Source organism: Bidens hawaiensis, unplaced genomic scaffold (genome assembly GCF_021521415.1).
Source record: "Bidens hawaiensis isolate Kalapana, Puna unplaced genomic scaffold, B.hawaiensis_p1.1 tig00024849_1, whole genome shotgun sequence".
In the NCBI taxonomy this organism is placed as follows: Eukaryota; Viridiplantae; Streptophyta; class Magnoliopsida; order Asterales; family Asteraceae; genus Bidens; species Bidens hawaiensis.
In genome coordinates, this window is record NW_027493944.1 from 201,950 (window position 1) to 274,038 (window position 72,089).

General features: G+C 35.1%; 3 protein-coding genes and 2 pseudogenes across 3 annotated transcripts; 2 read left to right on the plus strand and 3 right to left on the minus strand.

Annotated features, from left to right (window-relative positions):
* Window positions 1-12,202: 12,202 nt before the first annotated feature.
* Window positions 12,203-12,745, minus strand: LOC143570226 (uncharacterized). The gene has a single exon (XM_077055927.1). It carries the CDS (start codon window positions 12,743-12,745, stop codon window positions 12,203-12,205), a length of 543 nt encoding a protein of 180 aa, XP_076912042.1.
* Window positions 12,746-17,072: 4,327 nt separating this feature from the next.
* On the plus strand, window positions 17,073-19,213 carry LOC143570215 (endonuclease 2-like). The gene is made up of 8 exons (XM_077055921.1): window positions 17,073-17,379; window positions 17,454-17,555; window positions 18,274-18,329; window positions 18,399-18,482; window positions 18,560-18,652; window positions 18,737-18,804; window positions 18,891-18,964; window positions 19,058-19,213. Exons 1-8 carry the CDS (start codon window positions 17,088-17,090, stop codon window positions 19,150-19,152), a joined length of 864 nt encoding a protein of 287 aa, XP_076912036.1. The 5' UTR covers window positions 17,073-17,087; the 3' UTR covers window positions 19,153-19,213.
* A 6,967-nt stretch (window positions 19,214-26,180) lies between these two features.
* Window positions 26,181-29,900, plus strand: LOC143570216 (endonuclease 2-like; annotated as a pseudogene).
* Window positions 29,901-49,434: 19,534 nt separating this feature from the next.
* On the minus strand, window positions 49,435-50,440 carry LOC143570227 (adenylate isopentenyltransferase pseudogene; annotated as a pseudogene).
* A 5,627-nt stretch (window positions 50,441-56,067) lies between these two features.
* LOC143570217 (universal stress protein A-like protein) lies at window positions 56,068-59,954 on the minus strand. The gene is made up of 4 exons (XM_077055922.1): window positions 59,572-59,954; window positions 58,050-58,141; window positions 56,927-57,045; window positions 56,068-56,231 (listed from the first exon to the last, which is right to left on the minus strand). The coding sequence occupies exons 1-4, from the start codon at window positions 59,750-59,752 to the stop codon at window positions 56,153-56,155; spliced, it is 471 nt and encodes a 156-aa protein (XP_076912037.1). The 5' UTR covers window positions 59,753-59,954; the 3' UTR covers window positions 56,068-56,152.
* Window positions 59,955-72,089: the final 12,135 nt, after the last annotated feature.

Below are 72,089 nucleotides of genomic sequence, written 5' to 3' on the forward strand. Positions count from 1 at the left end.
CGGTTGTGGCGGAATGTCACCTTGGTAGTTTTGGCATATAGCTTTGCCCTCGTCTTCTAACGTCATGTTGTGTAGGATAAGACACGTGTAGACGACGTCCATTATCCTCTCCCGAATCCAATAACGTATCGGGTTCGCCAGAACATAATATTGTTTTTTTATAGCTCCAAAAGCTCTTTCAATATCTTTTCTAGCAGACTCTTGCTTCTTCGTAAAATACTTCCGTTTGTCGGCGACTGGCTCTGTAAAAGCTTGAACTAACACAGCCCATTCGTTGTAAATACCATCGACCAGATAGTACCCGTACTTGAAGAGTTCTTCATTTGCAACAAAAGATTGAGGTGGTTCAACCCCGTCGATAAGGTCGTTGATCAAATGTGACTGATCGATAACATTAAGGTCGTTATTTGACCCAGCAACACCAAAAAAAGCATGCCAAAACCAAAGATCCTGTGACACCGCCGCCTCAAGTATGAGGGTCGGCCCTTCATGATCACCACGGTGGAACTGACCTCGCCAGGCCGTTGGACACATAGCCCATCCAACATGCGTACAATCGATGCTACCTAGCATCCCAGGAAAACCATGTTTTTCTGCGTGCACCTCATATATGCGTTGGATGTCATACGTTGTAGGTTTACGCAGATATCTCCGAGCGTAAGTCGATATGACTCCTACGTACAATATATATTAAAAAATGTAATAAATATTTAATAAAAAGTAAAATTAATGTTTTTTACCTTGGCAGAAAAAATGAAGGGATTCACGTGCAACCATTTTCGACATCTGTAAATACTCATCCAAAGCGTCCGACGAGATGCCGTACGCTAGTTGACGGATAGCAGCCGTGCATTTTTGAAGAGGGGTAAAACCGGGAAGACCCCTAGCATCCTCCCTTTGTTGGAAAAAGGGATACCGTGCCTCTAAATCACTCGCTATACGCGTGAACAATTGTCTGCTCATTCGATAACGAGTTCGAAAATCCGACTCCGCGTATACCGGTTGAGGGCTAAAATAATGCCTCATCAAAGTATCGTTAGCACCCGATCGATCACGATCACGAGGTGGTGCTCTAACCCTCGGGAGTCGGGGTTGATGGGCTTGATTTTGCAAGAGATTTACCACGGCTGCGGTCAAAACTCCCCCTACATGAAGAAGCAAATCATCCTCTTCGGAGGAGTCGGAATCAGACGAGTACGACGACATTATTTAAAAAAAAAAAATGGGACGATGGGTTATTTGGAGATTGAAGTTGTGTTTGATATGGTAAAAATGGGTTGATTTAGGGGTATTATATAGGATTTTGTAAAGGTTTTTTTAAAAAAGTTTGAAAGAAATGGGTAATATATAGGAAGTGTTGTATAAAGAAATGGGTAAGTTTGGTGTTTTGTGAAGTTGTGTTAAAGTGTTGTATAAAATGGGTAATATATAAGAGTAGAAAATTATTTTTTTTTAAAAAAATTAAGAGCCAACGGCTCATTTAAGATTTCAAACGGCTCTTTTCACCATTCCCCATGCCCCTCACGCTCAACCTGTCCCGCGAACCCCCTGGCGCCTGCCTCTTTTTCCGCGCTCGCGCCCCTCTCGCGCCCCTCTCGTGCCTCGGTGGTGTGGTGCTCGCGCCCCGGGGCGCGAGCGGCTGTCCTCTTGCGCCCTTTCTCACGCTCCACACCCCTCAGCCTAACAACAATCTTATTTAAAATATATTAAAAAAATAAGTTTGGTGTTCTAAAATATATAAATCAATACGTGGGTTAAATTATTTGAATCTGGTCTATTAAAATAGCATTTTAATTTTGTTTTGATTTTAGAGTACCCCTTTTCTTAGACATATAGAATATTCAAATAAAAAAGTCCCAAAAATATTCGTGCCAATCTTGCTATCAAGAAACATCATATAATAAAAGATGAATGTAATTTAGTTAAGAAACAACATTTACACTTAAACGCTACCAACATCTAATTTTTTTTAGTTGTTAAAAAAAATAGAAAATGAGAGGATTCTGTTATCTTGGTGAATATTGATGTAGATTTACGAGTAAACTAAAAAGAACAACTATTTTTAACGATCAATAAACATAAATGGTATGTTTGGCAAAACTAGCTGGTAGCTGTTAGTTGTAAGCTAGAAGCTGGAAGCTGAAGGCTGGAAGCTGAAAGCTAGAAGCTGGTAGTTGTTAGCTGTAACTTTTAAATATTTAGGTGTTTGGCAGAGTAGCAGAAGCTTTTAATAAAACTAGTTGGGTGCCCGCGTGGTGCGGCGAAATGGGCGCACAACCTAACATCAACCGCATAATCAGTGTCGGTACATGATTCACCTGATGACAGTGCATACATAACCTAAATGTAGACGTGTAACTCATGGAAAAAACAGTAAGCTTGTAAATGATGTCGAAAATCAAGAAACAAAGCTGAAATATATAGTAATTTTCAAATAGATAATTTTTTAAACCAACATATTTTGATATGAATCACTTTCTGAACATGCACTGTTTTAATCTGAAATATGTTCTGACATGACCCCTTTCGACTCAAAAGCGTACCGACACGAATCGAACTAATTTAACCATTTTTGTATCGACTCGTTCTGACCCTAATTTGGTCTTACACATGACTCAAGTTCATCTGACTCGACTCCTAATTTGGTCTTACACATGACTCGAGCTCATCTGACTCGACTTTTTACCTATCCTAACCGATAATCACGTAGTATGTTAATTTTTTAAAGTTAAAGAAGTATAGCAATATCATACTCAAATTAAAGAGAATAAAATACTCGTTTTTATGATGTAATTTGTTTAAAAATTTATTAACGTGTGAAAAGTTATGGCTCCTAAAAAAGTCATGGGGGTAGTTAGTTTTGAATAATGTTTGAATGTGTAACTATTATATAAATTAACAAAAATTGATATAAGTTCAAGTACCAAACTTGTAAATTCAAATGTAAAAGCTTGTAGAGCTTTTTCTCAAACGTTAGTAACGTTTCAATTTAAAGCTTTTTCTCATCCTTAAAAGCTTTAAGCTCCTCTTACCAAACAATACTTTTTATTAGATAGGAGTTTTTTTTAAAAGCTTGTAGCTTAAAGCCCCTAAAAAGCTCCTAAAAGCCATTTGCCAAACACACCCAAAATTGCCTAGGTAATCCGTACGGGGTGACCCAATGAGAAAATGTCACCGCCAGTTAGCCCAAACCAGCCATATAAAACTCTTAAGCGCCTCCAAGTTATCTTCGATTATGGGGAAACCCACCTCCCGAAGGCCCACTGGTGAAAAAACCCGGTAGCCCTGAGAATCGAACTTGAGATCAGTCGATCACAAAGATCCCACTCTTCCTTCATTGAGTCACCCATACCTCTCCAAAATATTGTCTGTGAAGATTGAATCTGGGTCTCCATTAAAAAAACCAGATATTCTACCAATACACCACATTAAAAACAAAAGCTAACCGTCTAAAAAATAAAACATAATTAAATTATGTGATTTTTTAACAATTTAAAATAACCCAAAAGTTATGAATAAATTTTTATAACATAAATATTTAATAAAAACTAGATTGCGTGTTCATTTTTTATTTCTTCGAAACTTATACATTTACTGATCTACGATATAGCCGGGAGGACTTGGTGGCAAAGACACCATGTGGGCTTTACCATTGGAACACATTAGCTGTCCATGTACGTCCCTTTGACATGAACCGGGCCCATGGGCCCATCTTATCTCACAAGTCAAAAAAGAGCATATGCTCCAACCATATTCGAAGAAAACACTCTTTAGGCTCGGGCTAAGATACAATTTTGGAAAACTACTATGGTGTCTGATTGAATGTCACAATCCAAGGAACATATTATTTTGAGATATTTTTCATAAATAATATGAGAGGAAACAAGAACAAGAAATCTAAGTTAAAGATGCAAAACCAAAAGAGTTTGAATGAGGGTTATAATAATGTGTCGGGTTTCGGTAATCTCAAAGCTATAACTCATGTTTTATATATATAAAAAAAAGATGTCTTCTACCCGTTGCGTACAAATTACTTAACACTCGTCATGTTCATGGTATACCTGTTTATGACTATATATGGTTAAAATCTATCCGTTGGAACTTAATATTTGTCCCAAATGCTTTAAGTGAATCTCCCAGGTCAAGTTTTTTTTTTTTTGCTTTCCCTGAGTTCGAGGAATCCATTGACCCTTCTGTATAAGGTTATCTAAAAGGGTCGTGATATTGACACACCCCATATCTATTTAGACACCCCCAATATGATCCATATTGCCCAATATGGAGCATATATGGCCCCAAATCAGACACAAAAGTGCTTTATGTCATACATGATATGCCTCATATTGATCAATATGACTATATAAGGGTGTGTAAATAGAAAAATGGGGTGTCTCAATAGACAAAAAACCATCTTTTTCTTGTCATTTGGCTTGTCTCATGTAATTTCTTTTTTGACAAGAACTTACAAGAACAAGCTTTATTATAGTATTTAATTAAAAAGTAGTGTTTACATCAATACAGAAAGCAATCAGACAACAAGCTGCGCCGCTAGCTATTTTTGAATAGCAACACTAAGTCGTTTAAAAATAACATGTCATTAGAACTCTTGGACTACATGTTTAAAATTTGAGCATTTTATGTCTTAATCATGGGATGTGGGAAGAGAATGGACTGGCTACAAACTTGTAACATTGAACCTTATATGCATTATTATCACAAAAGACGGAAACATCAAAGATTCAAAAGTGTAAATGCTAAAATGACATTTTTGGTTGTTTGCAACTAGGATGACAGAAAATTTGGTCCACAGACATATTGTATTATTTGCTAAAAAGAAAAAACCAATTCCTACATTGCAAAATATACAAGCCGACATTGTGAACTAAACTAAACTAGATTTAGAATGCATTTTTTCTAGATGCTAATAACTCAAATATATCACTTTTAGAGTGGAATGGGCACTAGTGTGTGTAAGGTTTATAGGTTGTTTATCACATGACAAATCCATTCCTAATTATATGGGTAGTTTGCTAAATTACAATTTGTGGTAAAGGTTTACCACATGGCAAACCTATTAGAGATTTTTGAAAAATTAAACACCCATTAATATTTCAATGAAATTTTAATTTTAATTACATTTAATTGTTTATTTATTTTTAAATTTAAACAAAAAAAGTTTTAGGGTACTTGTGGGTATGTGTTTCCAGTTATTTTATGGTTTGTGGGTACTTAAAGGTATAAATATAATAGCTGTGTATGATTGGTCGGTGCATGGGTACTACCCATGAGTGTCCCTTCCCCTCTTATAAACCCTGGTTTGTAAATCGTAACGTCACATATTGACATGTGTTATATAAACCACAAGGGGGCTCCAACGCGATAACTTCACGATAGGTCATTCACGTACACATCAGTGCATCAATAAGTTCACGTAGACAAGGCTCTTTAAATCTAATTACGTATAGTAGTTTCCACTCGATCTGTAAATGCCTAAACAACAGTAAAGTTGAATTAATTAAGTTCCCGTATTTTAGTTTATGTATTATCGCCGATAGAAAACTAAACAAAAAATGCAGCAACGAGCCATAAACGGCTAAATCGCTAGGTTAATCATGAGCAAGCAAGAAGTAGCTTGATGAATCCTAAGCCAATAAGCCGTTAAACTATCAACACAAAGGATTAGACAATCTTATTATTATGTTAAAGAAAATAATAAAATATAGGGAATATCTCATAGAATAGTAACAAACTTTCAAAAGTGTTCCAATTAGATCACTCATGCATATTTTTCTCAAATCGGGTCATAAAATCTTCAAATCGGGTCTCACCGATTTTTTTGTTGGTTAAGAAAGAAATGGAGGATAAGATGTGGGGTTCGGAATTTGCAATATAGGTTATATTTTTAAGAAATTAAAAAACGTTAATTATATTAAAATTCAAAAATAAAAAATAAAATCTACGCCGCCACTCATCGTCAGCATAAAAAAAAAGATAAAATGATTTTCTATGTGAAACAAAAAATAAAAGCGTTAAAAAAACATGTTAAAACCTTTAATTTAATCAAATATGAAAGTTGAGTGACCTAATTGGAACACTTTTTAAAGTTGAGTAACTTAATTGGAACACTTTTGAAACTTGGTTACCATTCTATGAAATTGCCCATATAACTTTTAGTGAACCTATGCATAAGTTTAGTAGGATAATAGGAAGCACATAACAATCATTGCACAAGGTTATTCATACCCTAAACTCTATTCTAACTGTCCTTTTATCCTGAGATTGTAATCCTTCATAATTTGTTGGGTCTTACTCTTACAAACTCTTGAATTGAGCATTTGAGCTTGAGCTGGCTAATTGTAATTGGGTCCATTAAGTGTCATGCATTACAACAATAAAAGATTTGATTACCTAATCCAATTTATCTCATTTCTAAATGTTGAAATTTGATAAACTAAAGTACTAAACCTTGTACATATATAAATTATGTTTAGAAGTCAGTCAGTATGTGTTGGTAATAAAGTGTTTATGAAAGTTTCTACCATGTAGAAGTATTTGACAATTGGGTATAGAATGAAATAATAGTCCTCACTCAATTAGACTTTCCTTATCGTTTGGCATTACCTCCATAATTATCGTATGTGCATAACATCATTCAAGTCTACTCAGAAAGAATACATCTAGCATTCTCTTCATGTAATGAACTATCTAGTTCGTTTGATTCATGAATATATGTATTCAAAGAAGAAAATGAGGCTATTCTAGACCAGAAATAACATGTAATGTGCCTAAAGACTTTTCCTTTCGTAGAAATGTGATGGAAAAATCATACTGAGCGCGTCATCACTTGAGAATCACAAGATCTGATACGTTCTCAACATCCACATTTATTTGCACATTAACGTTTTGTATTCGGATTATGTGAATATATTAGGTATGAATTATGAATTAACTAGGTTTTGTGTAATAATTTTCTTTGTCTTTTTATTACTTGCCTTTTTGTGTTTCTCATATTGCTATCCATTATGAAATTGTTCGAGTATGTTTAATAGAGATCGTTATCGATAGAGTTTCTGTGGAAACTCCAACAAAAAATTTATTTGAAGTGCTTGAATATCGACAGTTTTTATCATTGAAAACCATTACTAGACAATTGATTAGTAATAAATCTAGAAAAGGCTAATGGAGATAGCTGCTCATTAATTAACACCGACAGATAACCGGCGATATTAAATCACTATAGCTTTCCAACTGGATCACGATGACACCATAGAATTTAAAGAAACTAATTAAATAGGATTTTGAGAAGATTCTGTAAGGCCCCATTACCGGTGCCTCATATTTGGACGTTGGATTTACTCATAAACGCAGTTCTAAAATCAGAGTTAATTAAAAACTTTCGCGGAATAATAAAATAGTCAACCATTCGTTACAATCATCCATAATTTGTCTTTTTAAAACATAACATAAAACATCACGACAAATCTTCAGATGCCAGCCTCTTCAATATTGCCATGTGTCTTCCTCAAGCCAGCTGTCTCAGTCGATTAGCCTGCGTGCATACTAAAAGTCAGCTACGCTGAGTGAGTTCTAGTTAATCAGGCAACGTACAATACATTCACACATTTACATATGCACCCGAGGGCAGTGGCGGACCCAGGATTTTTTGCCAATGGGGTCCCATATTTTCGGTGTTCAAATTTTTCGGGTCGGTCGTTGTTCAAGTCGGGTCGAGGAGAAGAACATAATAAAAAACAATATCATAATAAAACTTTCTTTTCAATCATCACTACCTGAACGGGTCAAAATGGGTCGGGTTGACACATAAACACTTTGTTTTCCCTTTCTTAAACATTTTTGAGATAGAACCTAGATCCACCCTTTCATAAGCATGTGTTGAAAACCATTAACTTAAACTAGTGAAAAATAAAACTGATATTTTAAAATGTTTGAATGTTTCTAAAGAAAACCATGCATAAAGTTGAAAACAATGATATGTATTTTAGAGGTGTTTGAATGTTTCCAAAGTTATCATTGCAACATTAGCAATCAAATGATTGATTAACACTAAAAATTAACACAAAAAACCAAAAACTGAGCCTTGTAAGACTTGAACCCATGACCTTTCAAAGATAAAACAAGGGACTTTCCACCAGACCACATCAACATTAATAGTATGGGTTCCAAGTATTAAATCTTATGGGGTCCTCAAAAAATTTAATATACCGCTTCTAATAAATTTTTAAAAAACATTGGTGTCCCGGGACCCCGATCCACACTATGTGGGTCCGCCCCTGCCCGAGGGTACTTACCTTCCTATTGTCTTACATACTTACGTACTTTCATTTTTACTTTTTTATTAACATACATACTCTCATTCATACACGTACATTTTTAAGAGCCTTCCGCCCTATAACCTTCGCCGATATATTAGGGTCGGTCCCCTGCATACACCGATATTATTAGGGTCGGTTCCCTGCATTCGCCGACATTATTAGGGTCGGTTCCCTACATTTGCCGACATTATTAGGGTCGGTTCCCTACATTCGCCGACATTATTGGGGTCGGTTCCCTTGTTCTATCTATACCTTTTGTACATTTCTATACATTCATAATTATAGCTTTCATATGTCCATACATCATCTATACATTATATATATGTCAATCATAACTTTATACTATCCCTCGACGGCACATGCAATATCCGAAGATCGTTCATGTATCGTCAAGCATTCATTCATACATAAATCACATAAGGCGTACACTTATCACTTAAGGTAAGTGTACTAACTAATCACATCGAGTATGCACACAGCCCCGAAAACATAGCAAGAAAATGGGGCTAGAAACTCACCTGAAGTCGGTTACGTTCACCGTTAATAGTTATTCCTTTCTTCAGTTGGGCACGGCTAACTGTATAATAATTACATGCATCAATTAACTATCACTACTCATAATGTGTTTCTAGGTTGATTATTGCCCTCAACGAACGGGGGTCCGGGGGCGGCAGCCCCTAGCGGGGTCCAAGGGGCAGAGCCCCTAGCTGGGGTTAATTGCCTTAACACATTTTCCACTAGCATTTTGAATTATTTTCTAAGCTGGGCCTGTTATTTATCTTAAGATATTGGGCTTGTTTGTTTCAAACAGAACATGGGCTTAAGTTGCGGACTGAGCTAAGTCAGACCCAACGGCCCATTACAGCATCTGGGTTCAGGCCCAAACTGGGTGGCCGAGAACCCAAGACAGAGAACCTTTAAGTTGACCGAGAACTCGCATATTTGGCCGAGATCCATACTTAAACGAGAACCCGTGTTTTCGTCCGAGAACTTGACCGAGAACACGTGTTCACCGAGAACACTGACCGAGAACTCTTGGTGACTGAATGTTTGACCGAGAACCACATGGTTTGACCAAGGATTCTCAAAATTGGCCGAGAACATCCAGTTCAGCTCATTGTTCTATTTCTAGGTTTCTGCCTTGCCCAGTTTGCTCATTATAAGGTTCAAATCATGAACTCTTGATCCTTTATCATCATCATTCATACCCGTTTACCCCCATTCCTATCACGGCTTCAAGATCAATCCCATTTTAGGCATAAAGCTTAGACCTTTATTGGTTTAAAACGTTCTAGGCTAGATCTAGGGTTCATCTTTGAGCCGTATACCATCATAAGGCCACTAGGTTCATTTTAATCATCAAGTTTGTATTTTTATGAGACATCTAGGTCCAATCTACTCTAGGGTCAAGTTTCATGGCAAATGGTTCATAAAAATGTAACCTTTAATTATAGGAAACATACCTTTTGATGTTTCTAGGTTACGGTTTAGCTCGATGTTCAATGATGATCTTGGTCTTGGCCTTGGATCTTCCTTTTCCTCTCACGGCCGCAAATGGAAAGTTTGTATGTGTGTTTTATGAAGGTGTAGGGGATATTATGGATAAGATGGATGGAGATGGAAAGATTTATGGTTTAAGGGGGTATTTATACTCCCTTAAGCCCAAGGACCTAAGACCCATCTTTCCTTTTTAGTCCATGATTAATCCATCTGATTAGCCTACTTCTCTTTCCATCTTTTATTATTTTATTTATTAATCCAAGTAAACTTTTCCATTAAGAATAATAGATAAAATATTATTATTTGAGATTCAGGATGTTACAGATTCATCGCTGATTTGCGGTAATAAACCGATGGATATTTCCTACGAAAATATACCATGGTGACAATTTTCTTGCAGTGACATCATTGTACTCGAGAAAGGGTAATAGCATAATCATAACACATCACAACAACATGGTATAGATAAAAAATTAAATGCAATGTTGTAATATTTGTGCTTGATGTGTAGCCATAACTTTCCACCCTTAGGTATTATGCGTCATGTGGCGCCCAGTTTGAGTTATAGATTTTTGCAAAAAGATGGTGTAGTCATAACTTTACCCATAACACCCCACACACACACAAAACACCACCCTTCAAAGTTATGTACATAACTTTAAACCCATAATATTGAAAAAGGGGGAGGGGGGTAAGGGAGAGTTATGGGCCATAACTTTACCCATAACTCTCCCGCTACACATGGTCTTATAATCATGTATTTAAGTATTTTTGATGATGATGCATATATTATAATTTATCTTAAAGTATTTCGGCCACTCTTTTAGACAATGCGTAGAGGGCGACAAAAATGGAGAGTTTTGGGCGACTTTGGGCTATAACACTGACCCCCGGGAGATATGTGGGTCGATAAGGGGGGGGGGGGGGCATAAATTTATCGCTGGTTGGATTAATTTTTTTTATTTTTTTTATTAAATAGACCAATGACAATTGTTGGGGGGGGGGGGAGGGATTTTTAATGTGGAACACCACTACACCCCTAAAATGAAAATAACACATCTGTTGACGTGACTGTCGTGACGTCACGTGTCGAAAATCCCCCCCCCCCCACCCACCCACCCATTTGATAGCCCTTTACTACAAATAGGCTTATATTGAAAACTTCAAATATTAAAACGATCTACAAAGTGATATAAAGGGTTCCTAGAGCTTCCTAACCCATTCCCTACTATATTCATATAATTACACTAAAAATCACTACCTTTACGTTATCTTTTTATCTCTCTTCTCTTGACAATCACTTTCAGAAAATAATGAAAAAAATTATACGGTGTGAACAATATATATATATACATATATATAACTTTCTCACATAACATTTTTTTCTCTACTCTACTCACAACTACTTATAACCGTACAATATAATTTACAAAACCAACTCACATAAACATAGAGAACATTCTCAAAATGCTCTTGTCAATTCAAAATTGGTTGGGCACCCATGCGATAACCTACATAAACCCTTGTCAAACTATAAATTGTAAAAAAAAAATATATAGATGGAAAATTAATAATATGTTGAATCCATTCATCTAAGAAGTGCTTAACAATCTTCATGCTTGGAAACACAACCTGTTTCTCCCAAATGTCTACCGCCTTTGCTCCATCGATATCCACTGCTATTACCGCTCTAAACGCTTCTGTTGCATCGATTCTCGTAGATCCCACCCTAAGTTCATAAGTCGTAGGATCTTAGTCATTTGTTTTTTGAAACAAGTGAGTAAATCAACAAACTTGACCTCAGACAACAACAGGTACTCCATGACGGGATTTGATCTCGGAGATGATTTCAGATGCAACTTTTTGGAAATCCGAAGAAGTAAACACCCACATTGTTGGGTCAATACCCACAAGAAGGTGATGTGGAACACCAAATTGATCTTGCATTGTGATTTTCTTGGTGGTAGTATCAAGTCCATTGTATACTTGCATCTTACCACAATTGAGAATCCCAGTTCTTGAAAAATTGACTAGCAAGTTCGGAGAGACATGATTTTCCAGTACCGATTGACCACATGATTACTACAATTTTTTGCTTATTGAGACAGTTGGTGATGGTTTATGGTTTATGATTTATTGTTGCCACACATATTTTTATAGCACTTAAAAATACAAAAGGTTGTGTCTGAAATCTTTAATACTAAATATTAGTTGATTATGTTCCTTATTTGTTATTTTTTTTGAACGGCAAAGTAGATATAATAGAAGGCAAAGAGCCTCCAGCTAGGAGCTGGAGGGAATAAACAATCTACAAACCAAAAAAAAAGAAAAGAGAAAAAAACAAGCAAACACCTAAACAAACAAACAACTCACGCTAAGATACAGTCTAAAGGAGACACAATCCAATCTTGCCAAATAATCTTCTTATGAGGAGATCTATGCTTAATCCAACCATAAAGATTGGTCTTGATTTCCTCTAGAACGAACTCTGTGTTGAAAGCTCTACCGCTGAAAGTTTTCGCGTTCCGTTGTTTCCAAATGCTCCATATAGAAGAGTAGATAATAGCCTTGAGAATCCTTTTCCTCAAATGAGAAGACGAGTGTGAGGCTTCCTCAAGTAGCTGATCTATCGACCCAAACGCAGTTAAGTCCCAACCGCACCATAAAGAAACAGCTCTCCAAACCTGCTTAGCCCGAACACAGTCAAGAAAGACATGATCCGAAGATTCATCTGACAATGTGCAAATAGTACAACTCCGTGATATTGAAACCAAACCCCTAGCCAACAGATTAACCGCCACCGGGATTCTATTTAGAAGTAGTCTCCATACAAAACAGTTTACTTTAATAGGAATCCAACCTTCCCAGATGCAAGGAGTAGTATAAACCTCTTCATAAATCTTCGAAGCCATAACCCGTCTCAAGTCCTAAACCGAGAAGATGCCCCAAGCACCACCACGCCAACTCCAACTGTCATTTTTACCAGAATGGAACGAATATAATATCACCATTTCTTGTAGATACCCAATATCCAAATGAGTCTCAGCCGAAAGTGAGCCCCTAGACCAAGCCCATATCGTTTTAATCTCCCCTAGGTCATTAACCATTACTCTATTACACACTAGACAATCTTTGAACAACTCCAAACTATTTAAATTCGGAAACAAATCTTTAAGAGCAAATTGACCCAACCAAATGTCTAGCCAGAATCTAGTTTTATTTCCCAACCCAACTTTCCTAACAAACAAACCCAACAAGTCAATGCCCAGAGAAGAGAAGCAAGTACCAATTTTAGAAATCTTTTGCCAAGCCCCAACAATAGAAGATCTTGCCATCTTACCATCCACATGCAAGCGAGTCGAATGAACAGCTTCTATACATCTCACCCATAAAGAACCCTTTTCTACACGCTACCTCCACCACCATTTAGCAAGTAACGCTAAGTTCATCCGTTTGAGACAACCAACACCCAAGCCGCCAAATTTCTTAGGCTTAACTACCGTGTTCCACGCCACCCAATTTATTTATTTTTTCATTAACGAGCCACCCCACAAAAAATTTCTCCTAATCTTTTCAATTTCATCCACCACTTTTAACGAAGCATGAAACATAGATAAATAGTAAAGAGGCAAACTACCTAAAACTGCCTTAACTAATGTCAATCTACCTCCAAAAGATAAGGAGCTTGCCTTCCAACCATTTAGTCTACTTTTAACCCGATCAATGACCGGATCCCAATGTTTAGATAACCCCATATTAGCACCCACTGGCAGACCAAGAAAGTTTACCGGGAGAGAACCAGCCTCACAGTGAATTAAAGATGCCATAGAATTTATCTCCGATTCAGAGACCCGGACTCCAAACATCTTACTTTTGTTAAAGTTCACTTTAAGACAAGAAGCTAGATAAAAATACCTTAGTAACCTAGCTAGATTCACCATGTCTCTAGCAGCCCACTCACCTATAAACATTACATCGTCCGCATACTTAACATGCGAGATTATCGGCCCGTTGTTTGCTAACTGAATTCCTCTAATTAAATTGTTATGAATTGCCGATTTCATGACCACGTTGAGACCCTCCATGGCGATGATGAAGAGAAAAGGAGCAAGGGGATCCCCTTGTTTAACTCCGCGTTTGAAGACAAATTCCAAAGTGGGTGAACCATTAATAAGAACCGAAGCTCTTCCCGAAGAAAGGCTAGACTGAATCCAGAACCTCCATTTAGGACCAAAACCCATATTCTCCATTACCAAATCTAGATAAGACCAATTAACCGAATCGGAGGCTTTATCAAAGTCCACCTTAAACAACATGCATTTTTTCTTGCAACTATTAGTCCAAGAAATGACTTCGTTCACTAACAAATGACCATCAAGAATGTTTCTTCCTGCAATGTACGACGTTTGCTCATCACCAACAAGAAGTGGAATGACTTTCTTCAATCTGATCGCGAGAAGTTTCGAAATAACTTTTGACATACAACCAATCAAATTAATAGGACGATAGTCACTAAACGCAACAGGGTCCTTTTTTGGAATAGGCGATATAAAAGCTGAGTTGCAACCTTTCTCCAAATATCCAACATTCTCAAAATCCTTAACGAAATCAAAGAACTCACAACTCAACGTATCCCAAAAAGTTTTAATAATGTCACAAATACATGAACTTTTATAAAGATTCCTAAAAATCAAATTTAATTATTTATTTTGATTAGTTAGGTTATTTACTTATGATTTCATTTATTTGTTATATTTAATATAGAAAAATAATTAAATTTTGTGAAATATTACCATATATAATTGTAACTTAAAAACATAATAGTATATACAAATAATTAATTGTCATGATTTGATAGGATAAAGTTAGAATACAACATGAAACAAAAATAAAAAGTTTTCTTTGTGACAAAAAAAAAACCATAAAAATTCAAAAAAATTATAACTCAAAATATAAATAAAAAAAAATAACTAAAATGTTTTCTTCGTCTTTCTTGCCCCCCCCCCCCACACCCACAATTACACAATGTAAAAAAAAGACACAATAGATCGAAAAATATAATACAATGCCGAGTAAAATATAACACAATTTTGATGTAGAGTAATATAACACAATATCATGAAAACAAGACACAATGTTAAGGAAAAAAGACACAATTAATTAAAAAAATAAACAAAAAACACAATGATAAATAAAAGACACAATTATTTCTTTTTCTTCAACATTTTTTTTATATTTTATTTTTTAAGATCGAGAAAGATTTGGGAAACTTTTTGTTTTTTTCCTTACTTTTTTCATTTTTTATTTAATTTTAAGTTATGATTTTTTTATAAATTTTTTAAAGGTTTTTTTTTTCATAAAGCCTTTTCATCTTTCTTATTTTTATTCCAATTAACTTATGAATTGATACTCAAAGGTGATATCTTTAAAAAAAAAGTTGATATCTATCGACATAAGTGGTTACAATATATAATTACAATACAAAGCTTAAATCAACAAAAGATTGTTATACATTTAATAATACAATAACTTGTAAATAAATTCCAAAGATATGATTCGGAAGTCAGGCGTGAAACAATATGTAATATTAAATCAAATATATATTTAATTAATGAATCTTATTCTTTAATGTATAACCGTGAGTGGATTAAAATGGAAATGCTACTATTTATTTGTATATTTAAAAAGTTCTTGTTCAGTCCTATTAATTTTTTAATATTTTATTGAAAGTGCTTGTTAGTAAATTAGAGGGAAAAGGAAATGATATACATGTACAAACAAAACATTATTTAATTAAAAATAAAAGAGAAAAGGTAATGATTTTTAGTGTAATAACGATTATGTTGTCGGATATCTTGAAATAACTAGTTATCGTGCCACCTTATCATCCATTAGATAACTAGCCATCTAATCTAAGCGTTATGGAATAATTGCATACTAGCCATTAAAATAATAATTAAATTAATTTTTTTAACTGCAATAATTAAACTGTTTAAAAGAAAAGATAACAAAAAAAAAACAACAAATAAAAAGAAAAAAATAAAATATTTTGTGATTAGTTGTTACTGGGATGGATTCACTATCAACTTTGGATGGCGCCGTATTGCCAATGGCGCTAGTCATTGATGGCGCCTACTTTGTTTAAGGTGGCGCGATGTTCACGGAGACATCATGTTGATGATATATGAATGGCGCTTTCTCAACAAACAACTTTATATATTTGGAGATATTGGAAGAAATACGACTACTCTAAAGTAACATGTATGTTTTGCAAAAATTAAAGAATGGTTCCTTTGAACTATCCAAATGGCCAAACACAATTAACTTTAAAGGTGTTCAAAACTAGATATCCAGAGTTTTGGATATTTGAATTTCGGATATCTGAACATTTTGGATAGTGGGTATCATTATTCGAATCCGAAATTTCTGATATCCGAATTATGGAAAAAAAATCACTTAAAAAATAATTTAAATAATTATTTCTAAAAATATTTCGAATATCGAAAAATATCTGAAATATCCGAAAAATTCAAAATACCCGAAATATTCGAAAAATTATACGAAATATTCGATAGTTTCACGAAAAATTTAAATAATAATATATATTATTTATAATTATTTTTTCTTCCACTAGGATATTCGAAATATCCAAAAATTTTCAAAACCATTAACTGATTCCGGATCTGAAAATTATGATATCCAAGATTCGAATATCTGAAATTTTGGATAAATCGCACTAAGATTTTTGGATATTTCGGATACGGATTAGGATTCCGATTTAACGTTGAATAATAATAATAATAGTGATTTGAAATAAGTGTACTGATTTGTTAATCCTTACTTGTTATGATATAAAAAAAAGTTTTTTTTTAAACATATATATATAAAATAAGCTGATAAGTAGAAACAAATAAAAATAAATATCGTTTGTAAATAAATTTACGGTAAATAACTAATTCTTAAACAGATTGCAACCTCAAGTATACATATTATTCAAAGAATCAATTTAAGGGAGCATTTCAAGCATATACCATATGAGAAAACCAAAACAAACTTCAATTACAACGTCAGCAACTGATACAAAAACAATATTATTGTTCACATGTAAACAAATGTGAACATATGTACAAAAAATAACAAATTAAAGCATATATCTCCAAAATAGTTTGTTCAATGCAATCATACATTCATACCTTTCACACTTTCCACATAATATATAATCACCCAAACAGTACCTTCATTTTCATATTACAAATGGAGTACTCCTTGAGATCTCTTGCATTAGTTTTATTATTATTTGTGTATGTTGCACCGGTCTCGGTTCGGGCCTGGGGTGTTGATGGACATTACATGACTTGCAAGATAGCTCAAGGTAGGTTGAGCCAGACCGCTTTGGATGCGGTGAACAGCTTATTACCGGATTATGCAAGCGGTGATTTGGCGAGTTTGTGTTCGTGGGCTGATCATGTTAAGTTTCGATATCATTGGTCGTCACCGCTTCATTATATTGATACTCCTGATAATCTATGTACTTATCAATATAGAAGTAAGATGTTTTTGTTTTGTTTTAATTTTAATATAAGAGCATAATTATTTGTGTGTTGATGAAATGATATGTAGGAGATTGTAAGGATGAAGATGGAGTATTGGGAAATTGTGTGTCTGGTGCAATTACAAACTACACTACACAGTTGCTTGACTATGGGACACAAACATCTCAGTGTAAGTTGTTCGTTTATTTAAATTTAACCGAGCATATAATCGAACATGAACAATTAGACGGTTCTCTTGTTCGTGTTCTGTGCTTGTAAAAAGTAAACTAAAGAACCTAAATTAAAACAAACGAATAGGCATAACGTTAACTCGCGTAAATGAACGAATATTCATGAACATAAAGGAGCGTAGGAGGCATGCGCTCATGTTAATTTGTATAACGAAATGAACAAAGAAAATGTTCATGTTCGTTCATTTATTACATAAACGAACTTTCCGCTGAACAGTTCACTAATATTTTGACTTAAAAAGTCAAATTTAGTACTTTTAAAGTCAAAATTGATGTGGGCCATGGGTCGTGCAATCATTTAATAAATGAGGGTGCTCGCTTAATAAATGAGCCTAGGCCAGTGCTTTGCATTTCAAACTTGACCAGACACGCGAGTTTAAACAAGCTTGTTATTTATGTATATATAATTTTTATTTTGTATAATAAATATTAAAATATAGTTATATATAAAAGTATGAAAAATATAATTAATTAATACATATGTTGTGAGTTGTTATATATATGTAAATTCATAACTATAAATATATATAAATAAGTATAAATGTACATATATTATAATCGATTCAAGCCCAAAACCATCTCAAGCTTAAAAATTATTAATGAGCGGCTTGACCCATTTACATCCGTAACTTATTTATCGTTGACTTTGACTTTCAGATAATCTCACAGAAGCATTGCTCTTCCTTTGTCATTTCATGGGAGACATTCACCAGGTATCTCTCCATAAATATTTCAAGTTAATATTTTATTGTCCAAACAAATGGACCATTTTACCCTTACAGCCGTTACACGTGGGATTCACTTCAGACAGAGGCGGAAACACAATCGATGTCCACTGGTTCACTCGAAAAGCAGTACTTCATCATGTAAGTACTAAAAATCCCATAAAGTCATCGACATTGATTTTGCTTGACCGTTGACCAAATAACTTTGTCAAATACAGGTTTGGGATGACAGCATAATTGAGACCGCTGAAGAAAGGTTTTACGATTCTAATATTGATAATCTTGTCGATGCGATTGAGACTAACATAACGGTATAAATATTTAGATGACTTGTATTATTTTTTTAAAAATAATTTATTTTGATTTTAGTTATCTTTAAATTATTTTTGTTGCAGAGTGTATGGGCAGATCAAGTTCAAGCCTGGGAGAAATGTAGTGGAAGTCAGAAAGCTTGTCCAAATATGTAAACAAAAACATTTATTAAAATTATAACTTATTAACTTATAACCAAAAACAAATGTAAACTATAATATTTTATACTTTGGACAGATATGCAACTGAAGGAATAAAAGATGCATGCAATTGGGCATACAAAGATGTTACAAATGGTTCAGTTCTTGAAGGTAATTCATGTTTGACTAATTGGTCAACGATCGACTAATCTTAAAATCGGATGATTATATTATTAATGTTTTAAAAATCGTGTTATTTTGCAGATGAATATTTTCTATCTCGTTTACCTATTGTGAACATGAGATCAGCTCAAGGCGGTGTTAGATTGGCAGCAGACTTAAACCGAATATTTGGATAAAATCGTAGTTTTTCATGTATTGTTAACGTTTGACATGTGAAGATCAGAAGCATTATGATCATATTATTTACATTATGTTTTTTTCTACATATTATTTATTCGAAGCACAAAACACGACAATAAATCAAGTTTCTGGGCAGTTTTGTTTACCACAAGAACCGGGCATTTGACGTTTTGAACATAGTGGTTGCTAACACTACCCCAAAAAAAGAGCAGTTTCAACCTTCAAGTAACCAATACATGATGAACATATGAAATAACTTATATAAAAGTGTGACCATCCCAATTATATTAATAATACTTAACAAGGGATGATTTCATCTATATTCCTTCCAAGTTAATAAATATCAGATATATCCCTGCTAACTTCTAAATACCATATATGTTGCTCTCCTAAACTTTTATTTAAGACATGAATACCCTTTTCAATGTTGCCCTTATGAAGGATTTAAAACTGTAACGAATACACCAAAGGAATGTGAAATTAAGAACTCAATCAAGAACGAACACAATCGAAATGTTTATTGATTAACAGAGTTAACAAGAAGTGAATGTAACAACGGAAATGGACTAACTAAGAATGACACCCTAACTATTGTTATATCCCCAAATCTGTTTAACAGCTCGTAACAAAACTTGCATGAAACTTGACACACCCCAAGAAGTTTAGACACTTCACACCTATTACCCATAACTTTGTCAACTATCAGAATTGACAAGTTTGGCCCATGCACATCAATACTGTAGGTCCTATGGATGGATCAAACAACATAACAAACTAGTCTACTTGGATCAATCTCAACACTAGCTAGCGGAAATCACTAGTGAGGAACCGAGATCTCGGATCTTGCTTGGTTGTTTAGTTACCCGAAATGGATAAGAGAGAAAGCCGGAGAGAGAGAGAGAGAGAGAGAGAGAGAGAGAGAGAGAAAGATTTGGTAGATGGATAAGATGATATTTGCAAAAGGTTGTGTTTGCATGAGTGTACTTCAGCTTATATAGGTGGAAGTATCTCATGCATCTATTATAACTTGGGCTCAAATAGGCTTTGTTTACATGGCCTATGGCCCAAACATACAAAGAACATAAACCGGCTAGCTATCTAATATTAACGTTTACAGCACGACTAAATACAAAAGACTAATATACAAAATGGGACCCTACAATCTCTCTCTAGTCTTTATTATTTAATCCGTTAGCTCTCGTATTCAGTCGGTCTCGTACTCGAAGCCGTCCACACATTTGTATAGTTGATTATGAGCAAGATATCGCACGAACTTGTTGAATTTCTCAACTATAGCTTCATTCCTATCGTGACGAACGCCATCAAAGGTTCCCACTGGCTAGTTGTAGAGCTTTAACAGGTCTTCTTTGCTGAGCGCCGCAAGCTCGTGTTTGTCAAAGAAGCGCAAGAAGTGCATATCTTCGCAATGTATAATGGCTTCACCTGTATCGTTGTCAAACTCCCAACAAATGAACAGCTCGAACAAGTTAGGGAGAAATGGTTCTTCATGGTAGGTCAGTCTCCCTTCCTTGTGAGTCTTGTACCACCACATCCATTTCTTCTTTCTTGTGGCTGGATCAATCTATGTAGGGTGACGAAAGGCTTAACCCTTGTTGAGCTTGAAATTTGGGTAGTCCTTCTTCCAACCCTTGCTCAAGAATTGGTTAAACCAACCCTTCCTCTCCTTCTCAGTCACATAATGGCCCACGATTTTATGAAGTAATTCATGTCGAGCTGGGAGAGAGTATGCATGTCAATGATATGCATATAGGTGAGATCTTCGTTAGCTCGACCAATGGCCCATGTCTCACTGCTCGGGTGCCATTTGCAGTAGACGATCACAGAGTCATCCAGGTAGGGATAAGGTCGTTCTCTTACTCTTGCTCTGTTGCTGATGAAGTAGGACTTCTTCCATTTATTCTTTGGAGATTGTGAGGTTTTAGCAGTGTCAGCAGCAGCAGTAGTGGCTTGAGATTGAGCAGGTGGTGTCACTACAGACTCATCATGAACCGGAGTGTCCGGATTCAGAGAGTAATTGATCCCATCGTGATCATCCACGACTTCATGAATTGGTGAGCTTGTATATGCAAAATAATAAACATTAAAAACAGAGGCTATTTCAGCCTCAACTGCAACGTCAGCATCACGGGTTCTTTGAGCTTCACTTGGCGGGTCTTGTTGACTCAACTTATGTCCACCAGTGGCTTCATCATCGCCACTGTCATCATTATCATCATCACCGCTTCCACCACGTGGTTCATCGAAGCTATCAAATGGATCTTCATCCTCATTATCATCATCACCATCCGAGTCATCATCGGACTCGTTATCGTCTTCATCATCACCGTCATCACCTCCACCTCCTTGAACCATCGGCTGTTGCACAGCAGGAGCACTTACGTGTGCAACTGAAGTAGTTGCAACAAGTGCGGAAGTCATTGCATTGACTTGTCCAGTTGAAGTGGCAGTAGTAGCAATTATTTCAGTACTCACAATGGTTCCAAAAACCATCACATGCTCTTCAACTCTAGCACACCAGCATCACTTCCACCGGCTTCTTTTGTGGGGAAACTTGGGAAGATTCCATGAATTCTGCCTTGAGTCTTAGGAAGAGTAGATCTTCTTCTGTTGTTAGGCTAAGTTCTTTGCTCATTGCTTTGTAGGAATCCCCTATAGGTGTTCATCAAACGTGTCCTCAAATTTTCAACATCTTGATTAGTCATCCGCATTACCTCCAAAACAACAAAATAATGGTTGACGAGAAACTCATTTACAAGGTTTTAACCTTCGTTGAAACCTTGTTGGTCTTCCATCTCTTTTTACAATAACTCGATCCTCGTTCTCAACCTAATGTTCTCACCCATCAATCTGTCCACGTCCTTAGAGGAACTAGACCAACCTTCCAACAAGCTGACCCTTGAACTAAGGCGTTCAAATTCGATCCTTGCCTGGTCAAGAGTCGAATCTAATTCCCTCCTCATATTGTTTGCAAAGTTGGAGGAGGAAGGAAGATCCGTTTCTAGATGAGAAACCCTTGACTGGAGTCTTTCTATCTTATCTTTCTGCTCAGCATTCCTCAACGAGTTATGATTGATCAACTTCTGTTGACTGGTGACTCATTTTTGCACGTCATCAATCCATGCTGTTTGACTTTCAATCCAAGATCTATCAAGCTCTCGGTTCTCCTCCAATTCAACCACCCTAGATGCGAGGGTATCCCACTATCTTGTTACTAGCTCATTAATGGCTTGTTGATCTTTGACGAACTTGATCAACAGAAGTTTTCGTTTCGCCATGTTTTCGTTTGCTTCCTCAAGTTCTCTAATCCTATCAAGGATAGGATCTCGAAACACAGGTTACTTCTTCGATTTGACGCTAGATAGGGGTACGACTGCTATGATAGGGCTTTTAATGGTGGAGGGATGTGTGGTTGAGATGGTTGATTGTGGAGGAGTTTGGATGGGTATGGTTATGGTTTGGGAAGGAAATGATGTAGTAATGGTTAAGGGTATGCTTATAGGTTAGGTGGTGGTTGGTAATGTTTGAGAGGTGGTTTGGGAATGGATGGATGATGTGAAGGTATATGTCCAAAAGGATGAACCCCTAATTGGTGATGTGAATTGATAGGTAGGTGAGGTTACTGGTGAAGTGATCCTAGGTGGTGATAGGGTTTGTTGGATGGATTGAGTCTTGGTTTAGGTGGTGGCTATGGGAAGGTTTTCTAGGATTGAAGGTAAAGGTTCATCTAGCCTAGATGGTGAGGTTTCAGGTGGTGTGATAGGTTCATCTCTAAGGGTTCTAGGTGAAATGAGCATTGATTTATATTTGGATTTTGATTTGGGTTGAGATTTTGATTGGGTTTTGAATTGGGCTTTGGTTATCTTAATTTGTTTGGCTTTAAGCTTTTCTAATGGTTTTGGCCAGTGTGGTGGGTGATGCCATGTGAGGGTCGACTATTGTGGTGGTTGGAGGTCTGAGGTTGTTTGAGGTGTTTCAGCAACAAGGCTTGATGAGTGTATGGCTTCATGTGCAAATGCCATCCCGGCAAAGGTCAGAGGATTGATCAGCTCCTCAAATTGGTCATATTCCAGATTGGTTCCTTCAGTTGACCTGGTGATCATGGCCTTTGAGCTTGACTCGAAGTTCCCTTTTGATGTGTTTCCTTGGCTGATTCTTGGAACTCTTGATTTTGAGGAGTAGCTCTGAACGAGCCTTTTATCACTTCTCCTCATACCTTCATTGTCAGACATCTCAGTGATCTTGATGTCATTTGCAGCCTTGAGTGGATTTGTGCATTCCCTTGCAAAGTGACCAGTCTCGTTGCAGTTGTAACATCAGAGCTTGTCTTTATCAAATCCAATTCCATTCCCAAATAAATTTCTGAAGCTGTTCTTGCCATATTTCTTCATGAAGTTGGAGGCCCTGTGAACAGCCATGTCATCTGTACTTGATGTCCATCTTTTTGAGATCCTTCTTGTTGATCTCGGGAATGTCTCCATGTTGAAACGAATGAGGAAGCAGCTTTCCTTGTAACAACTCCTCATAGCTTGCCATAAAGGCATGAAAGAGTGCAATATGAGAATCATCAACTTGATGGGCTTGAGGATTATAGTAGGATGGGCTGCTTGTGGGTTTCTTGATTCCATGAGCCCTCAAAGCATGCTCAACGGCTTTATCAACAGCATCTTGGAATGAGCTTGAACTTGATGTGCTTGTGGAGTTGCAGTGGTCTTGAAATCAGAGTTTTGAGCTTGTTGACTAGTAAACATGTTGACCCCATTAACAACATGAATTATGGGGTGTGCATGGCTCAGAAAAGCTATGCTGACTCCAGACCCGGTAGAGAACTTATGTGATTACCCATTCTGAATTTTTCATCCATCTCAAATGACTTAATGATGGAGGCCAAATCAGCAAGAAGCGTTATTTGAAGGTTCGTTGTTCTCTTAATGGTGACCATGCTACTATTCCAGGTATAAGGCAGGGAGGTTACAACTTGTCATTAATTTCAATCCGGTCATAATCAATTCCTGCAATCTTGATCTTGGTAATCAATGTTTCAAATCTATGAATGAGGTTTGTGACCGATTCTCTTTGCACATGATTAAACATATTGAACTCACCCTTTAACATGCCCTTTCTGCTGTTTCTCACCTCAGTGTTTCCCTCAAACTTACTAACCAAAGCATCCGAAAGTCCTTTAGCAGTGGTGTGATCCCTCAAGGTTTGAGCAATTTCATGTGAGAGGCAAACACTAAGAACACCATAAGCCTTATGATCTTCGCTTAACAGATCTTCCTATCATCATCATCATCATCATAAGAGATCAAGGGCTTGGGAACTTGGCCATCAGCAGTAGTAGTCATGGGAACATGTGGACCAATTTCAATAGGTCTAAGAAGATTATGGTCTGTGATTCTGATGTAGTTCTTAAAACGCCATTTGAATTCCTCAAAGTCATTGTCCCACTTGAGTAGCTTAGGATGCTTAGTTGCTGTTCCAGCCTCATTTTCAAAGATCATATAACTCCTAACTGCTTCATTTTCAGTTGCCATGGCTTAAACATTCTTTAGGGTAAAAATAGTCCAAACAGATTATGTGAAAAAGTTACAAGTCCAAAGTAATCGAATGGCAAGTCGATCAGATGGGAAAGTAATCAAATGACTAAAGTAATCGAATGGCTGACTTAATCTAATCGAAAGGCTGATGTAATCGAATGACATAGTAATCTAATCGAATAAATCAATCTAATCGAATAGAATTCTAATCTAATCGAATGAACTAATCTAATCGAATGGTGATTCACTTAGAATGGTTTGAGATTCGATTATAATAGATTTTCTGATTCGATTAGAATTCTTTTGAGATTCAATTAGACTTCTTTGTAGACTTGACTAGATCACCTGAGAAACTCGATTAGATTACTTAGAGAACCTTGAAAATCGATTAGATTACTTTAAGGAAATTACATATTGTAGTTTATAGATCACTTTCACCTTTTTCCTTTTAAGGAAACTCACACCAATCACTTTAACACTTTTCGGATCTAAGAAACATCCATTTTGAACCCTTTTTCACACCCAAATCTTGTAAAATAACAACTTTTACACCACAAAAACACACAAACAACCACTTTTATCAAACTCGAAGCTATGAACACTTGTATTTTTAAGTTTGTAGACACTTTTTCTTCAACTTATGAACCCGTAACCCACTTAAACACTTGAAAACCCATCTTTATCACACAAACACGACCAAAATCCAAGGTAGTGACCCAAGATCCACAACTAGTAGAGCCTGAAAGCTCTGATACCAATTGTAGGCCGTATGGACGGATCAAACAACACAACAAACTAGTCTAATTGGATCAATTTCAACACTAGCTAGCAGAAATCACTAGTGAGGAACCGAGATCTTGGATATTTCTTGGTTGTTTATTTACCCGAAATGGATAAGAGAGAAAGTTGGAGAGGGGGAGAGTTGGTAGATGGATAAGATGGTATTTGCAAAAGGTTGTGTTTGCATGAGTATACTTCACCTAGGTGGAAGTATCTCATGCATCTATTATAACTTGGGCCTAAATGGGCTTTGTTTACATGGTCTATGACTTAAACATACAAAAAAAAACTGATAAGCAAAAATAAATAAATAAAAATATCGCTTGTAAATAAATTTACCGTAAATAACTAATTCTAAAACATATTGCAACCTCAAGTATACATATTATTCAAAGAATCAATTTAATGGAGTTCAAGCATATGATTCAACATTTTGCCATTTTCTGCATGTTTCCAGCAAAAAAAAAAAACCACAACAAACTTCCATTGCACGTCAGCAACTCACACAAAAACAATAATCTTGCTACATGTAAACAAATGTGAACATATGTACCAAAAATAACAAATTAAAGTATATATCTCCAAAATAGTTTGTTAGATGTAATCATACATTCATGCCTTTCACACTTTCCACATAATATATAATCATCCAAATAGTATCTCCATATTCATATTACAAAATACAAATGGAGTTCTTTAGATCACTAGCATTAGTTTTATTATTATTTGTGTATGTTGCACCGGTCTCGGTTCGGGCCTGGGGTGTTGGTGGTCATTACATGACTTGCAAGATAGCTCAAGGGAGGTTGAGCAAGACTGCGTTGGATGCGGTGAAACACTTGTTACCGGATTATGTAAGTGGCGATTTGGCGCGTTTGTGTTCGTGGGCTGATCATGTTAAGTTTCCATATCATTGGTCGTCACCGCTTCATTATATTGATACTCCTGATAATCTATGTTTATCAATATAGAAGTAAGATGTTTTGTTTTTTTGATTTTTTTAAGGAGTATTATATGTATTGATGAAATGATATGTAGGAGATTGTAAGGATGAAGAAGGAGTATTGGGAAATTGTGTGTCTGGTGCAATTACAAACTACACTACACAGTTGCTTGACTATGGGAAACAAACATCTAAGTGTAAGTTGTTCTGTGTTTTGTATAAAATTAAATAAAGAACCTAAATTAAAACAAACAAACAGGCATAAACACGCGTAAATGAATGGACATTCATGAACATAAAGGGGCGTAGGAGGCATGCACTCATGTTATTTCGTTTAACGAAATGAACAAAAAAAAAAGTTCATGTTCGTTCATTTATTACATAAACGAACTTTCTGTCGAACAGTTCACTAAATGTTCTTCTATATATCCTTGTAGATCAAGAATATTTTGACTTAAAATATTAGACACACGAGTTTAAACAAGCTTGTTATATATGTGAATATAATTTCTATTCTGTATAACAAATATAAAAATACATAATAAATATAGTTATACATAAAAGAGGTGTGGAAGTGTCTAGGAGAGGAATGAGTCATTTGGTTAACTACTTTGTTCAATATTATCCTCAAATCTGGTAAGATGCCAGACCAGTGGAGGAGCAGCGTTGTAGTTCCTATCTATAAGAACAAAGGCGGCGTCCAATCTTGTGGTAACTACCGAGGAATCAAACTACTAAGCCATACTATGAAGCTATGGGAAAAAGTGATTGAGGTTAGACTTAGATGAGAAACTCAGGTTACGGTGAACCAATTTGGCTTCATGCCGGGGCGTTCCACCACAGAGGCAATACACCTTTTAAGAAGATTGATGGAAAAGTATAGGAAGAAGAAGCGTGACCTGCATATGGTGTTTATTGACCTAGAAAAGGCCTACGACAGCGTGCCATGACAAGTGCTCTGGGAGTGCTTGGAGGGTAGTGGAGTCCCGAGGAAATATATAGAGATAATTATGGATATGTATACCAGTAGTGCAACAAGTGTCCGTGCACCCGTGGGGGATACTGATTTCTTCCTCGTAGAGGTAGGCCTTCACCAGGGTCATCGTTGAGTCCGTTTCTTTTTGCAGTAGTCTTGGATGAGTTGTCAAAGTCGATTCAGGGGACGCTCCCGTGGTGTGTGATGTTCGCAGACGATATTGTGTTACTTGCTGAGAGAAAGCAAGACCTAAACAGGAGGCTAGAGGAGTGGCAAACAACCTTAGAGACAAAAGGTTTACGGATTAGTCGCTCTAAGACGGAGTACCTCCACTGTGATTTTGGTGGAGTAAATGACAATGAGGACGCCCAGATCACCATTGAAGGGCAAGTGGTTCCGCAGGTAACGAAGTTTAAGTATCTAGGATCATTTGTTCAGAGGGATGGGAATTAGACAGTGATGTGACCCATCGAGTTCAGGTAGGATGGTGTAGATGGAAAACAGCCACAAGTATATTATGCGACAAGAGTTTCCCAACTAAACTAAAGGGAAAATTTTATAGGGTAGCAGTTAGACCTGCAATGCTATATGGAACAATTTGCTGGGCCATTAAGAAGACACAAGTGCGGAAGATGGAGGTAGCAGAGATGAGAATGTTACGCTGGATGTGTGGGCACACAAGGTTAGACAGAATAAGAAACGTTGTGTTTCGAGAGAGATTAGGGGTAGCTAACATATCAGACAAGATAAGAGAGTGGAGATTGAGATGGTTTGGACATGTGAAGAGAAGACAGACGATGAATCCGGTTAGATCCATAGAAAACATTACTATAGATGAGAGGAGGGGTAGAGGACGACCTACATTGACGTGGGATGAGAGGATTAGGCATGATTTGATAGACCTAAATCTCTCAGAGAACATGGTTGGGGATAGGAATTCTTGGAGAAGTAGAATTAAAGTTAAGGATTTTTAGGGAGAAATGAATACTTAGGGGCTTCTATTTACCTTATTTTGGTCACACACTATTATAGTATTTTCTTTTCATATATATATATATATATATATATATAGTATTATCATTTTTACTACTTGCTATTATCAATTATACTATAGTTGAACTTTGATTTGTTTTTATTGCCGCATACATATGTAGTCAAGAGCTAAGGGTCTCTCTGAAAGCCACCTCTCTATCACATTGGATAGGGGTACGGTGTGCCTACATCCCACATTTCCCAGACCCTACTTATAGTTTTGCTATTGGTGGGACTCCCACTGGATATGATTGATTGATTGATAAAAGTATGAAAAAATAATTAAGTAGTACATATTTTGTTAGCTATTATATATTGATATATGTAAATCCATAACTATAATATTTAAAAATAAAAATAAATGTATATATATACAAGAATTAGATTTTTAATAATTAGTAATCGATCCAAGCCCGAGCCTATCTCAAGCTTAAAAATTTATTAACGAGCCCGACTTTATCTTAGTTTAGTTTGGGTTTGGCTTGACTTGTTTACGCCCGTGACTTATTTAACTTTGACTTTCAGATAATCTCACAGAAGCATTGCTTTTTCTTTCTCATTTCATGGGAGACATTCACCAGGTATCTCTCTATAAATATTTCAAGTTAATAGTTGATTTTCTAAACAAATGAACCATTTTACCCTTACAGCCGTTACATGTGGGATTCACTTCAGACAGAGGCGGAAACACAATCGATGTCAACTGGTACACTCGATATACAGTACTTCATCATGTAAGTACTAAAAATACCATAAAGTCATCGACATTGATTTTGTTTGACCAAATAACTTTGTCAAATACAGGTTTGGGATGACAGCATAATTGTGGCCGCGGAAGAAAGGTTTTATGATTCTGATGTTGATAATTTTATCAACGCGATTGAGACTAACATAACGGTATAAATATTTAGATGACTTGTATTATTTTTTTAAAAATTAAATTATTTGGATTTTTATTTATCTTTTAATTATTTTTGTTGCAGGATGTATGGGCAGATCAAGTTCATGCATGGGAGAAATGCAGTGGAAGTCAGAAAGCTTGTCCAAATATGTAAACAAAAACATTTATTAAAATTATAACTTATTAACTTATAACCAAAAACAAATGTAAGTTTTAATATTTTATACTTGGAACAGATATGCAACTGAGGGAATAAAAGATGCATGCAATTGGGCATACAAAGATGTTACAAATGGTACAGTTCTTGAAGGTAATTCATGTTTCGACTAATCTTAAAATCGATCGGATGATTATATGATTAATGATTTAAAAAAATGTGTTACTTTTCAGATCATTATTTTCTATCTCGTTTACCTATTGTGAACATGAGATTAGCTCAAGGCGGTGTTAGATTGGCAGCAGACTTAAACCGAGTATTTGGATAAAATCATAGTTTTTCATGTATCGTTAACGTTTAAAATATGAAGATCAGAAGAATTATGATCATATTATTTACTTACTTTTACATTATGTTTTTTTTTCTACACATTATTTATTCGAAGCACAACACACGACAATAAAATCAATTTTTCGGGCGGTTTTGTTTACCACAAGAACCAGGCACTTGAGGTTTTGAACATAGTGATTGCTAACACTACACCAAGAAAAGCCCTGTTACAACTAACCAATACATGAAATAACTTATGTGTGAGAGTGTGACTATCCCAATTATAATAATCACTGGCTTTAAAACCTGTGTGATACACGAATGATTAAAAAAATACAATTAAGCTATAAAAATTAAATGATTAAATTAAAAAAAAACATATATTTTATCAAATTAAATAATTTTATAAGTTCAAAATATATTTTCTAATGGAATATTCATACGAATACCTAATGTATTCTCACACAATTTCTTCATAATCACGGAAAAGTTGCACGTAATGATTTTATAATTGTAATTATATTTTTTAAAGTAATAGATTCTAACAAAAGATAATTAGATGTTTCATTATAATTAACATAAAAAAAGAACATCGTATATAAAATTAGAATGAATAAAACACGTTTTTGTATTGTAGTTTAAAAGAGATGGATGAAAACTCCATAGATCCATTGAGGTTGAACGAACATATGATAATAAAGTTGATATTCATTCATAATTTCTTCTTGTCTTTATCGTCTTAGACCTATAAACACCGTTAATTGAATTTTACCTCATTCATCCCCTACACTCAAACGTGTATATAAATTGACTTAATAGCAAAAAGAATATCAAATTTCATTAAAGATATAAATATTTAGATTATACTGACATAAATACCTGCATATTTTTAATTCCTGTTGTTTAAATAATTAGTTATTTGATTAAAAAATGAATTGATATGTTTTGATTACACTGACATAAATAAGTTTTCATTAAAAACTAGAATAATATTTTGAACTAGAAATTTAAGCTAGGAATTAATCTCCAAGTAACATGTGTCATGTTCAATTCTGTTGCTGTTATACTATTTGTGGAGTTAACTGATTGTGTTAATTGTTTTCGACCTAACTGATTATGTTGGTGTTGTTCATTAGCAATATCTCGATTTCGTATCCAATTTCCATCCCTAGCCAGTGCAAAATTTGTCTCCAGCTGTTTGTTCCTCATTCTTTCAAATTTGCAAGGTTAATAAGATGAATTGACGATTTTGTACTTAAAAAGTGTTAAGAAATATGTGCAGCCGCTTTAAAACTCGCTGCCAAGGTACCAAATTTCATAAGGTTTTGCTAAAGAACACACTGGTTTTGCTAAAATTTGATTACTTATCAGACCGAATATGTGTGAAGATAAAAGTTAATATGTATATCAATGTTAATTATAGGAATTTATGTTTGAATGTTTGCTTTGGTTATAGTTTGATGAACACAAAGGGTATTTCAGCATCAGCCAAGCTGTATTACTCTTGGAAGTTTAGGGCAATCACTTAGGTTTCAGTTAATGTCTTGTAACATACATTCTTTCATATTTACTTTTAAATATAATGATGCATATATATCAAATATTGCAGATCAAACTAATTTTCCCAGATAGAAAAACAAAAGTGGACATTTTTCTAGCTGGCCCTTTTGCATTGTCACTTTTAGTGTTTGGTGTTGAGCTCATGCTTTCATTAAAATCGGACGCTACATGCTTTTTCGGGGCTCTTTACTTCCCGGTTTCATCAGTAGAGCAACTTTAGGTTATGCATACGCCTTCGAACTTCACAATTTGGATGACTTTTATATTTAACAGAAAAGTTCTATTTGTTCACCATTTTGAGTTAATGAGATTATAATGTTGGTTTTAATTGTTATTTGATGGTAGTTTTGTCTTTGTAGAGCCATACATGGAGCCACCATTCATTTGTCTTTTTTTTTTAACAATATCACACTACCCTCTTCTTTTGTGGTTAATTATTATAGAATAATTAAGAACATGTGCCAGTACATTGAACTTGTTACTAATATCTTTATATGTTTGATTTATGGTAGTACATAGCACTATAGCCTCAGGATTCAACGTTTACTTGACTCTTTTTTTTGTTATTCTGCTTGCATCATATTGCGGGTAGCTTAGAAACTTGCATTGGGCACTTGCCATTTAAGTGGATTAAAAGCATAAAACCAGTTGTCAGTGGATGTTGAATTCGAACTTTGGGACCACTACTGTAAGGGCCTGAATGAGCCGAGCCAGAGCTCGCCTAAGTTTGAGCTCGACTTTCTTAAATAAGAGACTTGTTTAAAGCTCCATTTCTAAAGCTTGAGCTCAGCTCATATAGTCATATGTAATTTTCAAGCTCGATCTCGATTATGATTGACGACATTTTAGAAGGTTTTCCTGTTTTAGTTAAATTGATCTTTGCAGTTTGACCTTATAAAAAAGTCAAACTTACCAGATCATTTTTAACGGGTCAAACAGTGATTATTGTTATACTTATACCCACTGGGTATATTGTGTACTTTTCCTTGATATACAGCCTTAATTGTTAAATGATTAATGTATAGTTTAATGCCGTTTAAAATCTTATAGGTCAAAGCTATAAACGGAAATCCAATTGCGGGAGATTATTCCTTCGCAAAGCATAACAAGGTATATGCCCAACAGTCACTACTAATATGGTCCCAAGAATTTCCCTTTCCAATACACTAAATCACATGAATATACACAGGGTGAAATATTTATTATATAGTTAAATACTTAAATGATGAATATTGATGCAGTTTTGTATGATTATTATTTCTTCATATTTCCATGTAGAATTTTAAAGATATGGATGCTTCAACTACTTTTGGGTTTGCTTCCACATTTGGCTCAATACAAAAGCATTTAGTTGCTGCAAGTATGGCACAAGAAACTCAAGGATGTTAATAAAAATATGTAACAGTTAGTTAGCTTTCAAGGTAAAAAGTAAACAGTGTAATGAAGATGAAAAAGTAAATGGTAGTCTACCGTGCAAATTAAAAGATCTGTGTTGTTTTAGGGGTAGTAGTCCTATGTTGACGCACTTTTATGGGTTATATGTTTAACATGTGCAGTTTGACTTTTAAAAGTCAATTTATACAATTTTAGGTTTTATGGTTTTCGCAATCTACATGCCAATTTTTCATTTGAAGTTATGAATATTTACCACAAGTATTACTTTCCAGTTAACTCTCACTGAAAATTGTGAATTGACACATTACTTTATTAGTAATTAGTAAATTAGTTTAATCCCAAATACCATACCAAGTTTGAGACAATTATAGCGTATCCAAAGGATCCAAATAGCTCTAGATAATGGTAGATAAATCGCAGCTCCACAACTATTTTATATCCATATGCATAAACTAACAGAAGACATGTAAAATCGACCATACCAATCATGAACTCAACAGTTACCACTGAATTCCCATTACATCTCCGCCATAAGGCGCACGCTTTCCTACTAGTTTTATTTTATTTGAATAGGTAGATAGATACATACTTAGTATGGTTAATTTCATTTATATCCCTGCTAAGTTAATTAATATTAGATATATCCCTGCAAACTTCTAAACATCATATATGCCTCTCTCCTAAACTTTCATTAGTGGCAGGAATACCTTTTTCAATATTGCCCTTATAAAGGATTTTAAAACCCTAAAAAAACGATGTACATTCTGATGGCCATAAGAACTGTCCTTATCACTCTTCCGAAATGTGACAATTTTATCTAGGTTTACTGGATTTTAATAATCCCAACTAAAGGCTAATAGCCGATAATAAACTCAACAAAGTTTATCACCACTGCTGGTTTCAAATTTTATAAAAACAGTCCCCCCCCTAATTAAAAAAACTTAACGCTTTTAACTTTTATCTCAGACAGATTTTGACTTTTTTTTTCTGTTTAAATCTCCTTTGTGAATCATTTATTACTCGATAGTTAATTTATTAATTTATTTAAGTAATAATATTTAACTAAAATTGTAAATTTACACAACACACATAAGTATATTTTTATATTTAACTAAAACGTGTATCATTTGTGTTGTAAAACACACCAAAGAATTGGTACAATCAATATACAGAATCAAAGGATTAGTATTGCAGATCAAGTAACAAACGATTACAATGGAGAATACGAAATATTACAGTGAACAAGAATGAGAATTGAAAACCGAATGAAACCCTAACTTCTCACAACCATATAAAGCCCCAAATTGTTAGTTAATCGGCTGTTATCAAAACTATTTAAAAAGTTTCTATTCAGCCCCATGAAGAATGATCCATCTATTAAAAGAGCCTCAAACTATCTAACTTTCAGGAAATGACAGAAAAGTCTCTGAACTACATTGTAAAGATTATTGACTTTAACCTCCAACAATCTTCAACTTTAAAGTTCAATCATCAAACTTTAACCAATTCCCAACCCATGAACACAATATTTAAACTTGGTACCCGGTTGAGAACTAGAAAATCTGCAAGGTTTTCACTTGTATCTACACTTGATACTTCAAGCTCTTTAGAACGTACCACTTCTCTTGTAAGGCCCCGTTACCGGTGCCTCACTTTTCACGTTGTATTTACTCATAAACACAGTTCATAATATCAGAGTTAATATAAACATTCGCGGAATATTAAAACATTCAAACTGTTACATTACATGACCATTCGTCCTTGTCTTAACGAGCATTCAAATTATTTAAACAAAAAACATTGTCTTTTAAATATCATGACATAACACTTCATTGAGATGCCAGTGTCTTCAAATCCATGCCATGTGCTTCCCCTCAAGCAAGTTGCCTCATTCTACTCACCTACGTGCATACTAAAAGTCAGCTACGCTGAGTGAGTTCGAGTTAAACAGACGACATTCAATACATTCACATACTGACATATGCACCCGAAGGTACATACCTTCATATTTACTTACATGCTTACATACATTCGTACTTTCATCCTTTCTTTCATACTTACATAATACTCTCATTCGTACATATACGTTTTTAAGAGCATTTCACCCTATTAACTTCGCCGATATTATTAGGGTCGGTTCCCTACATTCGCCGATACTATTAGGGTCGGTTCCCTACATTCGCCGATACTATTAGGGTCGGTTCCCTACATTCGCCGATACTATTAGGGTCGGTTCCCTACATTCGCCGATACTATTAGGGTTGGTTCCATACATTCGCCGATACTATTAGGGTCGGTTCCCTACATTCATACTACTATAACATACTTGTCCTTTACATACTTTCCTTGACAATACGTGCAATCTCTGAAGAGCGTTCACGTGCCATCAACATATCATACATACATTATTCATACATCATATATATTCATACATACATCATTCATACATCATACATATCAATCATACCTTTAACTACCACTTGACGGCACATGCAATATCCGAAGATCGTTCCCGCACCGTCAAGCAATTATCATACATAAATCATACAAGGCATACACTTACCACCTAAGGTAAGTGTATTGACTATCACATCGAGTATGCACACATCCCCGAAAACATAACAAGAAAGTGGGGCTAGAAACCCACCTGAACTCGATTACGTTCACCGTTAATTGTTATTCCTTTCCTTAGTTATGCTCGACTAACTGTATAACAATTTCACGTATCAATTAACTATCACTACTCACATCGAATTTCTAGTTTAGTCATAACCCTCAACGAACGGGGGTCCGGGGGCAGCGCCCCTGGCAGCGGGGTCTAGGGGCGGCAGCCCCTAGCAGGGTCCAAGGGGCAGAGCCCTGGCTGGGGTCGAGCTTAAATCATTCTTTTTCTAAGTTCAAGGGCTTCTTTGTAATTAAATCATTCTTTTTCTAAGTTCAAGGACCATTCTGTCCTTTTGTTAAACTTCTAGTTCGTTACATTACTCTTAACGAATTGGCTTATCTTAGCGAACTGGTCCTTGTAACGAATTGAACCCTTTAACGAACTGGTTATTAAACGAATTGGACCTTATAACGAACTGGTCCTTTGACGAATCAGTTCATGTAGCGAATCAGTCCATGTAACGAATTGGACCTTCCAATTCGTTATCTCCTTTAACGAACTGGCTATAACGAATCAAGGGTAATTCGTTACCCTTTTCCCTTAACGAATCAGATACGAACCAGAGCTAGTTCGTTATGCTCCCTTAAACGAATCAGTTAATGAATCACCTTTAATTCGTTAAATTCCCGTTAGCGAACTAGGGTTAGGTCAGGGAATGTCAGAAACATTCTCTGACATTCCCTTCCTCGTATTACCTTTTCCGGCGCCGTCACCGAAAAACCGCGAATTCGCCAGAAAAATGGGTTTTAACTCGTTTTTCACCGTTTTTCGTCATGTTCGATCCAGATCTGAGCTAGGGTGATCCCTAAGCTCATCTTAGGTTCGGTTTATACCCGATTCCACCCGGATATCGTGACGTTAACAGTTTAACTGTGTTGGCTCGTCGTTTCATGACTATGTCTAATGGGTTTAAGCTCATACACGATCATACTATCATTACCTTGGATCGGGATCAGTTTTCCTTGGTGATTTCGGCTTGAGAGAGAGAGAGACTAGAGAGAGATCTTAAGTGTGTGTTTTAGGAGGTGTATGAAATATGTGTGAAATGAAATTAAATGGGTATTAATGACTTATATAATTATAGATCATGGGCTTAACCCCATGGTCTTTTCCTTTTTCCTTCATAACCCAAGTCCATAACCCAAGTCCATTTAACCCAACACTAGCCCGACTCATAATAACTCATACTTTCATTTATTAACCGAAACCAGAAAACAGGATGTTACATCTCTGATGAAATGTAACCTTACATTTATGTGTTTTGTACACTCATGATGAATGTACAACTCTCCATAATGAGAAATCGTTTTTGCCATCAAATTTCTCCAGTTCGAATTGTGTAAATACCATCTTGATCTTCAATTTCGCCTTTCTCCAATCGAACATACGAATTCTTCGAATCGAGCGTCACCAGGCTCTAATACCAATTGTTATAAAAACACATCGAAAAATTGGTATAATCAATATATGGAATCAAAGGATTATCATTGAAAATCAAGTAACAAACGATTACAATAGAGAATATGAAAGATTACAGTGAACAAGAAAGAGAATTGAAAACTGAATGAAACCTAACTTCTCACGACCATATAAAGCCCCAAATTGTTAGTTAATCAGCTGTTAACAAAACAATTTAAAAAGTTACTCTTTATCCCCTGAAGAATGATTCATCTATTAAAAGTGCCTCGAACTATCTAACTTTTAGGAAATGACAGAATAGTCCATGAACTATATAGTAAAGATTATTGACTTTAACCTCCAACAATTTGTGATCCAGTAGGGCGATCATTTCCCTACCCGACTCGGTTATAAAAATTTCTCTAGACTTGTTCGGCTAAAAATGATACACAAACACCTCTAGACTAAAAACCAAGCCTGTGAATTTCGTGTTAATTTTTATATGATTAAAACTCGTATTAAAATAAGTATAATAATCATTTTTTAACTTTTACCATGTAAATTTTAGAAAATAAATTAATCTAACAATACTATTAAAGCAAAACCTATTGTCCACATGTCATTCAACTAGCCTCTCCACATCAATTGTCCACATGTCATTCAACTAGCATCTCCACATCAATGTCACATCATTGCCAAGTCATCTATTTCCTTTCCTATTATTGCCAAATCATCTCACACAATATATTTAAACCTTACGATTTTCCACCATAATCATTTTAATCTCTCTCTCTCTCTCAGCTTACTAACTCCACCATCCACCATCTTCTATATTCTGGTAATGTAGATCGGGATTAATCGTTTTCCAGTAAGGTTATATATTATACTCTAATGGCCAGCAATGCTATATGATTTTCCGGCAAGGTTGTATCTTTTTCCGGTAAGGTTTTCCGATATGGTTGTATATTTTTTTTAATTGTTATAAGATTTTGTAATGATCTCTTTAGGTTGTATATCAAAATCCAAGATTGAATTGATATTTTAAAGTTATTATGGTTTTCCAATAAGGTTTTCCGATAAAGTTTCCGGTAAGATTTTTGTTTGTATTTATATTAATTATTATATGATTTTCTTATAATCTCTTTAGGTTCTATATCAAAATCGAAGATACAATGGAGATTTTCCCTATTTCGTTTTTCCGGTAACGCGATTCAGATATTCTGGTTATCAATTAGAACATCAATTTTACATTTGTTTACATAATTCAAATCTTCCATAATTGGTAATTTGTTTATTATGTGATATTAATATTAATATTTAATTTTCTCATTTCAGGTTATGTTCCCAACTTGATATAGCTAATTTCGTGGGTTGAAGATTTGTTTATAAGATATCTTATTTTTTGTTTAATATTGATGTATATTTTTGTTATTATTCATGTATTTATGTATTTTTCTGTAACATCCTGAAATTTCTAAAATAATATTAATTATATTATTTATTGTTGGTGAGGAAGATTACTCGGGTTAATAAAATAAAATGGGAGTTATTATGAGTCGGGTTTGGGTTGGGTTAAGTAATATGTGTAATGGACTTGGGTTAGAAAGGAAGGAAGATGGACCATGAGCTCAAGCCCATGACCCACATATATAAACCTTAAATCACCCATATCCTTCCATTTACATATATTCCATACACTACCCAAAACACACACTTAAGCTCTCTCTATAGTTTCTCTCTTTTCTCTATCCGAACTAAGATAGAAAACCGATCCCGATCCAAGGTAATGATAGTAAGATGTTGTATGAACTCAAACCCGTTAGATTTAGTCACGAAATGACGAGGCGACACCTTTAAACTGTAACATCCTAAAATTTTTAATGTTGAATAAAGAAAGTTACGTTTAGTGATTTCGCGTTATTAATTAATTAATATCGAGTAAGGAGCGGAGCATGGACTTAGATTAATTGAGATGGGTTAAATGAGAATGGGCCTTAGGTCCATGGGCTTTAAGGGATATAAATATCCCCTAAACCCTAAACCATCATTCATTTCCATCTTATTCTCTAACACACTCCAAAACACACACACACCACACACCGCCATACGGCCGGCGGCCGAGGGAGAGGAACGAACGAGATCCGAGAGAGAGTGAACGATTAGTTGTGATTAAACAAGTTAAACGAGATCCAAACGAGCACAAAAAGGTATGTTCTTGACCTTTAAAGTTTAAAGATCCAAGCTTTATAGTGTATACGGGGTATATATACGACCAAAAATGGTTAGGGAACGTAGTGGGTGATGTCGAACCATAACAAGGGTGTTAAAATCGCCAAAATGCTTGATGAAAACCAAACCCGTGGCTGAACTGGGTAACTTCTCCTTCAAAACGATAACTTCGCCTTCAAAGCTTAACTTCGCCTACGGCCAAGTTCGCCTAATTGATAACTTCGCCTACGGCCAAGTTCGCCTAACTGATAACTTCGCCTAAAGCTAAGTTCGCCTAAGGATTAACTTCGCCTAAAGCCAAGTTCGCCTGATGGCAACTTCGCTGTAAAGCTAAGTTCGCCTAGCTGGTAACTTCGCCTAAAGCTAAGTTCGCCTAAGGTTAACTTCGCCTAAAGTCAAGTTTGATTAGAAAATAAATTAAAAATCTAATGAAAAATGTGTTAAGACAGTTAATGGAAATAAATTTTTTCCAAGCTGACCTGGCAGCTCGACCCCCGCCAGGGGCTCTGCCCCTTGGACCCTGCTAGGGCGTGAACGATCTTCGGATATTGCACGTACTGTCAGGTTGTAGTGTTACGTATAAGATAAGTATAATGTATTTGCTTATATGTATGAATGCGATAAAGTTAACAAACGAAGGAAAGGCATGGTTGTATGGTAACGAAAAGGGACCAGACCCTAATAATATATGTGATGTTAGGGACAAGACCCTTATAATATCTGTGATGTTAGGGACCAGACCCTTATAATATCTGTGATGTTAGGGACCAGATCCTTATAATATCTGTGAGGTTATAGGGCGAAAGGCTCTTTAAAACGTATGATTATGTATGTAAAGAAAGTATGAAGGTAAGAATGAAAGAATATGCACTTATGTGTGTATGAAAGAAAGTTAAGAGGTTAAGTATGAAATGTAAGAAGGTATTGTATGATTATGTGATTAACTAGAACTCACTCAGCGTAGCTGACTTTTAGTATGCACGCAGGTGAGTAGGATGAGGCAGCTCGCTTGAGGAGACACGTGGCACTGAATAAGAGGCTGGCATCCGAAGACTCAAGACGTTTAAGTCTAATGTTTGTTTATCTTGAAAGACAAAATGATGTTTTAAGACAAGATGTGTTTTGTTATGAAATGTTTTATGAAAGCTTTTATATTCCGCAAATGTTTTAATTAACTCTGATATTTAGAACTACGTTTATGAGTAAATCCAACACGAAAGTAGGGCTACCGGTAACGGGGCCTTACATAAACCGTTAAAGTCACGAGATCCGGGTGGAATCGGGCATAAACCGAACCTAAGATGAGCTTAGGGGTCACTCTAGCTCAGATCTGGATCGAACGGGACGAAAAACGGTGGTGAAACAGCTGAGATCTCGTTTTTTCGGCGAGATCCCAGTTTTCCGACGAAGGCGGCGCCGGAAAGTGTGTACGAGGAAAGGGAATGTCAGAGAATGTTTTTTGACATTCTCTGACCTAACCCTAATTCGTTAACGGGGAGTTAACGAATTAGAGGTAATTCGTTAACGAGGAGTTAACGAGCTAGGGGCGATTCGTCAAGAGATTCGTTAATGAAGCTTAACGAACTAGCTATAGTACGTGTCCAGGTTCGTTATGGAAAGGATAATGAATTAACCCCAGTTCGTTATAAAGGTCCAATTCGTTAAAACGACCAATTCATTATAATCGTTAACGAACCAAACTAACGAATCAACTAGCGAATCAGATGACGAATTAAATAACGAATCAGGCTACGTTCAGATAACGAATTAGGCTTAATTCGTTATGAAGACTGAGTTAGAGAATAAATAATAATTTAAAATCCTAATGGAAAATGTGTTAAGACAGGGGCTCTGCCCCTTGGACCCTGCTAGGGCTGCCGCCCCTAGAACCCCGCTGCCAGGGGCGCTGCCCCCGGACCCCCGTCCGTTGAGGGTTATAATTAGACTAGAAACGAAATATGGGTAGTGATAGTTAATTGATATGTGTAATTGTTATACAGTTAGTCGTGCACACCCCAATACAAGAATAACCATAAACAGTGAACGTAACCGAGTTCAGGTGAGTTTCTAGCCCCCACTTCCTTGTTATGTTTTTGTGCTGTGTGCATACTCGATGTGAAGTGTGAATACACTTGCCTTAAATGGTAAGTGTATGCTATAATGATTGATATGTTATATTTATAGATGTTATGTATGGACGTCTGTCGATGCGTGAACGATCTTCCGATATTGCACGTGTAGACAGGAAAAGTAATGTTAGTCGGTGTGCGAACAATCTACGTATATTGCGCGTACCGCCAACGAGGATGATCTCCAAGTGGTTATTAGTGTGTGTAAATGTTATGATGTAACTTGGTTAATATGTGAATGATGTAATGATATAAAGTGTGTTGTAGACAAGTAGAAGTAGAGTGTGTTAGAAGTGGCAAGGGTCTAGTAAGGGTGTTAGTGGCATGACGATAGTACGTGGTAGGGTAAGCCTATACGTTACTTCGTTATCAAAGTGGCCTAACGTGAGTGCGTGGTAGGGTAAGCCTATACGTGCCCTCGTTATTGAAGTGGCATAACGTGAGTGCATGGGAGGGAAAGCCTTTATGTGCCTCCGTAAACAAGTGGCTAAGTGGTTAGGGGGCAGTTAAGTGGTTAAGTGGTAAGGTGAACATGTTAGACAGTGGACTATGTGTCTTCGGATACGTATATGAATGCATGCAGTGGTTGTATGGTAAGTTGCTTGATTAACTAGAACTCACTCAGTGTAGCTAACTTTTAGTATGCACGCAGGTGATCAGACTGAAGAGTTAGCATGAGGATGGCACATGGCATGGATTGAACGACTGGCATCTAAAGATGGAAGATATGATGTTTTAAATATGATGTTTTATGTTATGGTTTATAGAAAGGATTTATGTATTGTACTGAATGACTAAAGATTAACGTTTCCGCGAAAGTTTTAACTAACTCTGATCTATAAGAACTGTGTTTATGAGTAAATCCGACGCTAAAGAAGGGCTACCGGGTACGGGGCCTTACATTTTCGCAATTCATGTAATTTATTTGATTTTTATATAATCAATCATATATTGTTGTTGGTCAAAGTTCATTTAATATATTTTAATCAGATGCGATGTATTAAAGAAAAAATTATTTGTATCTTATATTTATCTATTGATTAATGATAATCTCTATAATTCATAATAATTATTATAAGTTTAGTAGTTTTATTATTAATTTATTATCTTTTCTAATTAGTTGTTACATTTTATTTTGACATAAATAATAACATTTACACCTTACCATTTTTGTATTTCAATATCTTTGACTTAAACATTATTCTGTTATTATATTGTAAGATACATTATATTTTCTATATATAACCAATTACGTTATACATGGAAAACCCAATAAATAAGTTATAAAGTTTCCATGGTTTTAATTACAAGATTTGCAATATAATAATTTATTGCAAATAAGCATTTACATTATATTTTCTATATTCAATGTATTTCCATGATTTTAATTACATAAATACAATAATTAAGTTTCCATGATTTTCACTTATTTTCATATCTCCATGATTTTCATTGTTAGTCAAGTTCTATTTAAAAGTTTCTTTAAAAGTTTCTTGTATTAAGTGAAGTTCCTTTGGTGTTTTACAATTTTATATTATCTATATATTATTTTTTATTAATATTAAATGTATTTATTAATATAATCGTTTATTAAATATTAGTTTTTATTTGGTTAGTTTTTGGTATGATAACCATTATTAATTTAAAAATATAATAACCGACATTTAAGTTCACGTAAATCATTGCAAATTAATTACCTTTAATTCAATTTATGACAGTTGATTTTTGTTTAGTGATATTTAAAGTAATTAATTAATTTACAATTTGATTTTCAATTACTTAATTGTGGAAGTCAAATTAAATTACTTAATTTTAGAAGTCAAATTATTAAATTTTAACGCTTTCCAAAAGAGCCGAGTAATTATGGAAGTCAAATTAAATTATTTAAACTCAAATTTATTTTAATTACACTAATAATATTGTTACAAAGATTTGTGTATTTAAAGAATTATTTCAAATATTGTGATAATTAACTATCATTTGACCAAAATGATAACTATAATTAATGATATTATATTTTGTTAACTTCAAAACAATTTATACTCTTTATATATGTAAATCGTTTGAATATAAGTTTTTGCAATATATTTTGACCACTAAATAATTTATTAGTTATGACTTCTTTGACCATAACACTTTCTTTGTTTTACAAATATAGTTATTTGATAAATATATGTGAACATTAGCTCCATGTGATAGCTAAAAAATTTTAAAATAGAAAAGAATTTAATACCAAGTTTATAACCAATAATGTCTATATAAATATAGGAATGAATGAATATATACCAATTACGTTATTCCGCTAGATAAATTTATAAATGTTACTTTTATGTTTTACTTGCATATTATATATGTAGATTATGAAAAATGACAAGGTTTTGTTGTCTAACTCATAGTATTGGTAGATATGTATGTTTATTTAAACTTTTGTAATTGTTTATAACATATGAATCCATTTTGTTTATAACATATTAATTATATTAGGCTAAGGGTAATAAGGCTTGGTTGAGCCCCAGGTGAGCCAAGCAAAACCCGACATGTGGCGATGACATGACACTGGATCAAGCCCCTCAACTAAGCCCCGAAGGGTGTAGTGGTCAGGTGATCCGGGGCTTGATCCAGTTATTTATTTATTTATTTTAAATATTAATTTTAATATAAATATTAATATTCTTCTTCACCTTCATCACATGGCTTCTTCACCTTCACCTATCACCGAACCACCACCACCACCACGATCGGGGCTTCTTCCTCAGATCGTTCACACCACCACATGGCTTCTTCACCTTCACCGATCGCCGGACCACCAGACCACCACCACCACCACAGATCACACCACCGGACCACCGGACCTACTCTCTCTCTCTCTCTCAAAAACCCAACATACACACACTCCCCTCTCTCAAAACATACGCACACTCCTCTCTCTCCCTCTTTTACGCGCCGCGGCCCCAGTCACGCCGCCCAACCGCGCCCCGGCTCACCTGAGTGGTGTAGCGGTGTTCGCGAGCCACATCACCGGCCACCTGGACCGCGCCCCGTCCTTTGCGAGCCACTACCCACAGTCTTAGAGTTGTACTTTTAATTTCAAATGATGCAGTTATCATTTAACTAATATTTGAATGATTTTTAATTACGCATACATATCTAGATTAATGTATACAATTAAAAAAGAATTATATAATGAAATTGATTTTAAATAAAGTAATGATGTTAATAATTACTGTATTTTTGATTATTTTTGAATATGTTACTTTTATTTAATAGCAATATTTGTCATTTGTTGTATGTTTGGATTGCTGAATGGCAATGATTTGAACATTCGCAGACCAATTTCATTGAAGTTGTTGTCATATCTTGATGAAGAGTTTTTGAAGCAACATCTTTCTATAATATTTGCAAGATTTGCACAATAATCTTGGTAACTTGTTGGTTATATTTTTTTAAAGTTTCTTATTGATCTCTTATACCCTATTGTATTAGGATTAATAATTAGTTTATTACTTTTGCCAGTCGAAAAGTATCATCTTGCTCGAAACATATTTGTGTTGGTTGAATATGTTATCTATATTTATATGATTTGTTGATATGTTATTCCACCCTTGTGTAACAAGGGCTATACCCTAGTTATCTACAATAAGTTACAACTGATTAATAAACTATGAATTTTCCTCGCATGGGTCATTAACGATAAAACTAATTTAATATATAAATAAATAAAATAAGGTTTGTTTATTAAACAATTTGAAATTAAACTAATATAAATTAGCTTAATTAATAAAACTCCTATTTCATATGTTAGAAAATAAATTATGCACCAAACGACATAGCAGCGGTGGCCGGCAATGGTGGCACGACGATGGTGACGCGAAGGGAGAAGGAGAACCGGTTTTAGGGTCTCTGCAACTTTGCTTTTGCTCTGTCTAGTTCTGTTGACAAAACCTAAATCCTAATATGTATATAACTATATAAGTCCTTTAATTGGTTTATTCCAAGGACCAAACATTTTAGATAATTTAAATAAACTATTTATTTAAACTATATAAATAACAATTATTCATTCTTTTTTATTATGTTTAATGAATTATTAATTAAATAATCAAAATCCGTTGATTGTAAACAACGATTAAATAACTCTTATTTAATATTCCTTGTTTAAAGAATCTTTTAATAAATGAAACGATCAAATAACTTATTATTCGATATTCATCGCTTATTCAAAGCTTGCTACCAATTATTATCTCAAATAACTTCGTATTCTAATAATCATCACAACTTTGTATGTTTCGTGTTGGATTGTTTAACTATTAAGCAATCTTCAATTTGTTGTTGCTCTTGGTGTAATTCTTATTCTTATCACGGTGATAGTGTGTTAAATGTCGTTACTTGGGCACATGATTCCAGCAGACTCGTTTTCCTTTTATCTCCAACGATACACCATTGATTAATAGGGACTTAAAACAATTGTTTTAATCCAAAGTCACTTTGGTGAACACATTCACCGTCGACAAGATGAATGTTACTCGCATACAATTACTATTACTCATCCATAACTTATTAATGAGCGTTGTTGCCTTTTCTGGTTGATTAATTGATGATTACCATGTGAAGAAGCACTCATAGTCGACTATATATATGGAGATAGGATTCCATTTGAAGAAGCATATTTCTATACAATGATCCACCATCAAATTTATTGTGGTTCATTATTTCATCTTTAATCTTTTGATGAGGGTCTAACACAATATTGTAATTAGGTTCTTGTTTTATCTTTTGTAATCCTGTAATCTTTCAATTCAGTAAATTGTCTTTCTAACTTTAACGACTCATTTCCAAATAGTTCAAACTCTCGATATTGAGATTTTAATAACCTAAACTTCCATTATCATTTATTAACATCTATACTTAATGATTTTTCTTTATTTTTTAAGATACACACCGTATTATGTTATTTAAGTTTGTGATTACTATAAGCTTGAGAGAAAAAAAGTTATGCCCTAATAAATTAGAAACTTATATAAGGGATGGTTTGTGATTTATGGACCTTGTGACAAGCATACTGGTAACTTGTAAGAAGAATGACGCTATCTGGGTTGTGATCCACAGACTTACAAAGTCGATCAACTCATTTCTCGCACATTTTGAAGGGGTATTCATACAATAGCTATCCGAGATTTTTTTCATGATATAGTTTCGACTTCTTGGCACACCATTTTCTATGGTATTTGAGAGAGTTTCACGCTTCACATCACATTTTTGGAAGGTTTCCCAAAAGTGTCGAGGAAATATTTAGTCCAAGGTTATGTTGTTGAAAAGCATTACCGAACAACTGATTGGCCGGAAAGGCTAATGGTGATAGTTGTTGGTCTATTCACACTGACAAGTATTATAATCGCCATAGCTTTCCTACCAGATCATGAAGACACTATCAAATTTGCAGAATTTATTTAAATTGGATTTTGATGAGATTCTTCGTCAATTTATGGTAATAAATCAACGAATGTTTACTACGAAAATATGCCGGGGTGATAGTTTTCTTTAGTAATATCATTGTATAAGGACAAGAGGAATAACGTAATTATAAACATATTACAACATGGCATATATAAAAAATTGAATGCACCGTTTTTATGGTTTTGGCACACTTTTGTAATTAATAGTGCATGGAAACTTGTATAAAAGATGAACATAGTATACTAATTCGAAAGAACTTATAATGAGTTGGTTAAACACATTAGTTTTATGAAGTTAAACTCACAAGAAATAATATTATGGATTTTTTTTGGAAAGGCGACATTTTATAAAAAAAAACAGCAGAGAGGTAGGACTTTAAAATTCAATATTACATATTCAATAAAGGATTCGTAATTGACTTGATCGTAGAAAATAATGTATTTCTGATTTCTATTACTAAACCAATGAAAATAAAAGTGCAAAATATTCTCAAATAGCGTTTATTTGTTGAGGCATTTTGTCTCAAAACACCAAAACATTTTTGAATCTCTATACAACTCAACAAGTGACATAAATAACCAACCTGATAAGGTCTTTCTTATGTTTTTCAACTTTCAACAATTCCTACAACTTCATTATTTCAATCAATGTCGTAGACAAACCTAATGGTAGACCAAGCCATGGCGCAACAAGATGTCAAATCCGAGTAGCAACTGAGCATATACCGAAAACATTGTCTCTAGTCTCCTCGACCTCATTAAACAACGAACATAAAGTATTCAGAATATCTAAACCTTTACCCATGAAATATACTCTACTAGGCAGTCTATTAATCTACACCCTCCAAGAACACATGCTATCTTTTCTATGGAGAAGTTTAAACCATATTGTCCGCTTCCGTGACCCCCGTCGAGAGAATATAATCATCAATTACCTTCCCAGCATCTTTAACCGTGAATTCCGTCATATCCTCAAACTTCCAAGAACAACCATCAACCCTTTGACTAACCAAACAATCTTTATTAAACTTCTAACACATAAAGACAAGGATATTAATTATTGCCAATGGAGTCTCTATTACTCAACAATCTATCCAAAATTTCGTATCTTTACCGTCTCCAATAAAACTTTGAATTGCCGAAAAGGAACCACATCTAGCTCATCTGATTTAATAAACGACTTACACATATTCGACCAAATGCTCATTGCCGACCCACCATTGTCTCGATAATTCGGGTTCCAGTCAACCCTTTACATCGCTTTTAACATCTTAACCCAAAAACTTTGTTTATTTAAAACTAATAGAATACATATTGTAATATAGTTAGAATATATCTTTGTAAATCATAGTGTGATTATGTTTCCTTGTATTTAGCCCTATATAATGGATAATATGTTAATGAGAAGCGCAACGATTTATCCCATGCATCTTTCCAAAGTTACTTTTTAATGATTTCCGAGCCAGCCTAAGCATTCGACAGCCGCCCAACGCTTCTAATGTGGGAGAGTAATAGAATACATATTGTAATATAGTTATAATATATCTTTGTAAATCATAGTGTGATTATGTTTCCTTTGTATTTAGCCCTATATAAGGGATAATATGTTAATGAGAAGGGCAACGAATTATCCCATCTTTCAAAAACAAACCTTCACAGCCACTTTTTAAACACTACCAAAGAGCCAATCTCAATACCCCCATTTGCTTTTGTAGGCGATGGCTTGTTTTCAAGACACCCAATGAATCTTTCTTTTTTCATTTTTAATACCCTAAAAGAAATGAGAGCATATCTTTCTAATATCTTCAACACTCCCGGAGGCACCACAAATATTGAAAAATAATATATCCCCAAAAATCCAAGGACCGAACATGTTCCGGAATAATACGCGATCACCGTACTAAATGATTTGCGACTACATTATGAATTTTAATTTTAATGTAGAGTTAAAGTATTATTTTTACGGTGATCGCGTATTATTCCGGAAAGATATATGCTAATAATTTATTGATGATGTTAACAATCTAAACGAATGCCATGCTAAGAAAGATATATGCTAATCTATAATCTATATAAACGAAAACATAAAAATCCTACGTGTCGTGATGTGGTCGCTCCCCCTTTTTTTGGAGTCATCAGATTTGCTTGATTTTTAAATGGAGGTTTCTCATGCATTTGACCCGAATTCATGGGTATGGGTCTTATCAAACCCAGATATTCCTTAAACGAATTATAACATCTCATTAAATTAAAAATTATTTTCACCAAATTATTGATGTGAAAATCCTATAAAATAGGATATACTAAAAATTATTATATATATATTTTAAAATATTATTTATAATTAAGAAACAATTTTATAGTAAAAAAATAGCGGATCTTGGGTCTTACCAAACTCAGAAAACTTTTAAACCGGCCTATAACATCTTAGTTTTTTGTAAAACCTGTTTATCATCAAACTCTAAGTATGTTATAATCTTAGTTTTTTTGTAAAACCTGTTTAACATCAAACTCTATAAAATTCATTACAGTAAATAAAATTAAACATAAAAAAGTATATAAATATTAAAAACGTGTAATGTAAAACAGCCCTCGTAATACGGGGGATAAAAACTAGTAATTTATATATGTTAAAATATGTTGGGACACACTCTTATATTCAAGACTTAAATTAGTTTAAACATTAAAACCGAAAGTGAAAAAAGGATTTTTATTAATTGAAAATTGGTCGAGCATTCATGCTAAGACCTACATAAATCCTTTTTGAACTAAAGGAGAAAAAACAGAAAAGGAAAACTAATAATTTGTAGGAAAAGCTCTTGTTGGAGACTATTCATCCAAGAAGTGCGTAACAATTTTCATGCTTGGCAACACCACCTGTTTCTCCCAAATATCTGCCACTTTTGCTCCATCAGCATCCTTGGGATCCTTAGCCGAATTAATTACCGCTCTAAACGCTTCTGTTGCATCGATTCTCTTCACATCCCACCCTAAGTTCATAAGTCGTAGGATCTTATTCACTTGTTTTCGCAAGTTGATATGTGTTCTTCTTAATACTTTTCACCGCCTCATTGTATGCTTCCTTCTGCCCCTCGGAAGCAATGTCACTTATTCGCTCAAAACTTGGAAATTTCTTGAAATAGGTCTCAAACTCGGGTACTCCAATCGACTGACCTAAACCAGACCGTTTCACTCTTGTATGTTCCCCAGAGAGAAAGAACTCTTGTAACTCCTCAAACATACCCGACTCCAGCATCTCATCTACCCGTTTTGATAAGTACTTGTTTAGAACAGGTAACTCTACGTCGATCCATATGAAACAGCAAGCGTAACGAAGCTCCAACGCACTTGGATCCATTCCATGCACGTTGAAGACATCCAATTTTGGGTCGTATTGATTTGCAACAAGTGAGTAAATCAACGAACTTGACCCTTCGACAACAACAGGTAATCCATGACGGGATTTGATTTCAGATGCAACTTTTCGAAAATCTGAAGCAGTGAACACCCACATTGTTGGGTCAATACCCCCGAGAAGGTGATGGGGAACACCGAGTTGCTCTTGCATTGTGACTTTGTTGGTGGTAGTATCAAGTCTATCGTAGACTTGCATCTTATCACAATTGATAATCTCAGAGTTTTTGAAAAATCGACTCGCTAGGTCGATTGAAAGACGTGATTTTCCAGTGCCCGTTGAACCCATGATTACTACAATTTTTTGCTTGTTGATAGGGTTGGTAATGGTTTCTTCACTTGTGGCCAACATTGAGCGTTCCATCTTCTCTATGTGACTATGATATGCACGAAGAGCAGAGAACGTTGGCCGAGTGTTGGTTTATGGTTTATTGTTAACGAAGTTATATTTATAGCATTTACTATACTAACTTTTTGTATATGAAATATTTGATATTAATGTGTGTTGATTATGTTCATTAAATGCTATTTAATTAATGTCACAAATACAAATATTAAATGTAATTACTTATCTTTAGTTAGGTTAATTACTTTAAATTTTTTGTATTTGTTAAATTTAATGTTAGAGAATTTATTATTTCTTCTTAAATAATATCATGTGTTTTTCTTAATAAATATCATATATAATCAATTGTCTTAGATAAATATGTTCTTATCCATGTCCAAGTGGTAGTGGTATAATATTTGCCATTTCATATATGAGTTTATGGCTTTAAATTCTTGCAAGATTAGGGAGACTTTAGATGAAAAATATTTATGTAAAAAGAAACATAATTATGTTCCTTATTTTATATTTATATAATATGAATAAGTAAATTAACTTTTATAAAGTTTTCTTATCAAGTCAAATATATTTACTATCTATGTTTAACTTTGTTCTTTTAATGATTTTGTTTATTTGTTATTTAATGTCATAACAGAAAAATAATTATTTTTGTAATAATATCACATAGTTTTATGACTATAAAAATAATGTCATATATCATTGATTGTCGATCTTAGATAATTATGTTCCTATAAGAGGTATAGTGTTTGCCCCTTCGTGAATACATTGATGGGTTCAAATCTTTGCATATGAAAGGTTACGAAGAGTTTAAGTGAAAACAATTTCTATTATGCACGATAATAATAATAATAATAATAATAATAATAATAAAATGTGTTCATATTAATTCAATATCAATAAATAAATTAACTTTTATAAGCAATTCATATATATTAACTATTCATGTCGACTTATTTATGATTTTGTTTATTTGTTATTTAATGTGATTTAAATTACCTTTTCTTTTTAAGAATTAGAACTCGATCAACAACATTTTTTGAATTAAATATCATACTATTTTAGACTATTAGGTCTTGTGTTTGAATTTCTTTTCTATAAACACAATTATTTTATGAATCATTGTTAGTGTTTGAGATAAGGTTAAAATACAAAAAAAAAAAAAAACAATGAGAAAGATGAAAAGAAATTTAATCCATGATAGAGAATAATTTAAAAGTAAAAAATTTATGGGAAAGACAAAAATGTAATAACTCACTTTTGTTAACTTTCTTTCTTCACATACAAGACACATATCAATTCTCTTATTATTTTAAAATGTCTATAACTTTTTATAAAACAATTTTAAAAAAAAAAATTAAACAAATTTCACAACAATAACAAACATTTTTTTTTTATTTTTAATATGAGCATCACATTGTTATATAAAAAATAGTGGGTTTTTACATATTATGTTTTTGGTTATTCTTTGTATTTTTTTAATTGTGTTTTTTATGCATTGTGCTATAGATCTTGGTTATTATGTTTTTCAGTTGGTATTCATATTTATAACAATTAAAACAAAGATTATGTCATTATGACTTTTTGTTTGTCATTTATCTTTCTACTTATCATTTTGTTTTAGTAATTGTGTAATACGTTCATTTTCTTTTGTTCGGGATTGCCATGTGGCATTCACCTAATTTGAGAAAAAAGAGTATTACGTTCATGTCATCGTGTAATATGTAGTTTCCATTGTGTTTTACGTTTCAGGTCATTGTGTTATATGTATTAACAATTGTGTTTTACGTGTCAGGTCATTGTGTTATATGCATTTACCATTGTATTTTTATGTTATTGTGTAATATGTATTCATCATTGTGTTGCATGTATTGGAAAATTTGTTGTATTTTATTATTATATTTACATATTATTACACAACGATGTTATTAATATTTAAAAAAACACAATGATGATTTAAAAGACATATTAATAAAAAAAATAAACGATGATGAAAAAAAGATACAATAACAAACAAAAAGACACAATGACGTAATTTTTGGTTTTATATAACAAATTTATCCTCATATTAAAATAAAAACGCTTGTTATTATAGTGATTTTTTTAAAAATAATATATATCATAGAAGTTTAAAATAATGAAGGAATTAATGTGACTTACATGTGGAGAGAGATACTATGCATTATTACTTTTATAGCCTTTTCTTTTTGGTCCCCAATTGACACATGACAATTAATTATGACTTCTCACACTTCTCATTTTTTTTTATTTTAATAGAATAACTTAACCATAGTTTTCGTGATGCATTCTTTTTTTCGTTATCAAACATGATCTATTCGATACCAAATACACCATAATAATAGAATATATGCGTTCCACTATAAGTTCGGTAATTATAAACATACAATACGTAGATTGACATCAAATTTAAGAGCATTCACACGAGTAACACTACACTAAATGGGGGGGGGGGGGGGGTAATGAAAGTGGGTATGTTTGGAAATTACTTTTATGTGTAGGTTTGTAAATGAACCGATCGTTCCGTGACTATTATCTGCTTAATTTATATGTAGAATTAACATATGAATACGAATGTTAAAACAAAAGGCAACAAAAACTTCGTAATTGGACCGAACCATTGATGTTGATCATTGAATATTAATGGTGATAAATTAAAAGTATATAATACAATTCTGAACTCGTGTCGTAGAGTTTTGTCATCTGTTACTGAATTCCGTTTAATCGAAGTTTTCTCTCCATTAACGACTCTAGATAATATGAACTTCCAAATATTTTGATATGTCGACTTTGAGATTCTAATAAGCTAAACTTTAGTCATAGTTTATTAGCATCTAAACTTATGATTTTTTAAAATTTTATTTTTTAAGATACACATTACGTATTAGTTTAATTCTTATTTTAAATGTTAACATGTTAGGTTCACTCTTTGTTATTTCTGAAGGCCATTAGATATTCTTAATTAATAATTTGAGGAATAAATTAGAAAATTATTCAGGGGATGATCTCTGATGCACGGGGACGGCAGGGAGGTTAGGGTACCGGTCCCGGGGACGGAAACGCGTTTGAAATGTTTCCTGAACGAAGCCGTTAAATGGGGACGGTCAACAAACGATTCCGGTATGTATCCGATGAATTCTGGCGCCACATACAGTATTCGGCAAAGAATTCCGGATGAAGAAGAAGAAGAAGAAGAAGAAGAAAGTTTAGGTTTAAACAATAAACCACTTCATCTTTCAATTGTTTGCATCTAGTCCCTAAACTTTGTTAACATTTACATAAATAGTATTAAATTAGGTTATGCATTTTAACTTTTAACCGTCACTATCTAGACTAGCTTACATTTGGTCCTCAACTTGTAATTTTATACATAAAATGTTTAAATGACATATATATAAATAAAAATTATATATTTATTTATTTGTTATTAATAATTAATTACCTATGTAATATATATATATATATATATATATATATATTATGTATTTATTGTAGTACCCGTTTCTTGATTTTTTGAGTTTTGCCGTTTCCTGTTCCCGTACTTGTGCCCGTTTCCCGTATGAGTTCCCGTGCAACATAGAGTCAGGCCTACCGGAAACTTGTTATACAAAAACAACACTATCTGGGTTATAATCCACATAATTACAAAGTCAGTTCACTTCTTGTACATTTAGAAGGAGTATTCGACTATTTGAGATCCATTTGTATGATATTGTGCGACTTCTTGGCACACCATCTTATATAGTATGTGAGAAAATCGCATTCAGGTCACACTTTTGGAAGGGTTCCAAGAAGGATTGCGGAACTATGTGAAGATTTAGCACCGTCATCCATCCACAAACTTACGGGAAGTCTGAAACACTATCTACACATTTGGGGATATGCTTAAGGTGTGGACGTTTGAATGGACGAGAAAGTGAGATGAATACTTGTAATAGTCGAGTTTTCAAACAATAATAGCAGACATGGCTCCATAATTTGAACTATTAGATGGTTGAAAATGTAAGGCACCCAACATGTTGAAGTTAAGTTGGAGAGAAAGTGATGGAAGGCCCAAATAAGTATATTTTTTTATGAACGAGAATAAGGGGGTGTTTGGGTGAGCTTCTAAAACTTGCTTATTTGCTATTTGTTTGTTGAAAAGCAAAATATGTTTAGTAAAGCAACTCCAAAAGCTTCAAAATTGAGCTTTTCAAAAGTTGTTTTGACTAAAGGAAGCTCTGGGTAGACAAAGGAGCTAAGCTGACTGACATGACGAGCCTTGGAATTTAATGTTGGTAAAGTGTTTCTGAAAGTTTCACCATCTAGAAGTGTTTTGACTATCAGGTTTAGAAGGAAATCTTTGTCATCAATCACTTCACCGGGCGTTTAAGATTCCCAAAAGAGTTGAAGAAGTTTCCTTATCGTTTGGCTTTACCTCCACAATTATAGCATGTGCATAACGTCTTTCAAGTTTTTTCGAAGAAAACACAACTACCATTCTATTCACGTGATAAACTATCATATTCGTTTGATACATGAGGATATGTCATTCAAGAAGAATATGAGGATATTCTAAATTGACAACATATATGTAATGCACCTAAAGACTTTTCCTTTCATTGAAATATGATGAAAATATCCAACTGAGCGTGTTGCCACTTGAGAATCAATATATTTGATTCGTTCATTAATGTTAACCGCGCTGCCATTTGAGAATCAATATATTTGATACGTTCATTAATGTTAACGTATCTCAGATTATGTGAATACATTAGGTCTGAAAGATGTATACTAGGTTTTGTGCAACTATTTTCTTTCTCTATTTATTACTTGCATTTTGTACGTGTTTCTCAAATTGCTATCCAATATCAAATTATTTATGTTTATATGGTACCTGAATTTTTGCTAGCTACTTGGTGCTTAGCAATTTCGAGGACCAATTGTTTTAGGAGGTTAGTATTGTAAACCAAAATTTTGCAAACCTAAAAAAAATCGTCGTCGTCGTCATCATCATCGTACTCAGTAAATCTCACAAATAGCAAAGCTATGGTAAGTCTGAGGAAGGTAAGATGTAGATAGCCTTACCTTTACCCTGTAGGAATAGAGAGGCTGCTTCTGGTAAGACGCCCGGCTCGATAGTAGTTTTGCATCATGCCTTGGACATAAGACACATAACACTCAACCATCGGGACTTCAGCCAATTGGTGCATGTACCCTTGTCTTTCGACTATCAACACCACCACATGATGCCTAATCAACCTTCCGCCACTTTTATCGTTATTTTCACGAGATTAGTAAAATGACGTCAAAATTAGTGCAATTTCACTTTAGCCTACCCGAGGGTTCATACATATATACATTATATGCGCACACCGTAAGCAAGGCATCAAACCTAAAAATAATAAATGGTGTAATTATTATTAACTAGTGGGATGAGTGGATGACCCACCGCAACGTGGCAGGGTTTCGATGCTTTTTATGATTGTAACGATTCAGGAAATTGTATTATGTTGCATATGAATATTTTCTATCTCATTTACCTATTTTGCATAGAGAGTAGCCCAAGACTCAGTTAGACTTGCAGCAAAGTTAAATCGCATAAAATTATAGTTTGCATATGATGATATGAAGATCAGAAGTATTATGTCTTATTATTTACTTACACTTCCACATAGTGTTTTTTCTACTAATAATTTATTCGAAGCACAAAACATGACCATAAAAATCAAATATTCAGGCAGTTTTCTTTACCACGAGAACCGGGCACTTGACGTTTTGAACACAATGATTGCTGACACTACCAAGAAAAGCCCTGTTTCAAGTAACCATAAAATGATGAATACATGAAAAGAACTTACCTAAGAGTGTGCAGTTCCAACAATAATTAGGGATGTAAGCGTAATGAACGTTCGGTGGGACATTCATATATGTTCATTCATTTAATAAATCAATGAACATGAACATAGAATTTGATTCGATTAACTAAATGAACGAACACGAACAGAGACCATGTTCGTTCAATTATATCGTGAATGTCCGATAATGTGTTCGTTTACGTTCATTTACGCCCGTTTATGTTTGTTTGTTCATTAAAGGTTTAGAATATTTTTTAATGACTTTTCCAATCTTATATAGATTTGAGCATAATTAGTAACTATAAAACAAAATATATATGAATATTATGTGATTAGTTTATATGTAAAGTTAACATATAACTATGAATGTTAATAAAATCGCCCACGCAAACATAATTGGTAATTGGACGGAACCATTGAAACTAACCATTCTCGATTAGCCAAATCAAATAAAACAATATTTTTTTCGTGCATCGTTCACTAACAAGTTGCTTTTTTTAATAAATGAACATGGGCAAGAAGCCATTTAGTTAGGTGATCGTGAACCGTTCCCTCGTCCGATAAAAGCTTAATGAACGAACATGAACTGGGCCTTGTTCAGTTCGGTTTGTTTCGTTTACAACCCTAATAATAATAACAATTCGCTATGTACCTCTTAAGAGCTCCACGGCTATGGCTACCCAACACAAGAAGCCGGACCTTTGACTTTTCAACTGCTTCACATATGAGGTCTTTAGGATCCCCAACTTCAGTTATTGTCTCTGCAGTTACCTGTGTAATGAACATATTTTTTTAAATAAATCAACAAACTAAGATATATCACTATATTAATTTAATCAACTCTGTTTCAAAAAATAAATAAAAAAAGAGTAAAGTTTCATTTTAGTCCTTATGGTTTGACAAATAATGCGAATTTAGTCCAAAAAGTTTATTTTTTGCATATGGACCCTCCACGTTTCCCAGTTCTTGCCAATTACATCCAAATCACTAACCCCGTTAAATTTTATCGTTAAGTCAAGGGTATACATGTATTTTCACCATTTCTTTATTATAATACGCATTTTAGTGAACTGCGGTTTTTGTCCCTCTGGTTTGTCAAAATCTGCAGTTTTAGTCCAATAATTTCAAATTTGCAATTTTCTTCCTTATGGTTTCATTTCACTTGCAATTAAACCCGAATTTATTAACCTTGTTAAGTCTTGCCGTTAACCCATTTGCGTGCCCCTCATGTGACGATCAATTTTGTCTTTTTTCTCTCCAAATAAACCTCAGCCCTAATTCGCAACCCCCTCACGTGAGGGGCTGGGGTGTATTTGGGGAAACTGGAAAAAAAGAAGGAACAAAATTGCCCCTCACGTGAAGGGCACACTGATGAGTTTAACGTCCAGACTTAACGAGATTATGGAATTCGAATTTAATCGCAAGTGAAATAAAACCATAGGGAAGAAAATTGCAAATTTAAAACTATTGGACTAAAACTGCAGTTTTCGACAAACCAGAGGGACGAAAACCGCAGTTCACTGAAATAAGTATTATAATAAAGAAATAGTGAAAAGACATGTCTACCCTTGACTTAACGATCAAATTTAACGCGGTTAGAGATTTGGATGTAATTGGCAAGAACTGGGAAACGTGAAGGTTCCATATGCAAAAAATAAACTTTTTGGACTAAATTCGCATTATTTGTCAAACCAGAAGGACTAAAATGGCACTTTACTCAATAAAAAATAATAATAATAATCAAACTGTGAATTGTATAAAGTTATATGGTGTACCCCATATTTTTTGCAGAGTTCCTTGGCCTGTTCCAACAGATTCAGAGCAACTTTCTTTTGGTTTTCTTGGATGTTTCTGATGAGTTCTGGAGCTGCAAAATTTATCGGGAATACGAATGTGTCACGAACAACTAAACAAACAAAATATTTTGTTTGTGAATGGTTCAGGGACACAAATGAAACAAATACAATGTTTTATTTTATTTGGCTGAAAATGGTCAATGGGAACGTTCGGTCCGGCTACCAAGTTTGAGTTGGTGTTATTTTAACATTCATATTCATATCATTGCATATAAATTAATTATGTAACGCTCATATTTTTGTTTGATAGTTAATAATTTTGCTTCAATCTATATAATAAGATTAGAAAAGTAATTAAAAAGTATTAGGAATCTTTATACAAACAAACATAAACGAACACATTTGTCGAACGTTCACGAATATAATTGAAGGGAACATGGGCTTGACTCGTGTTCGTTCATTTAATTAACCAAACAGAATTCCTTGTACATATTTGTTTATCTATTAAATGAAAGAACGTAAACGAACTTTCCGTCAACTTCCCACCGAACAGTAGACGTTCAATTTGTTTACAGCCCAACATACTTCATAAGTTATAGTTGCTAATCTATATATGCTTACAGAGATTGATCATACATTCAATTCCCTTTTTGTACAATATATTGTAACAAATAGCCACTAATTAACAATAAAGGAGGTATAATTCCCTACACAGTCGAAAAAAAAATACAGACGTTGGGTTGGTTGACACTACCCGGCATTTTAAACTGGTCAAATCTGAACACGACTGGTTAAAAAGTAGGTTGCCCATTGTCCATTTAAGAGTTTTTAAACAAGTTAATATTTTAATCTAAGAAATGAAAGTGCTAAAATTTTGAAGTAAATTATTCTGATTTTGTATTTCCATAAAGCTTTTTACTTTCAAAAATGAAATTAATTTTTCTTTTGAATAATGTTATCTTATCTTTTATCTTCAGTAAAATGAGTTTGAATCAAATACAAATGAAATTAACGTGTTAAATGTGAGAATCAAGTAGAGTAATTATATATGTAAGTAGAATAATTATTATGTAATTACTCTACTTGTATTTATAATTACTTCACTTGATTATCACGTTTAGCACGTTAATTTCATTTATACACTAACTTTCCCCATAACAATTTTATTTTATTAGTTTTAACTGTCAATTTATCGGAGTCTCATTCTCTTATTCTATTCTCGCTAAATATATAAATCCAAATTTGTTGATAGAAAAGAAATAAATACACCAAAATAATTAAAATAACACAGTTTACAAAAAGGTAATATTATAACAGTAATCATGGTAACTAGTGGAAATTAATTATTTAAATTAATTGTTACTATGTGTCTATGTCCCTATGTGTGTCACTCATATTTGTAAATGAACATAAAACGAGATAACCATAACACAATCTACAGATTTAAATGGGTCGACACGAACACACAAATAAGTACATGGGTCAGGTTAAATATACGTACGAGTGGCACCATAAGCAGATGCATGAAGATAACTGTAATCCGATATCGGTTGCACGGTGAAAACAAGGAGTTGATTGTTAGCAATGGATGCATGAAGGTTTTGAAGTGCCCACTCGAGAGCATATCGGCTGTATTCGCTTTCGTCAATCGCCACCATTATCTTCTTCTTCTGATTCTCCATTTTTGCATATAGCGGTTTCTGGTGGCACGTTACAGGCAATTATGGCGGTGGTTGCACAAGAAGCTTCGGTATGATTCTTGTAGTTTTAAGCGGTGGTTGAACTAATTCGGGGCACCATGTCTTTACAAGTGTACATAAGTATTTATTGTCTTTCATACTAAATTGTTATTTTTTTCTATGGTTTCAACAGCAAAAGTTGAAGCTTCTACATATTAAGCAATGTTTTCAGACCCGGTTCGAACGTCGACTCATATTGTCTTATCGGGTCAAAGGTCGGACCGACCCGGGAGGGCGAACCAGTGTTTGACCCGAATGACGTCATAAATATTTTAAATATTTAAATATATATTTACATACATACATACATACATGTATATATATAGATATATATATATATATATATATATATATATATATATATATATATATGGAAGGGTTATCCTAAAAATAAGTAGTTTACTAGGAATAAATCATAGCCATTGGATCATGTTATCAATGGTTTAGATTTAAAATTACCAATAACCGATATAGTTTCCTAAAATTACTCTTTCATCATTATAACCGACATAGTTTCCTTGAATTGTTCTTTCACCATAATTTGTAATATCAAATGTCAAAATTTTGTTGGTTCTTACCATTCCTATAAAACTCTTTATTCTTATTTGAACCATTTTCTCTATATATATATATATTTCATATACATATAAAAAATAATAATAACTAAATATAATAATAATAATAACAAACTTTAATGTTTATCTATATTTTATACATTGTTTTTTAAATATATATGATATATGTTTGATTTATGAAAACATCAATGAAGCTTGGTTGGTTGGCTCATAGGTAATTATTAAAGTTTCTATCTCCGAAATGTCCCAAGTTTGAATCCCGGCATGCACATTTCATTTTGAATTTAATAACAAAAATGGTTTTACCGGTTCACCTGCCGGGTCAACCAGTTCGGGCCGACCGTCCACCCGCAAAACCGGCAGGGTTTTTCAAAACGGCCCAAATACACTGACCCGACCCGGTATAGGGACCGGGTCCCGGTCGGACCGGCCGAGCCGGGTTTCAAAACACTGATATTAAGGGAACCTAACCCGTTTCTTTCCCTTGAAAATCCCTAACTCGTTTGCATCAAGGGAAATAAGAGTTATGTGAAATATGGTTTTTGAGTTATGTTTCCTCTATTATATATTGATAGTTATTCAATATGCGTTTTGTGTGTGTTTACAATTTGGTGAATCATATCAATCGTTATGAATTGCTATAAGAGTGATTAACGCCTTGGTGTTTTATCAATTAAAGTCTTGACTGATAAGGAGTAGATTGAAGACATTGATTAAAGTCGTAACTAAAAAGGAGGAATCGATTTTTGGAGAAGTCGTGATCGAGAAGGAGATCGACAATCAGAATTCGTTCCAGTAGATCCGAGGGAAAAAAACCCAACATCTATCAGAGTTGTGATTGACATAGAAGAAGTCAAAGATCGAAGTTGCGATCGTTCCGGCTGTGATCCGAAATTGATAAGATTCACCAAATCGTAATCGCCCACAAAACGAATATTGAATAACTATCAATATACTACTGAGGAATTATAACTCAAAAACTACTATTACACATAACTATTTTTCTCTTGATAAAACCCTATTCGGTTGCATCTTATATACTTTTTAATGTCTAACCATGTCTCGGTTTATATAGACTAATCATAGCATGCTAGTCAAGACATTATCTATTATAATTACAACACAATTAAGAAACATAACCCAACTATGACCAACTTGTCAATGTTGATCTCTCAAGTTCACCAACTTCCAGACTAGTTCAAAATTCCCCAAACCCTTTGTATTTTTAAGAGTAAAGTGCCATTTTCGTCCTTGTGGTTTGGCAAATAATGCGAATTTAGTCCAAAAAAATTATTTTTGCATATGGACCCTCCACGTTTCTCAGTTTTTGCCAATTACATCCAAATCACTAACTCCGTTAAATTTAATCGTTAAGTCAGGGGTAGACATGTCTTTAGACTATGTCTTTATTATAATACTTATTTTAGTGAACTGCGTTTTTCGTCCTTGTGGGTTGTCTAAATCTACGGTATTAGTCCAATAGTTTCAAGTTTGCGATTTTAGTACTTGTAGTTTCATTTCACTTGCAATCAAACTCGAATTTATTAACCTCGTTATTTTTTTTCGTAAATCCATTTGCGTGCCCCTCACGTGACGACCAGTTTTGTCGTGTCTCCCCCTAAATAAACTTCAGTCCTAATTCGCAAGCCCCTTCACGTGAGGGGCTGGGGTGTATTTGGGGAAAAAGGAAAAAAACAAGGAACAAAACTGCCCCTCACGTGAAGGGAACACTGATGGGTTTAACGATCAGACTTAAAGATATAGGGAATTCGGGTTTAATTGCAAGTGAAATGAAACTATAGGGAAGAAAATTGCAAACTTGAAACTATTAGACTAAAACCGCAGATTTGGACAAACCACAAGGACGAAAACCGCAGTTCACTAAAATAAGTATTATAGTTAAGAAAATAGTGAAAATATATGTCTACCCTTGACTTAACGATTAAATTTAACGGAGTTAGTGATTTGGAAATAATTTGCAAAAACTGATAAACGTGGAGGGTCCATATACAAAAAATAAACTTTTTAGACTAAATTCGCATTATTTGTCAAACTATAAAGATGAAAACGACACTTTACTCTATTTTTAAATAAGCATGAGCATTGTATTCCAAGTATACTGGGTACTTAAAAATTCAAATAGCAACAACATTATTACTATTCACGGACAACAAAGTACCAAGAAAAGTCTTGACAATCATGTTTAAGAAATGACCAAACACGTCTTAGAATTGACACGCATATATTAACTTCAAGCTTAAGTAATTAACAAACAAGTTTTACAATTATATTTTAAGTGTAAATGGATATATCGGGAGTTCAAGGAAACCATGTTGATTGAAATCGAGGATTAAAGTCTCCATACCCATACCCTTCTCCAATCGTCCTCTCCGTCATTTGTAGTAGAGGTGCATAAATCAGTTTACACTCAAAAGTCAAAACCGCTTCGAGTTAAAACATTTTATAATCTTTAAAATAGTTGCATATTTTCAGGATTGACTATAGGGGAAGTAAAATAAAGCAATGATTTTAGAACTCAACTTCAATAAAATTATTCAAATGAACATTTTACTCAAATTCAAAATTTTCGACTATATAGTTAGATTATCTTAAATTATATTCAAATGAACATTTTACCTCTATCATCAACATGATTTTCTTTTATTTAAAATTTTCATTTATTCATGGTTTTTCATAATATGTTGAGAACAACATAACATATATGTGTCTATATTATTTATATGTGATATACAAGCCATTCACAAATTCGAGCGCAAAGTTTTCGACTATAAAAACAGTTGTTGAATCCGATCACCAAATAACCGTTGTTACAACTTACAATGCAGTCTTTGTTGGGTGTAGATTTTTTATCTTTAGGATGAGCTACGATTCAAGGATTCTGAGCTATCCTGTCAACGCTAATATTCCGAGAATGATATTTGACTAATTCAATTGTCCTATATTATTTTTATTTGTTTTTGCAGATAAGACTACGTGTTAAATATGCTAATATGAACGTGGGTTTACAATGGCTAGTGCTTGAACTTCATCAACTTGAACGTGGGCAAGCAACGGATTATGGAAGAATTAGTCTAGGGTTTCCAGATTATTCGGGATTTCAGTTGTAACTTTTTCTTATTTAAACGAGCTGATAGATACGTTTAGAACACACACTACACTTGTTTAGCTATTAGCAATTACTGTAACACTTAGCACTCGATATTATATCAGCTCCACCAGTTGTAACCACCTTTTACTATTAGTAAAAGTGACGGTGATAGTTTTCACCGTCCGGGGGTTTTTTGTGCCGGAGATTATCATAATCAAGGGCTTTTTCCCTCGTAATCAAATCGATGTGTTCATTCGTTTTACCATCAAGCACTCTACCTCACGTACTAATATGATCAAAAGTTACTTTGTTAATTTTTGACCAAAACAATTTGGCGCCCACCGTGGGGCAAACGGTGCTTTAATCATTATCAACTCTCAAACTAAACCATACCTTCAATATCCACAACATGTCTACCCAACCGAAAATTGTTTCTTCTTCTTCCGCGGCTTCGAATTCCTCTGTGAGGCCTTCTATGCCTCCTCCTGCTGCTGGTGGTATCCCAAAGAAACCTGACAACACTCAGAAGAAAGCTGCCACTCCAGTGTTCGCGAAAACGAGACCATCTCCCCAGGATCCCATTATGGTATCTAATAATGAACTTTTGTCCATATATAAGCGATTGCGGGAACAAATGGATCGCCAGAACAAGACCAAACAGATGCTGGTGAAGGAACTGGAAGATATTAGAAAAGCTAAGAAGCCGGCGGAAGAATTCACAACATTAATCCCGAGATCTCTGGATTTCACTCCTCCAGGATCCTCAGGATTGGTGCGTCCAGAGTCAACCACGGCGTACAACCCTGGATCCTCGCTCTTCCAGCACTCAGGGTCTGCGGGTTTGTACTCATCTGGATCCCAAGGATACTTGCATGCATCCTTTGCTGGGCCATTACAACTTGCAGGATCCTCAGGATTGTCGCAGCAGGGAGGATCCTCAGGTCCTTATTAGCAGGCGTTATCCTCAGGATTGTCGCAGCAAGGAGGACCCACAGGATCGTTCCAGCAGTCTGGATCTTCAGGATTGTCCCACCAGACAGGATCCTCAGGTCCTTATCAGTAGGTGGTATCCTCATGATTTCCGCAACAGGCAGGATTCTCAGGAGTGCCTCTATCAGGGTTCTTCAATCCTCAACAACCATTTGCTTAGACTCAACAGCTTGCAGGATCCCCTGAAGTGCACCAGGGAGACTTTATCCCGATGCAGGCTAACCCTTCTACCACTCTATTTGTCCCACCAGGAAATACTATGTTTGGGAATGCCAGCTACAACACCCAGACGTGCCTCAGAATATCAATCAGGGTAACACTTTCAATACAATTCCGTTTAATGCTAATCAAGGATTTTTGAAGGATGCAACCATAATTTCAAGTTTAGCCTGAGAATTACAAAAGCTTAAGGACATGATATCAAATGTTCCTTGTGTAATCCGTCCCATTGGTGAAGTTCCCAATGATAGTCACAGAATATCCCGATTTGTGCCATCAATTGGTGACGTACAGATCCCAAAACGGTTTCAAACCCCAAATTGAAACTGTACGATGGTTCAACGGATCCTGAGGAACACGTCGCACAGTATAGAGAGCGTATGGAGATCAACCCAATCCCTATGGAAATCAAGGAAGCATGTCTTTGCAAGAGATTTGGGTCTACCTTGACCGGAGCGGCCATGAAATGGCTACTGAGTATTCCTCCTAATACTATCACTTCCTTTTCTCATTTAATTAACTTGTTCAATAACTAGTTTTCTTGCAGTAGAACATTTGAGAAAATGACAGGTGATCTTTACAGGGTTACCCAGAATCCTGGGGAATCCTTGAGAGATTTTATTACCAGGTTTAGCAAGGATTCACTGGAAATTCCAAATCTAAACCCGGCTTTGGCAGTGGAAGCTCTTAAGTTGGGGTTTGAAAAAGGCTCCTCTTTCTATGATGATCTAGTTATGACTCCATGCAGGTCATTAGACGAAGCAAGAAGCAGAGCTTTGAGGTTTATCAGGCTAGAAGATGATAAGAAAAACTATAAGATCGGTATCCCGAAGTACGATCAGACGAACAGGAAGGCCGAATCCCCGGGAAAATCATATCGATCAAAGCCTTACTATAAGCCTGATAACCCAAGGATCAATGCAGTAGATGATGAAGAATATCATAAGGTCTCTGAATATTATTTTTCTGTTGATATTGGTGTATTAATGTGTGCCATGCAGGATTTAGGTGAAAAATCCAGGAGGCCAAAGAAGATGGAAAAACAAGGAGCCTACAAAGACAAATCAAAGTGGTGTGCCTTCCACGAAGACTTTGGGCACTTGACTGATGATTGCATTGCACTTAGAAGAGAGATTAGCTATCTTCTCAGCAAAGACCACTTGAAAGAGCTACTTGGCCGGTAGATTGGAAAGGAATAAAATCCTGAAAATATTTTTGAAAAGGCGACTCCTCCACCAACAGACGCAAGAACAATCATGTTCATATCCGGAGAATCCGACATCTGTGGAACCTCTTATTCTGCTGCAAAAAGAAATGCTGATCAAAGGAAGTTAGAAGTGGCTGACAGACCAACAAAGACATCCATTCTCACTCAAGCAAAGACCATGACCTTCGATGAAAGCGATAGAGTCGACATTCAGGATCCTCACCATGATAGTTTGGTAATAACATTATATGTAGCTAACCATTATGTGCGCAGGATCCTCGTAGATGGTGGAAGCTCTGTTAACATTATTCAATTAGATGTGCTAAGAAAGATGAATATTCCTGAGGATGAGATCGTTCCCAGTTCCTCAGTATTGGTTGGATTCAGCGGAGAGACTAAGAGCACTATTGGGGAAATAAAACTTCAGCGGAGAGACTAAGAGCACTATTGGGGAAATAAAACTCCCAGTATACGTCGAAGGGGTAAATAAAATACAAAAATTTTGTGTTATTGACTGTTTATCTTGTTGCAATATTATATTAGGCAGGCCCTGGATACACGACATGAAAGCAGTTCCCTCCACCTATCACCAATGTGTGAAACTCCCAAGTCCGTGGGGAGTTATCAAAATCATCAGCGATCAACAAGATGCAAAGAATTGCTACACCTCTTCTATAAAATGTACTGCCAAACCCCAGCAGGCGTAGCAATTAGAGAAGCCAGCACAAGACGTAATGGAGGCCAGGGAAAAAGAAATTAAAGAAGTACTTCCTTATCCCGAGGATCCTGAAGTCAAAGTGCTTATGGGAACGAGCATTCCTGAGGATATTGAGTCGAAATTGCTCGATTTTCTCAAGTCGAGATTGTCAACATTTGCATGGAAACATGAAGATATGACAGGTATTTCCAAAGATATTATAACACATAAACTTGGAATTGATAATTTTTTCAGGCCAATTCATCAAAAGAGAAGAAAATTTTCACTTGAGAAAAACACAATTATCCAAGAAGAAGTTGAAAGACTTTTGAAGGAAAATATGATTAGGGAAGTCTAATATCCCCGATGGTTAGCAAATGTGGTGGTTGTGTGGATTTCACATACTTGAATAAGGCTTGTCCTAAAGATCCATTCCCTCTACCACACATCGATTCGATGGTAGATGCTACAGCCGGCCACGAGATGCTGACATGTATAGACGCATCCTCACGATTTCAGTAAATCCAAATGGAGCCCTCAGATCAAGAAGACACAGCCTACATGACTCCCACAGGTATTTATTGTTATATTGCTATGCCCTTTGGACTTAGAAATGCATGTGCAACCTATCAGAGGTTAGTTAACATGATGTTCAAAGAGCAACTGGGGGACACGATGGAGATCTATATTGATGATATGGTGGTGAAGTCCGAGAAAGCTGAGGATCACCTTCAGGATCTCAAGACTGCATTTGATATCCTCGACAAATATAACATGAAGCTGAACCCTGCAAAGTGCCATTTCGGAGTAAAGGATGGAAAATTCTTGGGAAACATGCTCACCAAAAGGGGGATAGAGGCGAGTCCAGAGAAGATACAAGCTATCCTGAATCTAAAATCCCCAGCATCAACCAAGGACGTTCAAAGGCTAACTGGCAGGATAGAAGCACCCAAAAGATTCATATCCAAATCCTCAGAAAAGTACAAAGAATTTTATGATATCCTGAGGAAAAATAAGAAGTTCGAATGGACCAGTAAGCATGAGGAAGCTTTAATGTCCTTAAAAGCTTATCTTTCTTCTGCCCCTCTACTGGTAAAACCCGAAGAAGGTGAACCTTTATCTCTATATCTAGCTGTATCAAATAATGTTGTGAGTGCACTTTTAGCCAAGGATCTCGAAGGTCAACAACATCCCATCTATTATGTAAGTAAAAGTCAATTAGATGCTGAAACCAGGTACTTTTATCTTGAGAAATTAATTTTAGCACTTATTATGGCATGTCTCGGGATCCTGCTGAAATCGCCACAGGGGGGCATTATACCTCAATCCATATCCTGCGGATTCCAAGCCACAAACAATGAGGCAGAATACGAAGCTTTGATAGCAGGATTACAACTAGCAATCGACATGAAAATCAGGTTTATTCAAGTACATGTTGATTCATTATTATTAACTAATCATTTTAATGGTTCACATACTGTTAGAGGAGAAAAACTAATGAAATATTTAGAGCTAGTCAAAAAACTAGCAAAATGTTTCGAAATGTTTGATATTTCACAGGTACCTAGAGAAGAGAACGTTGAAGCAAATGCCCTAGCATACTTGGCTTCATCCTTCAGAATACCGGAAGGTGTCAAGATTCCTATCATACACATCTTGAGCCCATAAATAGAAGAGCAAGCTGTCAATCAAATATTAGAAGATGATGAAGATATGAGAGCCAAAAATCCTGAGGATAATGAAAACTCTTGGATTATCCCGATCAGGAGATATATTCAGGATGGATTTATCCCCAAGAATGAAAACCCAAAAGCTTTTTTCACAAAGGTAATCCCATATGCTATAATGAATGATATATTATACAGAAAATCTCTTGCGGGACCATATCTTAGGTGCTTGGAGAAGACAGAAGCTCAAGAAGTTCTTCAGAATATCCATGAAGGAGATTGTGGGAATCACACTGGAGGCAGAGCACTATTCTCCAAAATCCTGAGGACCGGATACTTTTGGCCAACGATGAAGAGAGATGCTATGAGTTATTCCCAGAAATGTGATGCATGCTAGAGACATAGCAACATTTTGCACCAGCCAGTGGAACCCTTGTATCCTATTATATCCCCTTGGCCTTTCATGAAGTGGGGTATGGATATCGTGAGAAAGCTACCAAGAGCTCCGGGAGGAAAAGTCTTTATGCTGGCAATGACAGACTATTTCTCGAAGTGGATCGAGGCTGAATCTTTTGTTCAAGTCAGATAGAAAGAAGTTATCTCATTCATCAAGCGCAATATCCTGACAAGATTTTGAATTCCGACAGAGATAGTGTGTGACAATGGCTCGTAGTTCATCGGCAAGAGAACAACTAACTTCTGTGCCAGTTGGGGAATCAAAATGATCACTTCAACACCTGTCTATCCTCAGGCTAACGAACAGGCCGAATCAAGCAACAAAATCATTATCAATAACCTGAAGAAAAATTTGGGGTCTAAGAAAGGAAAGTGGGCCGAAGAACTACCTTTTGTTCTTTGGGCAGATAGGACCACTTCAAAGAATGCTACTGGTCAGACTCCTTTCTCATTGGTATTTGGAGATGAAGCAATTATCCCGACAGAAATGGTTATCCCTACAGCTAGAGTCAGTCATCAAAATCCCGAAGATAACACTCAAAGTCTACTTGAAGATCTAGATGCAGTAGAACAACTCAGGGATTTAGCAAAGATCAGAATGACCTCTTATCAGCAGAAGATAGCAAAGTCCTACAACAAGAATATCAGGGTTCGTAGATTTCAAGAAGGGGATTTGGTTCTCTGAAAAGCCTTTCAGAATACTACAAATCCTGCAGATGGAAAGCTCGCACCAAAATGGGAAGGTCCTTACTTGATTGAGTCAGAAGCAGGAAAGGGGGCATACAGATTGTCCACTTTGGATGGTGACTCACTGCCAAGGGCTTGGAACGCTATCCACCTCAAAAAATATTTTATGTAAGACTTCTATCCCCAGGATAATTTAACAGTAATGTTAAACAGCTAAGGTATGTATTCAAATTTCTATTTTTATTCATTTTCAATATTACTATTCTTTTATCATGATACTGACTTAAGCATCAGAGGGGTGTTAGCAAGGCTAACACCCACCCCTCACTTAGGTTTGACTGTTTTGTAGCCTGAAGACATGTGGTATCCCCACATGGGATGAAGTATTTTTGGGCCTTGTCGCCAGTATATTTGGGCCTTGTCTCCAGTCTTTTGGGCCTTTTCGCCAGTTTCTTCGGCCTTTGTCGCCAGTTAAGGTATTATTCAATGCCTTCTAAGGTTTAAGGGGTTTTCACCTCTTCTTAAGATCGCTTGTAGCGCACGTTTATTCGGCCATAGTTTGAGAGACGGGGCCGGCACATGAAATATAGTGACTTGTTACCTCGTTATCCTCAGCTATTGGTTTGAATCTCAAGTTTAAGGTAGACGTACCATTTCCTAAGGTTTAAGGGGTTTTCACCTCTTCTAAAGGGCCTTGTCGCCAGTTTATTCCTAAGGTTTAAGGGGTTTTCACCTCTTCTAAGGGCCTTGTCGCCAGTTTAGGCATTGTCGCCAGTTTAGGCCTTGTCGCCAGTTTAAATAGGCCTTGTCACCAGTCTTTTTGGGCCTTGTCGCCAGTTTCTTCGGCCTTTGTTGCCAGTTAAGGTATTATTCAATTCCTTCTAAGGTTTAAGGGGTTTTCACCTCTTCTTAAGATCGCCTGTAGCGCACGTTTATTCGACCATAGTTTGAGAGACGGGGCCAGCACATGAAATATAGTGACTTGTTACCTCATTATCCTCAGCTATTGGTTTGAATCTCAAGTTTATGGTAGACGTACCATTTCCTAAGGTTTAAGGGGTTTTCACCTCTTCTAAAGGGCCTTGTCGCCAGTTTATTCTTAAGGTTTATGGGGTTTTCACCTCTTCTAAGGGCCTTGTCGCCAGTTTAGGCCTTGTCGCCAGTTTTAATAGGCCTTGTCGCCAGTTTAGGCCTTGTCGCCAGTATAAATAGGCCTTGTCGCCAGTTTATTTGGGCCTTGTCGCCAGAATTTCTGAAATAATTTTCAGGATAATATTGCAGGTCTATCAGTATATCCTTATGATTGGTGGAACGTCCTAAAAGGTAATCTTGTTACAAGGGTGAAATGGTCTATACCTTTTCAAAGTTGGTTGCTATATAATTCTGGTATGACTTCCTATTCGTGAATATTCTTTATTTCCTACTACTTGCCTTACTTACAAAATGAATTTTATGACTTTATGTTGGTTCATTTGAATTAGACCTAATTTTTCAAGAAACTCACCTAGATTTCTAAATTCTAATGAAATCAACTTTATTGTGAGGATTCAGTAACATAAACGAGGATAAAACACCAACATAAGTCATAAAAAGTTATTCTACTAATATTAAAAGTGCAGGAAGAGATGATTCAGGTTTCACTCAAAAAAGAGCCCATCCACCCGAATCATCATATTGTTCAAAAACAGGAAATTAAAATTAGTTTGGGCTTCGTCCTGAACCAGGATCCCTCCACTCAAACTGTTATCCTAAGCATGTTATATTATCCTTACAAAACCAAAATAAAAATTGTTCAAACAACCATCACAAACACATTAAAACAACCTGGAAACCAGGTTCAAGCCTTGTCACCTTCGCCATGATCACCCTCCTTCTTCTCCGACTCTGTCACCTCACTAGCCTTGGTCTCCTTCATCTCCTCACTAGCACCAGCCTCCTTAACTACCTCAGAGTTACCTGCCACATCAGCTTCTTCAACCTTCCCACCCCTCAGCATCTTCAGCTTCTTCCTCCAAGCCGCATAATTCCAGGAATCCATCGTAAAGCCCTTTTCTTGCACCTCCTCTAACATCTTGAGCATCGACTCCAGGATACTGGTGGCTGCAGACTTCTTGGCCTCTTCAATGAACTCAGTCTTCTCCAACTCAAATGAGGCTCTGAGATCCACAATCTCTTTGTCCTTCTTTTTGAGCAGCTTGTTCTTTATCTCAGCAGCATATAGAAGATCGGCAACCTTGGTCTCAGCCTCTTTTAGAGCCAATTCAGCATCTTGGGATCTCTGGTGGTAACCTTCAGTTTTCTGTTATCCCTAAAATTAACATAAGTTTTTCTGCAGATTACTATTTTCAAGATAAGCAAAGGTACTTACTGTCCCAAGAAAATTGGCAAGGGATTGCAACTTCTCTACAGCATCGCTAGTACTCATGTCGGCAAAGGGCTCGGTTTCGGCTGAAGTGGTGGCCTTCCTTTTCTTCTGCGCAACGCTCTTTTGACGAGTCGTTGGAACTCTCACCTTGGGGGAAAGGGTCTTGGAATGTTCTTGTTTCACCACGGTCTTATCCTCAATAAGATCGTCAAAGTCAACTAAGCTGAAGGAAGATTTCGGCTTCGGCATCTGTAACATCGTGAAAATTTCGAGTTCAAAATGTCAACTTTCCAAAGTTAAGGGACTAA

Bases quoted from the DNA above. Each gene is read 5' to 3' on its own strand.
- LOC143570226 (XM_077055927.1), bottom strand. From the start codon at position 12,745: ATGGCTTCGAAGATTTATGAAGAGGTTTATACTACTCCTTGCATCTGG.
- LOC143570215 (XM_077055921.1), top strand. From the start codon at position 17,088: ATGGAGTACTCCTTGAGATCTCTTGCATTAGTTTTATTATTATTTGTG. The intron at 17,380-17,453 runs GTAAGATGTTTT...AATGATATGTAG, and splicing joins ATGTACTTATCAATATAGAA to GAGATTGTAAGGATGAAGAT. The intron at 18,805-18,890 runs GTAAACAAAAAC...TACTTTGGACAG, and splicing joins CAGAAAGCTTGTCCAAATAT to ATATGCAACTGAAGGAATAA.
- LOC143570217 (XM_077055922.1), bottom strand. From the start codon at position 59,752: ATGGAGAATCAGAAGAAGAAGATAATGGTGGCGATTGACGAAAGCGAA. The intron at 58,142-59,571 runs GTACGTATATTT...TAAATTTTGCAG, and splicing joins ATCTGCTTATGGTGCCACTC to CTCCAGAACTCATCAGAAAC. The intron at 57,046-58,049 runs GTACACCATATA...TTCATTACACAG, and splicing joins AACTCTGCAAAAAATATGGG to GTAACTGCAGAGACAATAAC.